General features: G+C 45.1%; 4 protein-coding genes across 12 annotated transcripts in view; 1 reads left to right on the top strand and 3 right to left on the bottom strand.

Moving 5' to 3' along the window:
- KLRG1 (killer cell lectin like receptor G1) overlaps positions 1-6,877 on the bottom strand; it is a 10,751-nt gene extending 3,874 nt beyond the window's left edge. The window contains exons 1-3 of one of the 2 annotated variants that reach the window (XM_084765285.1): positions 6,390-6,877; positions 4,044-4,163; positions 2,829-2,998 (exon numbers count right to left, since the gene is read on the bottom strand). In XM_084765285.1, coding sequence (XP_084621411.1) covers positions 2,829-2,998; positions 4,044-4,163; positions 6,390-6,471 — 372 coding nt within the window. In that variant the 5' untranslated portion in view covers positions 6,472-6,877. The remainder of the gene's footprint in view (positions 1-2,828; positions 2,999-4,043; positions 4,164-6,389) is intronic. The other variant, XM_084765284.1, reaches the window with a different exon arrangement.
- Positions 6,878-28,262: 21,385 nt separating this feature from the next.
- Positions 28,263-37,762, top strand: M6PR (mannose-6-phosphate receptor, cation dependent). 4 transcript variants are annotated; one of them, XM_084766349.1, is made up of 7 exons: positions 28,263-28,578; positions 31,925-32,104; positions 32,727-32,893; positions 34,835-34,944; positions 35,196-35,326; positions 36,068-36,194; positions 36,345-37,762. In XM_084766349.1, exons 2-7 carry the CDS (start codon positions 31,926-31,928, stop codon positions 36,465-36,467), a joined length of 837 nt encoding a protein of 278 aa, XP_084622475.1. In that variant the 5' UTR covers positions 28,263-28,578; position 31,925; the 3' UTR covers positions 36,468-37,762. The 4 variants fall into 4 exon arrangements, with proteins under 4 accessions (XP_084622475.1, XP_084622474.1, XP_084622476.1 ...); XM_084766348.1 differs by lacking the exon at positions 28,263-28,578 and adding an exon at positions 28,635-28,651; XM_084766350.1 differs by lacking the exon at positions 28,263-28,578 and adding an exon at positions 28,669-28,792.
- Positions 37,763-38,046: 284 nt separating this feature from the next.
- Positions 38,047-59,518, bottom strand: PHC1 (polyhomeotic homolog 1). 5 transcript variants are annotated; one of them, XM_084766343.1, is made up of 15 exons: positions 59,230-59,518; positions 56,494-56,651; positions 54,936-55,046; positions 54,004-54,087; positions 53,210-53,359; positions 52,384-52,539; positions 46,003-46,492; positions 43,646-44,478; positions 42,982-43,129; positions 42,527-42,738; positions 41,549-41,663; positions 40,490-40,598; positions 40,186-40,336; positions 39,572-39,803; positions 38,047-38,776 (listed from the first exon to the last, which is right to left on the bottom strand). In XM_084766343.1, the coding sequence occupies exons 1-15, from the start codon at positions 59,264-59,266 to the stop codon at positions 38,622-38,624; spliced, it is 3,141 nt and encodes a 1,046-aa protein (XP_084622469.1). In that variant the 5' UTR covers positions 59,267-59,518; the 3' UTR covers positions 38,047-38,621. The 5 variants fall into 5 exon arrangements, with proteins under 5 accessions (XP_084622469.1, XP_084622470.1, XP_084622472.1 ...); XM_084766344.1 differs by having other exon boundaries at positions 52,384-52,515; XM_084766346.1 differs by having other exon boundaries at positions 59,326-59,518.
- Positions 59,519-68,591: 9,073 nt separating this feature from the next.
- On the bottom strand, positions 68,592-69,113 carry LOC311588078 (small ribosomal subunit protein eS12-like). Its single transcript, XM_084765556.1, has one exon. The coding sequence runs from the start codon at positions 69,030-69,032 to the stop codon at positions 68,634-68,636; it is 399 nt and encodes a 132-aa protein (XP_084621682.1). The 5' UTR covers positions 69,033-69,113; the 3' UTR covers positions 68,592-68,633.
- Between the last annotated feature and the right edge of the window lie 1,259 nt (positions 69,114-70,372).

The raw sequence follows: 70,372 nt of genomic DNA, 5'->3' as shown, positions 1-70,372 counted from the left end.
AAATAATTGATATGACCATAATCATGGCTCACAATAGTTAAGCAGAAGTAGAAATTTATCTTAAGAATTTGAAGCCGGGCATGGTGGTGCACGCCTGTAATCCCAGCACTTGGGAGGCAGAGGCAGGCGGATCTCTGTGAGTTCGAGGCCAGCCTGGTCTACAAAGCTAGTCCAGGACAGCCAAGGTTACATAGAGAGACCTTGTCTCAAAAAAAAGAAAAAAGAAAAAAAGAATTTGAAAAGGATTTAAGCAATGTTAGACTAAATCAGAAATTTAGACTATCTCTAAAAATTAAATTTTCACAAATTCTAATGATTATCTAGAATAATTTAGCAAGAAACAAAAGAAAAGAAAAGACATAGTGTCATGTGCTAATGGCACAGCATAAAGCACACGGTGTTGGTGAGCCCTGGATATACAGCGGTGTGGTTTTAAACAGAATGTCCTGTTTTCAAAAATATAAGAAAAAAATTTTCTTCATTTGAAGTATTTTTCTTCAAACACTTCTAAAGATAAAGAACACAAAGCAATTCATGTTAAGTATTAACTTGAAAAACAATAAAGAGTTTTCATGAGCTCTAGAAACAATTGGATTTGCTACTTTAAGTGAGGCTTAGATAAACCCAAAAAGACATCAAGGGGGTCAAAAAATTATTTTACATTGTTCATATGATTTGAAGATAGTTGTAACCAGGCTCAGTGAAGGGCTGACCAAAAAAAAATAAAAATAAATAAAAAATAAAAAAAAATAAAGTTAACTAAGTTGGGGATTTTGGGGAGAGGGGTTGTATCTTTTTAATAATAGCCATATAGCCTCTGTTTATAGCAAATTAACTTTTCGGGAGTATTTTACACCAAGGAAATGTCAGTCTAAAACGTTTAACTTTTCTTATCGCATGCATTTACTTCCTTATGTTAGGGGGAGTGGGGCAAGCCACAGCGCACATGCATGGAGGTCAGAGAACAATTTACAGGAGTCGTCGCTATTCCTCCACCATGTGGGCTCAGGGTTGAGCTCATGTCGTCAGGTTGGACGGGAAGTGCCTTCACTCACTGAGCCATCTTGCCGGCCTGAAATTGTTCAGTCTTAATAGACTTGCATAGCTGCGCAGAGTCTCCCTGTGCAGCCCAGGTTGGCCCAGAGCACGCGTTTCTTCCGCTTCCACCTCCCTTGTGGTGGATTTACGGGCATGTGTCACCACGCCCAGGTTTTTGTTTTTACATATGATGCATGAAACTGGGACTATTGCTCATACCGTGATAAAATAAGTCTTGCCTTGAGAACAGAAAGGTAATAACGATGGGGCAATGGATTCTACCCATCTGCACAGGTCATCTTGGTTCTATAGACTTTGACAAAAGGGGCTGTGGTGGCGCACGCCTTTAATCCCAGCACTCGGGAGGCAGAGGCAGGTGGATTGCTGTGAGTTCGAGGCCAGCCTGGTCTACAAAGCAAGTCCAGGACAGTCAAACCCTGTCTCAAAAAACAAAACAAAAAAGAAAGAAAAAGAAGGGAAAAAAAGAATCAATCAAGAATGCGCAAGAAGGCAGATAGTAACTAGTTGTTATTAAATATTAAACATAAGCAGGGGCACTCGTCACCCTCTAATGCTGACTGGAACCAAGGGTTCTGGGCTTGAAAGCAAACAGCCTAACTTTGGAAATGCAGCCGACTTAACTCGATTGAGTATCTCCCTCAAATGAAAATAAAAAGCAATATAAAAACAAAAAAAAAATGTAATTAAGAAACCAGGACTAAGATTTCTTACTTTCTTTGTATGTGTGAATTATAATTGCGTTTGGTCGGGTTTGTGCCAGGATGTCAACTCCTTACACTGTTTTTGTCTTCCAGGACCAGCAGAGGCACGGAGAGACTCCCGGGGAGCACTAGCTGAGGGGCGGTATGTAACAGGACCCCTACAGCTTTCTCTCCTTCCTAACTCGACTTTCTAGACATTGTTCCCAGTCTAGAACTTTACTGAATTCCAATGAATGAAAGGCAACACTCGACAGAGGACGTTTAAGCCCTCTGTCTCCCTTGTGTCCCTGTGGTCCTCTCCTTCCCCCTCTCTCCCAAGTTCCACGGACTTCCATATAGGAATCACCACCTCTTTGTTGGACCCTGTGTGTCTCAGGACCTCATGCCCCCTTTCACTAGGTCTGTAGTCTAGACCTAGTGCTTCTCTTCAATGTTAGCCACCCTCTCACCTCACACCCGTGCACCCGCACACATGTATGCACATGTGCACACAAGCATGCGTAGAAACAAATAAATAAACAAATGTTCAAATACATACACAAATAAACAATTGTTTAACACACACACACACACACACACACACACACACACATGGCTGGGCATGGTGATGCACGCCTTTAATCCCAGCACTCAGAAAGACATAGGGAGGCAGATTTCTGTGAGTTCAGGCCCATCTAGTCTACAAAACAAGTCCAGGGCAGCCAAGGTACACAGAGAAACCCTGTCTCGAAAAACAAAAACAAGAAAGAAGAAGAAGAAGAAGAAGAAGAAGAAGAAGAAGAAGAAGAAGAAGAAGAAGAAGAAGAAGAAGAAAATAAATAAAAAGAAGAAATACACACAACACACACACATTTACAAACACAAATAAATAAATATTTAAACACATACACAAAGAGCTAGGAGGCTAAAGCAAAACAAAAAACAAAAAAACAAAAAAAATCACATGTTCAAAGCCAGTCTGGACTACATAGGAAGATGTCATCTAAAAAGAGGGAAAGAATAAGGAAGGGAAGAGAAAGAAAGAAGGAGGGAGAAATAGCTCTATATTTTCTACATGCTTTTGTTTACCGCTTCCTCGTTGTCCGGAAGTGTAAGGAGCTGTGAGCCTTTGTCTGCACAGAATTTCAGACTGGAATTCCAGTCCCTTTCCTCCAGTGAGAAATAGTAACAGTGGCTACCATTTCTCACCCAGAAGTTGGGGCAGCTGGGGCACTGGGCACACATAGAGTCCTTGGAGCCTAGAAGAAAAGAGGACACACATCTTTATGGAGCAAATGATCCTGGAAAGTAAAGGGGAGAGCATGGCATCTCCAGTGTCTAAAGGTTTAGGGAAATCTGAAACACCGGCCTCAACATGAACAGTTCACAATGCCCAACTCATTGTTTTTCGTGTGCTTTCTACCAAGCAAGGATGGGTTCTGGCTGAACGTCTGAGCAGCCTGTGGAACACAGGCTACACTGAAAATCCTCTGGTCGCGCGTGATACAGACACACTGCATAAAGGATTGCATGCACAGTCGTGGTTCATATCCAGGGACTGTCTGCGTGTCCCCAATGAGTTCACAGAGTTCCTGGGTCCACATGTTCAGAACCATTCAAGATGGCCAGCCTCATGGCAGCATGCCATGAGGTGTGTAGGAAAAGGGAACAAATCAGAAAGAACCAACAGGTGTGAGCATCTGGACCCAAAAGAAATTGGGAGGGAAAGCTTATATTCATCAAAAGTGACTTAGTTGAACGTGACTTTTTTTTTTTTTTTAAGAAAAGCACATCAGACACTAAGGTAAAAATGATAGACTTTCCCCTTGCTGAGTTCCTCTAGAAGATATGGCCCTCTTTCCTTTAAAGTGCTTGAAATGAGTGGGCCCTGTGCAAACATCTTGGGGGACTTCGCATAAGGTTCCACGATCTATTGATTTTCTTCTTCCAGGAAACACATTTGCATAAAATCACCATCAGTTGGTCTACTGCCAGAGACTTACAGACATACAGCTGCGGTATCGATAAGAATTTTAGATCCGGAGCGAGAATGTGGGGGGGAAAGCTTTCCTTGTCACAGAAAGATGAGGTAACTTCCTGAGGGAAGGCTGCACTTGGCAGCAAGGTTGGGGTCTTGACTGACGATTGTGGTTGTGTCTCTGCCAAAGGGGGCTTGAGTCAAAAGTGCAGAGTGGGGCCAAATCCTTAGAATTCTCTAGGAGAGTTGTAAAACCCTGTCACCAACAGTCATCTTGCCGTATAATATAAGATGAAAGGTCAATTTGGGGTGAGGCGAGCACTTACCACAGCACGAGATCCGTTGGTACACCAGTAAACCCATGAGAATCACAGTCAATAGGCCCAAAGCCACCATCCCAAAGCAGGAGAAACCAGGCCGGTGTAAGACAGCTGCAGAGACACAGCCTAAAACAAGATCCCTGAGTCAGACACAGATGCTCAGGCAAGAACCTCTTGAAGCAATTGGGCTGAGAACCAGGCCACTCAGTTTCCTTTCCTGGTTGGGATGGGCACTTGCTCTCAACTTAAAAGAAACTCTGTGTAGCCTTGGCAGTCCTAGAACTTGCTCTGTAGACCAAGCTGGCCTCAAACTCACAGAGATCCATCTGCCTCTGCTTCCTGAATGCTGGGATTAAAGGTGCGTGCCACCGAGCTACATAAATGACTTCTTAATGAAAGTTTTAAAACCCTCATTTTAGTTGTTTGCTAAATTTTTTTAAATGCTATCAAATTATAATTGTATTTGGATTGCCACCACCTAACTTAAAGTAAAACAAAACTTTTAATTTATTTTTTGTATATATTAGTTCCAACTATTAGTTATTAGGTTCTTTACTTAACAGACAGTATTATGTATAGCATATAATCTTATTAAGTCCTTTTGACTTAATATGTCTATTCCTCACAAATTAGAGCGGACATAATAAAGGAAGAATCACACATATAAAGATATATAGCTGTATGGGGTTTATTGAAACAGAAATAAATCTAAATGCCCATGATTTATAAAATGTGGCAACATTTTCAAAAGGCTCATTAAAAATTGTAACAAAAAAAGGAAAAATGGTAACAAGATTATATAACAAACAAAAAAAACTTAAAAACTACAGAAGAGAACATACCTTTTGGGAGTCACGTGCTTGGGGGGGGTAAGAGCAAAAATTAATTTCTGGCATTTATATTGCTCCCTGTCTTATACGGGAATTTCCACAAACAACGTTTTTGGTTTTGCTTTGTTTTGTTTTTGCGGATGTTATTGTTGGTGCTCTGACCCCCAAATCACAGGCCAGGAATCAAATCTATCTAAGTGGATCCATTTCTCACCTCAAAAAATGTTACTATCATCTCTTAGTGAAACTGTTGCTTTCACCTACAGAATCAACTAACCCGCCAGAGACTGAACCACCCACCAGAAAGCATCCATGGGACTGAACTGCATCCTCTGCACATGTGGAACAGATGTGCAGCTTGGTCTTCGTGTGGGAGTCCTAACAGCAGAAGGGGCTGTCTCTGACTCTGCTGCCTGCCTTTGGATCCCTTTCCTCTCCCTGGGCCTCCTTACCTAGCCTCAGTAGGAGAATATCCACCTAGTCCTACTGCAACTCGACAGGCCAAGGGGAGTGATACCCACGGGAGGCCTTACTGTCTTTGAGGAGAAAGGAAAGGGAGGTTGAGGGGGAGGAGGTGAGAGGGAGGGACTGACTGGGAGAAGAGGAGAAAGGGGAAGCTGTGACCAGGATGGAAAGTAAGTGAATAAGTTAATTTTTTTAAAATGAAGCCAGAAGTGGTAATGTATGCCTGTAGTCCCAGCACTCAGAAAGGATCTCTGAGATCAAGGTTAGCCTGATCTACAAAGCGAGTCTAGGACAACCAGGGCTGTTACACAGAGAAACCCTGTCTCAAAAAACCTTAACAACAACAACAAAACTGCTTTCTTTACTTTATGGTTAAGGCAACAGAGCTGGTGGCATTTCAACAGTTAACGTAAATTGCTCCAAGCCTGACTATAGACAAAATTCTTTCTCAAAGCTCTGACTTTAGATTAGATCAAGATCAATAAAGTATAGGATTCTTAAACTGGGCGTAGCGACACTCACCTTTAATCCCAGCACTCAGGAGGCAGAGGCAGGCGGATCTTCGTGAGTTCGAGGCCAGCCTGGTCTATAAAAAGGGAGTCCAAGACAGCCAGGGCTACACAGAGAAACCCTGTCTTGAAAAACCAGAAAGAAAAAAGAAAAAAAGAAAAAAAAAAGCCGGGCGCGGTGGCTCACGCCTTTAATCCCAGCACTCGGGAGGCAGAGGCAGGCAGACTGATGTGAGTTCAAGGTCAACCTGGTCTACAAAGCGAGTCCAGGACAGCCAAGGTTACACAGAGAAAGCCTGTCTCAAAAAAAAAAAAAGCCCCAAAACGAAGACAAAAACGAAAAACAAAAAAACAAAACAAAAAAAAAGAAAAATGTGTTCTTGTCTACATGTATAAACTCTTTAAGAATAAAGGGAAAATGAACAACAACAAAATCATAGCATCACCATTGTATTTCCTCACACTGTGCTCAATTTTCTGCACTCTGTCCTCCCGGCTATTCTCCTCTCGCCCTGGCACAGTCTTCAGTGTTGATAGGGTTACCTCACCTCTGAGCTTCCATCTGGAGTCATCTTGGACTCGGGGTGTGCCAGGCAGCTCTACCGTGCAATAGATCGAGCTGTCAGTCATCTCTGCCAAACGCCTTTCACACTCAGTCAAGAGCGCTGAGTGAGGGCAAGGTGAGAAGCACGGTGAGGAAAGAGCCCATCCTGTAAAGCAGCAGCGGGAGACTTGACAGAAACAGAAGCAACTGGTCAGGAAATGATTCAAGTTCTAGGGCTGCTACAGAAATTAATATTCAAATCCTTCTTTCAAGGCCCTTCGAGGCTCCGGAGACACACGCTGACTCTCAGGCTCATCTTGCTTTGCTGAGATCACAGTGCTCAAGCCCAGAAGTCTGTAAGTGGATTCTGCAGTAAGCGTGAATAGCTCCTAGCTGTCACCACAGCCTCTTTCCCTTCTAAAACAGACAGATGTTAACTAGAGCTGATTTCATCATCTCGCGGACCTTCTGAGTAGTGGTGTTAGTGTGATGGGCTGCTGGCTGCATGTGCCTGTATCCTGGAAGAGACAGACTAGACGCCCATGTATTTTGTGAGCATAGCATTACACTGTCATGCCCAGAATATTCTTCTGGGTATGTGCTCATCTTTATTCCTCACAATGGCAAATATACTGTGACCTTTTTTACAGCCTTATCTTTCTATGCAAAGGCAATTATAAGGGGAAAAAATCCTAAAGTGTCAGCAATTTATTTCTAGTAAGAGAAAGGCTACTAAAAACATAAGAGGAAGTGAAAAACATAGATAAGATCACTATTTCCTGGCTAGCTTATTGTCAGCTTGACACAGGCCAGAGTCATTCGGGAAAGGGGACTCTTAGCTGAGAAAATGACTCCATGAGATTGGCCCATAGTCAAGTCTACAGGGCATTTTCTTGATTGATGATGGATATTAGAGGGCCTAGCCCATTGTATGTGGTGCTACTCCAGGGCTGGTGGTCATGGGGTGTATAAGAAAGCAGGATGAGGGGCTAGAGAGATGGCTCAGTGGTTAAGAGCACTGACTGCTCTTACAGAGGTCCTGAGTTCAATTCCCAGCAAGCACATGATGGTTCCCAACCATCTATCCTGGGATCTGATGCCCTCTTCTGGCACGTAGGTGTACATGCATATAGAGCACTCATATACATAAAGTAAATAAGTAAATCTAAAAAAGAAAGAAAACAAGATGTGCAAGCCAGGGAAAATGGGGCAGTAAGCAGCACTCCTCTGTCAGCTCCTACCTCTAGGTTCCTGTCTTGTTTGACTTCTCACTCTGACTTCCTTCAGTACACTATTATCTGCAAGTGTAGATGTTAGGATTCTGCCCCAGTCCGCCTACCTGTGATGTCACTGCCTACCTGCCACTAGGCGTGGCCCTACCCAGGATTATAAAAGGGCAAACCCACCTCTTTCTCTCTCTCTCTCTGTCTCTCTCTCTCTCTCTCATTTTCTTCTTCTTCTTTCTATTACTCTCTCTCTTTCTCCCTCTCTCTTTTCTTGTTTCTATTTCTCTGTCTCTGTCTCTGTCTCTGTCTCTGTCTCTCTCTCTGTCTCTCTCTCTCTCTCTCTCTCTCTCTCTCTCTCTCTCTCTCTCTCTCATTCTCTCTCTCTTTTCTTGTTTCTATTACTCTCTCTGTGTGTGTGTGTCTCTCTGACTCTCTCTCTCTCTTTTTTTTCTCTCTCTCTCTGGGCCACCCCTTTCCTTCTCTCCCCATGCTCATATAATAAACCTCTCAATATCATGTCTGTTGTGTGGTGCATATTTCATATTATTATATCTCATATTTCATTGATGTTTAAAAGTAAGTGACATAAACCCGCTTGTGGTCATGATGCTTTAGCATAGCGACAGAAACAGAAGACAATCACCAAGCTAGAGCAAGTAAAGACAGGAGAGAGGAGAGAAAGAGAACAGGGAACTGCCAGTGAAAACCAATAGAGTTGTTTCAAGTCATGACAGAGAGTCCTGGACTTGCCCTCAGACCAAAAACAGATTGACACCTACAAGCACATCATACACACACACACACACACACACACACACACAGAGTGCTGTGGTCTTTGAGAAGACAGTTACTAAGGTGAGCACAACTCTCCGCCCCGGCATCCCCACCACCACCACCAACAATAACAGGGACGTTTCTGCCTCTGAGCAAGAAAGGAATCTTAGCCAGTGCAGCAGTCACACTCCGCAAGGAGGAGGCGGAGCTGGCGTTCTGAGCTGGAATTTGTATGGCCCGCTAACTGATAAGAGCTATGCAGAGGGAGGGACCTGAAAGACTGCAGAGGAATCTACTAAAAACTAGGCCGCTCCTGCATGAGACAAAACTGCATCTCGAAAACATGGCCCCCTGCACAACCAAAAGCTGAATGTCAGACCAGAAATGATGTAGTACTTACTAGTCACATGAACACACAACAAACACACATGCTCTGTACAGACACACACACACACACATACACACACACACACACACACCACACCACACCCCAACCCCACACGCACCCTTAGGAAACATCAAAAAGATCCACCAGTGACTTAGCCACAGACATAAGGGCAAATACTGACACCCTTAAGAGGAAGAAAATATCAAATTTAGTTTACTCTTTCAGTGATATATTCTTCAGCATTATAAGAGAAGAAAATTCTATCATATGCTGTGACCGGTGTGGTGACACTTGCCTATGATTCCAGCACTGAGGAGGCTGAGGCAGGAGCATCATGAGTTCAAGGCCAGTCTGGCTACACTGTGAGTTTCGGGTGCATTAGCTGATTTTCTTGTTGCTATGGCCAAATACCTGACAGATGCAGGTTGATGGAGAACGGTTCCTTTTGGCTCACAGAGGAAAGGACTATGGTCCACCATGGTGGAAAGTTTGGTGACTGAGATGTTGAGGAGATGGATTGTAAGTAAAGTGCTTGCAGTGCGAGCATAAGGACCTGCGTCCAGATGCCCAGCCCCCACATAAAAAGCCAGTCATGGTGGCATGCACCTTCAACCCCTGCACTGGGATGATAGAGACAGGAAGATCCCTGCAGCTCACTGGCCAACCAGCCTAGCCAAATTCATGAGCTACAGGTTCAGTGAGAGACTGTCTCAAAATATTGATGATAATGATGATGATGATGATGATGGTGATGATGATGATGATAAGTTGAACAATAGCAGAAGATACCCAACATAGACCTCTGACCTCTACCTGTGCATGCACACACACAAACACAGGGTGAGTGGGGAGGGATGACTGGAATTGGGGTGAATGTCATCAGATGAAAAAAACTGATTATAGGCTACAGAGATGGCTCAGAGGTTAAGAGCACTGACTACTCTTCCAGAGGTCCTGAGTTCAATTCCCAGCAACCATACAGTGGCTCAAAACCATCTATACCCTCTAGTGCCCTCTTCTGCCATGCAGGTGTACATGCAGATAGAGCACACATATTCATAAAATAAATAAATAAATCTTTTTTTAAAGAAAAAATACAGAGCTGGGAGATTGCTCAATGGTAAGAGCGCTTATCACACAAGCATGGGGCGGTCAGTTCAAATCTGAAGCTTGCGTGAAAAATTTCAGGCAAAGGAGCATGCACCTACAAGCCCAGTGTTGTGCTGAGTGGAGACAGGAGGATTGCTGGGTTTACTGGCCACCAACCGAGATCCAGATTCAGAGAGAGAGACCCTTTTCAAGGGACAAAGTGAAGAATGATATGGTAGGACACTCAGCATCCTCCTCCGTGTGTGTGTGCACACACGCCTGCACACACATACATACACTACCATACTCACACATACATGAGAGAGAGAGAGAGAGAGAGAGAGAGAGAGAGAGAGAGAGAGATAAGCCAATGAATGGTAAACAAAAGGAGCCTGGAATGGTGTATGGGTTTCCTATCATTGTTGTAACAAACCTCCTCCTATCTTACACTTAAGAGCCACAAAAAGGGCAAATTTATGTTTTTAACCTTCCAGGGGTCAGAAGTCTTCAGTCACTGGGTTGGCAGGACCACACTCCCCTGGACACAGCCAGCCCCTGTCAGTGCTCTAGGGACTGGAGGCTGCCTGCCTGCGTCCCTGACTTACAGTTTGGTCCACCACCTTCAAAGCATCGTTTCAATTCAGCTTCCACTGTTGCGCCCCCTCTTTCCAACGTCTTCACTGGTTCCCCCATGAGTACACTGGAAGCACAAGGGCAGTCTAGCATAACCCCACCCCCCACCCCCGCACTCCACCACTTCCCCTTATCCCCTCACCCCCCCCCACTCCCAACCCCCAACTCCTACCCCCCCACCCCCACCCCCATGTCAAGGTTCTTAAATCATGCCTATAATCCTAGCCCTTGGGAAGCTGAAGTCACAGGATCACAGGTTCCAGGACAGCCTGGGCTGCATAATGAACACACACACAGACACGCATGCACACATGCCACGCACGCACGCCACACATGCACTAGATCACAACTACAGAGTACCTCTTGCCTTATAAGGTAACCCTGTCTTGGGAAAGACAAAAAAGTTCACATTCTGCCTCACTCAGTTTAAAGAAAAGAAATATTTTTCTTCTATTTCCTTTGGCCTACTAGTAATTTAGAAGTGGGTTTTAATTTCCAAATACTTAAAGAATTGAGGGGTTTTTTTTTCTTTTCTTGTTGATTTATTTGCAGCCATATTGATGTGTGTCTAATATCCTAATACTGGACGTGCCAGATGACTCAGGTGGTGACACTTTCTGTACAAGCCTGATGACCTGAGTTTGATCTCCAGCATGCACATAAAAGTAGGAGAGAATTATCCCTGCGAAACTGCTCCCTGACCCACACATGCACCATGCAACGTGTGTGTGCTACCAATGCCTTTCTTCTCTCTATCTCTTTCTCACACACACATTTGGAGTAAATAAAGATGAAAATATCCCAGTATTTAAAATGTATTGAAATGTATATTATAGTCCAATATACCATCTGGTTTTTATGAACATTTTTTTTTTCAGATTTGGGGTAAAAAAAAATCTATTGTCTACTTGTTCAACGCAATTTTCAGTGAAATTTTAATTAGATCAAGGTGGGCAACAGCGTGGTTGAAATGCTTTATATTACTACTGATTTTTTTGAAGCGCAAGGACAATTTTATTAGCAGCTAAAGGAAACCTCACCAACGCAGGCAGGCTGTAAATCTCAGCAGTTGCTGGTAGGAGAAAGGAAAAAGGCACACTGTTTAAACTGGCATGGGAGTCAGCCAGGCAAGGAGTGCAGCGCTTAGCGAGAGACTGAGGAAGCCCAGGATGCCAAGGGGTAGGGAAAGCACGCTTACAGAAGGGGCAGGAAAGAGAAAAGTTATGCTTTTCTGAGTAAATTAGAGAAGTGACTGAGCCTGGAAAAAGATTCAAGAAAGCAGTAAAAGTCTGTAGGCAGAGACTTGGCAAAACCAAAAACTGGTATTTTGAAACAGTCCAAATCAAAGTCCTTTAGGCTCTCTGAGAAGGCTCTCAAGAGCATCCATCTAAAAAAATTAAAAAATTAAATATAAATTAAAAAAAGCACCCATCTATTAGGCTCCTCCTTGCTGGACTCAAGAGCAGTGACCCCAGGATATTTCCAGGGTCTCAGATAGCTATTGGAGTGGCCAAAATCACAGTGAGTTCCTTCCCAGATGGCTTCTAGAGAGAGAGAGAAAAGATATAAAGCCACCATTCATTTCTTAGGTTAAACCAATAGTAAGCTTGTCTCTCGTGGCTCCAGAGGCTGGGATACTGAATTGAGCCAAGGTCTGAAGTCTTGTATCTGGGCAGCATTTTCCACACTAAGAAGAAAATTGTTAGTGAGAAATGGTTTCCTAAAATCACTGATGCTTTTGTTGTTGTTTGGTTTTTTGAGACAGAGTTTCTCTGTGTAGCCCTGGCTGTCCTGGACTCACTTTGTAGACCGAGCTGGCCTCAAACTTACAACGATCTGCCTGCCTCTGCCTCCCTGAGTGCTAGGACTACAGGTGTGAGCCATTATGCCAGGATTGGTTTTGATTGGTTGGTTGTTGGTTGGTTGGGGTTTTGTTTTGTTTTGTTTGTGTTGTTGTTGTATTGTTGTTGCTGGTGCCTGGCTTTCAAGTGGGATTTTTCCCCTGATGTCTTTTTTTTTTTTCATAAAATTCATTTTCAGCTTATAGAAATTGCCAATTTTTAAGCTAGAAAGAGAACGATGCTTGTACAAAAAAAGACAACTCAGTCGGGTGGTGGTGGTGCACACCTTTAATCCCAGCACTCAGGAGGCAGAGGTAGGTGGATCGCTGTGAGTTCGAGGCCAGCCTGGTCTACAAAGTGAGTCCAGGACAGCCAAGACTACACAGAGAAAAAAAAAAAGGCAACTCAAAATGGACGAAAAACTTTAAGATGTGAAACTATAAGAAGAAAGCGTGGAAGAAACATTTCAAATGGCACCGGCAACAAATCCTAGTAGGATTCCAACAGCTCAGAATTCTGTAATTCTCTCTTCCAAAAAAAAAAAAAAAAAGAGGTTTATGAAGCGCAGTAAGCAATGAGCAGATGTGTGGAGGCGCAGATCTCTGTGACGGGCACACAGGAACTATGGGGCTGAACTTTCCCCCTTCTCGGGCTACCTGACAATCTGAGGAAATGTGGCTGCCAGCATCTACTACGGGCCAACCATCACCTACGTGGCATGGGAACACTCTCTGTCTCCTGCCCTCTCTCTGAAGCTTATAAGAGGGGACCATCACTTTGCCTGAACTCAGAGATCACACTTGTCTATCTTCCCACAGAGCTAAGAATTCCCCTAATAAAGGCCAGCAAGATGGCTCAGCAAGTAAGGGCAAATGCCACCTAGGCAACCTGAGTTCAAGGCGCAGGAGCCCCCAGGTGGAGGAAGAGAGAACCAACTCCTACATCAACACATACCTCATGTTATGAATACACCAACACACACACACACATTAAATAATCTCTCCAGTAAATTCCTTATCCAAAAGGACAAGCCACGTCAGTGTCCTTCTTGAACACTGGATTCTAAGAACTCAGATAATGGTGCTGAACCTTGGGTGTGTGGGTCATGGAATCAGATTGCCCCCTGGGGATCCCCACACCATAGCTACACTGCTTTTCCACACCCACACTGGTCTCTGGGTGCATCTGCCCCTCGGGATGTCAGGACAACTGTCATCTCTGGACTGAGTAATACTTATCACTGAGTCAGATGCTTCACCAGGTTCAGGGTCAGACAGGCTGCCCTAAACAAGTAAATTTAAGGCTGCTAAATTTCTGCCCAATTTTCTTATTGTGGCAATTGTCACATGTCCAGGATGAAATCAAGTAACATGAGAACACTACTAGTTCTGGCTTTTCCCCTTATATAAGTGAGGAAAGGCATGAGCACTCCAAGGTGTGGTTGAGGGAAAGTTTTTCTTTTTATTGGTTTGTTTTGCTTTGTTTATGTGCCTTAGTGTTTACCTGAATGTCAGTGTGGTGTGATATGTCTGCATGCTGGTGTCAGAGCCCACGGGACTGGAGAGACAGACACTGAATCTGGATCCTCTGGAAGAACAGATAGTATTCTTAGTCGCTGAGCCATCTCTCCAGCCCCATAAGGTTTTATTGTAGATATGAGAGAAAGTACAGCCAGAGGGAGGGCATCTAGAAAAGTCTTGTTCTTGTTCTTCTTGTTCTTCTTCTTGTTCTTGTTCTTCTTCTTGTTCTTCTTCTTGTTCTTCTTCTTGTTCTTGTTCTTCTTCTTGTTCTTCTTCTTGTTCTTGTTCTTATTCTTGTTGTTGTTCTTATTCTTCTTGTTGTTCTTGTTCACCTGATGCTCTTCCAGTGTCCTGTCCTGTTAGTTGGCTTGTTTACCACTGGTGCCTGTGTTTGTAAGGGTTTTATGTGACCTGTTGATGTCATCTTTTTTGCTTTGTTTTGTTTTAAATTTATTCATATTACATCTCAATTGTTATCCCATCCCTTCTATCCTCCCACTTTCACCCTATTCCCCTCCCCTATGTCTGTGACTGAGGGGGACCTCCTCCCCCTCTATATGATCATAGGGTATCAAGTCTCTTCTTGATAGCCTGTGATCCTTCCTCTGAGTGCCACGAGGCCTCCCCATCAAGGGGATGTCATCTTATGTCCCAAAAGAGATCTAAAATAATAAGGCTACTTTTAAGGTTACAGAGTATGTAACCTCCAAATATGCCTGATTTTTAAGAAATGGCACGTGCATATATTAGTATGTATGTGTATGTAAACATTTTAAGGTGCAGTTTTTGTTCAAGGACATCTTGGAACTTAGAGATAATCCTGTCGTGTGTCATTATGTTATAAATATAATTTATATTTGGGGTAATAACTAGATTCTACAAAGCAATTTCCTGATAGTCATTTAAATGCAATTGTTCAGTTGACCAGAAAAAAAAAAAAAGAAGAAAAAGGTGCTTTCAGGACTTTAGAAATGAAATAAAGCAACACAGAACCATCTAATGGAAGAGAGCTCTAGATAGAAGAAAGGACCAGTTAGAAGAGGCCTTAACAGACAGACAGACAGACAGACAAAGGGACTACAGAAGGATAATAAAAATGGCAAATATCCAGCTTCTTCCTTGGCCTTCTGACCAGAGATAACAGCCTAGCAGACTGTTTTTTCCTCCTCTGTTCAAGGAGTGGCCTCCTCTACCAGTTAGCCAGCAAAGACTGGTTGGATAAACTCCAGGCCTGATCTGAACCTGTTCCTCCAAAATTGTGGGCCTATCAGCTTTCCTGGTCTAAATTGGCCAATCCTGAATTAGAGGAAAAAGACCCCATGCGTAGGTGTGCTCGCATTCGCATACACACACACACCTCTCCCCACACACACTTCCAGCCCACCAAAGACCTTTAAAACCTCTTGTCCTCCAGGAAAGACCTGGTTTCCTGAGTGAAGGAGACCCCCACATAATTGGGGGTTCTCTCCCAGACCCCAGATGAGGCACAAACCATACCCAAACACCTTGTTTTCACAGAGAGACCCTTTATTAAGCGGGAAAGAAAAGTTAAAGTGTCTGCTGTCTGACTCATGCAGAAAAACAGCAGCGAACGACCTTGTAGATGTAATCTTTAAGAAGAGCAAAAGGGAAGGTCTGTGTTAGAAGGGGCTGGGCCGCGCTGGTGTATTTTGATTGGACATTTTAATTAGGTGAGCCAACGGAGGTTTTTGGTTGCTGGACTTCTGTACTCTGATAGATGGACCTTGTAGTCAGCCTCAGGGGGAGGAAGTGGCCAAATAAGGGACTAGAACTCTGAGGCTAGCTATAGGAATGTAACCTAACCGTTGTAGAAAGGCCCAGGAAATGGGGGAGAAGGGCCAGGCCTGCCAGAGCCATGCTTTCCACACTGGCCGGAGTCACTTCACTGAGTCCCCTCTCTGCAGAGGGTCATTTTCTCTGTGTACTTTACAATGTGTATTCTCTGTGTGCTTAGCATACTTTTTTTTCTTAATATTTATAAAGATTGACCTTTTTTTTTTTTTTGAGACAGGGTTTCTCTGTGTAGCCGTGGCTGTCCTGGACTCGCTTTGTAGACCAGGCTGGCCTCGAATTCACAGCGATCCGCTGTCTGCCTCTGCCTCCCGAGTGCTGGGATGAAAGAGCGCCACCATGCCCGTTAAATAGTATTTTTCGTCTGTTGTTTCTGCCTACTGTGAGGTGCCCTTCACTTCTTTTTAACCTGCCTTTTAATTCTTTAACTGGAAAACGAACCCACTTCAACAACAACAACAACAACTACTACTACTCCTACTCCTACTAACGGATATAAATTGTATTTTGGGTAAAGAAGGTTGTAGGCCATTGCTGAACTGAGGTCCCGAATGCACTCCCTTCCGGAAAAGGCAGTCTACTGTGCTGGGGAAAGGGAAGAGAGTCCCTCCTGATCGCAGCAAACTACGAAAGACAATTTGGCAAAAAGGTGTCACCAACCTGGTTCTACTTCGAAAAGACACTTCAAAGCTGCCTCTGAATTAACAAGAGGTCCTGTTCCTGAGACGGGGCTCTCGGGAAATTTACTGCAAACAGTAGCAATACCCTGGAACAGCCCTTCCACTTTACAGCCCAGGGTTTAAAACCTGGGGTCCCTAGGTTGGGAAAGCGCTTTTGTCTTTTTCTTCCGTCCTCACGGCCTTTTTCCCCTTGTCCCCCTTCCCTTCTTTTGGCTTAGCTCTGAATCTTTCTTCTACACCAAATGTTTGTAACTTAGGATGCGCTAAAGCTTAGTTCTTCATTTCTTGGCAGTCTCATTCTGGCTTGTGAGTTTGGCAGCTTCACTTCCCACGCTAGAGAGGCCCAGCAGAGGCCCCTTCCGGCCCAGAAGCGTGAGGACCTGTATTCTCTCTGCCCTAGAACGCATCGCATGCGCAGGCTGTCACAGCCTCGTGGCATAAAGAACGCTGGCCCAAGTCACTGTGTGTCCCTTCAGTGTTCCCAGTCCTCCAGTTCCGCTTCCCAGATTGCGGGACCACAAAAGGACAGCAGTTGAAGAGAAAGGAAACTATTCAACAGTTAAAGAGAAAGGCAGCTGCCTTTAGATGAGAAAGGATTTTTATTTGAGCTGGTAGTTTTGTCATTTTGACACAGTTTAGAATCACCTGGGAAAACGTTCTCAGCGAAGGACAGTCTGCATTGGGTCGGCCTGTGAGCATGCCTATGGGATGGTCTCCATTGCTTTAACAGAGCTGGGAAGGCCTGCCCTGTGGCTGACCCCAATCTCTAGGCAAGGGACCCTGAACTGGGTAAGGGTGGAGAGAGCTGAGCTCACACACTCATTCCGTCTTTTACTCAACGGCGGATGTGACATCAGGCTGGAATGACCGACCATAATCAGGCTCATAAGGTTATTTTATTCCAACAACAGAACCAAAACTAAGACAGCAAGGTCAAGAATCATTCTAATACAGTTTTAACATAATTAAACAGCTACAGTGTGTGCAAACAGTTTGCAAAACTTGAACTTGGAAAAGGGAGTCCCAGTAACAGCTAAATGCATGGTAATCGAAGTTTATTAAACATTCTAAGATCAGCAGAGAGAGGTGGTGCACGCCTGTAATCCCAGCACTCGGGAGGCAGAGGCAGGTGGGTCTCTGTGAGTTCGAGGCCAACGTGGTCTATAAAGGTAGTCCAGGACAGCAGAGGCGGCACAGAGAAACCCTGTCTCAAAACAACAACAACAACAACAACAACTAAAGAAAAAAAAAAAAGTAAGATCTACTCCAATGTCAAGCAAGTGACAAATATGTTAACTAAAGACTTCTTATGTATTAGGTTCTAGACGGAGATTTCAGTTTAACTTAAAGTGTAAGATATAAGTCAGACACGGTTGGCTCCCCACACTTTTAATCCCAGCACTCAGGAGACAGGTGTTTTGTTTTGTTTTGTTTTGTTTTGTTTTGTTGAGTTCCAGGCCAGTTAAGGATACATGCTGAGACTCCTCTTTAAAAGGAAGGTACAAAATAAACAGTGAATCATATGTCTTTGAAAGAAAAAAAAAAACAGGTGGAGGGGCAGTCAGCACTAGAGAGATAGTGAAGCAGTTAACAGTACTTACTGCTCTTACAGAGGACCTGGGTTCAAGTCCCAGCACCACCGCCAATGCCTCGCAACTGCCTGTAGCTAAAGTTCTAGGGGATACAGTGGCCTCTTCCGGGCTTCCTGGGCGCCAGACACAAACAGAGTACATATACATACAAATAGGCAAAACACTCATACACACAAAATGAAATAAATCTTTTTCTACAATGATGTGGGCATATCAAAAGGACAAAGAAGGCCCTATGAGGAAACACCTATTTGTTCTTAGCAGTGCCCCACGCCTTCCAAAATTAATTTCTCTGTCCATCCATGTTTCTGCTACACGTTTCTGTGGCAGAAACCACACCCTGGCCCAGAAGCCTGAGTCTAACCTGGGGTAAGGATGTGTGCCTTTATGCTCTGTAAGTGTTTCCTTAATAATTCTTCAGCCGTTGAGGTCATAACAGTTGTAGAACCACTATTTCAGTATTTTTTTTTAAAAAAAAAGTCATTTGTCTTTTCGTAGTTGATCATTTTACTAGAAAACAAGTCTCTACAATTACCATGTTAAGAAGAAGTAAAAATAAACTGAGGCATTCTATAAAGTAAGCGACCAATACTCTCAAAGTTTAAAGGTCAGATGAGACAAGTAATTGTAACCTGTCTCTTGCTTGGCTCCTATAGTTGGGGCCTGGGAAACAATTGTAAGGAATGTTCATCGGAACAATGAGTGAATTGCATGGAACTATAAATTAAGTAGTAATATTGAGTTCATTTCATAGCTCCTGGCTTTTATATCATACTGTAAATACCAAAAAAAAAAAAAAAAAAAAAAAGTATTGTTCTTGGGAAATACGCCCTGGCGTGTTTAATGGTAACAGGAGAAGTACTCAATAAATTTTTGAAAAAAGTAATAATAAACTAATGTGAGAGCAAAGAAAAAAGAGAATAAAATCAATGGAATTACATGTACACAATTGAAGCTAAGTATTTTTTTTCTTCCTTCTTTTCTTTCTTTCTTTCCTATTCTTCCTCCTCCTTCTGAGACAGAGTCTCACTATGTGCCCCAAGCACTTTTTTGAACTTGCAATCCTCCTGCCTGAGCTTCTCCAGTGGGATCCAGTCACGTGCCACCACATCCACCACCTTCTCCAGTGGGATCCAGTCACGTGCCACCACATCCACCACCTGCTCCAGTGGGATCCAGTCACGTGCCACCACATCCACCACCTTCTCCAGTGGGATCCAGTCACGCGCCACCACATCCACCACCTTCTCCAGTGGGATCCAGTCACGCGCCACCACATCCACCACCTTTGTGCTTATTCTTGCAACGTCTCCACAAGTGTTAAACTGTAGTAAAATTGAAAGTTACTAAGACCAAAAATGCATTTATCCCTTGAAATATGTTCAATGTCATCAGTTTGACAGGCATCAGTTAAAAATATCAAAGTTAAAATCTGGTTTTGAAGTGGTAAATTAAATACACGCATAGCAAGAAACTACTGGTTTCAAAAAAGAAAAAAACCCTACGCGGACCAGAAGCTATATTCAGGAAGGATGTGTCTGAAAGTGACACAGAACAAAAGCTGCTAAGACAGTCATACTGAAGTGTCCAGAGGTAAAAGAACTCACTCCCAACGAGGCTTCCAGGTTGCTGGGTAACTTTGTCTATGTCAGGAACCTTGAAGTCTGCTCTGTGAAATAGAAATTTATACATACAAAGCCCTGGGCTGGGAGAGAGAGTCCACCTCTGTGTCTACTCCCACAGAAGACCCTGCACCCAGCCCACTCACTCAGGATCCTTGTTTCCAACTCTCCCCTCTCTGCAGCCCAGTGCTTCTTCAGACAACGGCCTAGAAGTGAGATTTCTGACATGGAACTTGAAGTTATCAACAAAGCAGGGGAGGACCCTAGGGGCTAAAGGTTTAAGAACAGATGAGACCAAGGAATAGAGAAAGGAGGGATAGGAAAGGTTAGATTAAAAACCTCAGGATGCACCCTGGAGGTTATAAAAACCCCAGTAGATGGTAAGCTAATTAAAACACATTTTTAAATGGGTTTGAGCAGATGTGCCCTAAAATGAGTGAGCAATGCTGCTTTCAGAAGACACGAGTTCTTATATGAAAACATCGATGCCAAGCATGAGCTGTTTTCCTTTGAGTTATTGGTCAGTAGGCTCCAGAGGCACCTAAAACAATATAGGTTATTACCACCGCTCTTGGATGCCCACCTTAACTAAATGGTAAGACCCTGCTGGTAAAGAAGACACAGCACACTTAGTTTGTAAGACATAAAGAAACCGATCTTGGGAACTGAAGAGGACACCCTTTAACTAGACAGGACTCCTAGTGGAGGGAGGAGACCACCACCAACCCACCCACAAAAACATCAACCCAAAATTGACCCTGCCTACAAGATGTGCAGGGATAAAGATAGAGCAGAAATGGAGGGAATGTCCAACCAATGCCTGGTCCAAACTGATGGTCTCTCCCCATGGGAGAGAGCCAGCCTCTGACACTATTAAAGATACTCTGCTGTGCTTGCAAACAGGGCCCTAGCACAGCTGTCCTCAAGAGGCTACATCCAGCATCGAATCCAAACAGAGGTGGAGACTCACAGCCAAACACTGGGTGAGGAAGCATAGAGAGTCTTGTGGAAAAGGGGGTGGGGGATGCACATAAGGACATGGAGGTGACAGGAGCTCCAGAAGAAGACCAACAGAGCCAACTAATCAGGGCCCAGAGGGGCTTGTGGAGACTGAAGCACCAAGGACCATGCACAGACTGGACCTAGGCTCTCTACACAGATGTGCCAGATGGGCAGCTCAGTCTGCGTGAGGGTTCCCTAGTAAGGAGTGTGGGGACTGTCTCTAACATGGACTCCGTTGCCTGGTTTTTTTGATCATTTCCCCCTGGCAGGACTGTGTCACCAGGCCACAGGGAAAAAGGATATACTCAGTCCTGTTTCACCTTGATAAGCTGGGATAGATTGGGTTGGCTGGTCTCCCCTTTTCTGAGGAATAGGGGTGGGGGGAGAAGTGAAGATTAAAGGAGGGTGGGACTGGGAAGAAAGAAGTGAGGGAGCTATAATTGGGATGTAAAGTGAATTAATTAATTAATTAACTAAAGAATTAACTTAGAATGAGGAGGAGGAAGAGGAGGAAGAGGAGGAGGAGGAAAGAAGAAGAAGAAGAAGAAGAAGAAGAAGAAGAAGAAGAAGAAGAAGAAGAAGAAGAAGAAGAAGAAGAAGCAGCTGATCTTGGGTTGCCCAGGAAACCCCTGCTAGCTAGCATTCACAGTGCTGGAAGGTGTTGTGCAGACTGCTGAGGGAGGAAAGACTGCACACTGCACTACTGACCTAGCAGACAACATGGGTCCACTGGTTCCTGGTATGTGACAGACTTTTCCTGGGGACACACAATACACACATACACATTGGCACACCCCAGAAAGAGAACCCAAACAGACCGAAATAACTACTGCACCAAAGTCCAATATGGTGAACCAATGAGCGGTTTTTTGTTTTTGTTTTTGTTTTTTTTTAATTAGCGGTTACTGACAGGAATATGGATGAGGGGTCACTTACAAGGAGCAGGGATGATTCAAAAGCAGCTGCAATATCAGAAAACCTACCCCAACACAGGTAATGACTTCTAAAAACTACAACCCTGGAGCTCTCTACCTAGGTAATCCAAACATCTCCTTCTTACCTTAGTTCGAGCGGTCAGGGTCCAGCCTAGCAACTCTCTACCTCCTTCCCACTGTTGGTTTGCGCCCTCGTCAATCCTCCTAGTCTGTGCTCCTGGATCTTCCCTTCCTTTCCAGAGGAAATGTCTCCATTTGGAGGGAACGGTGCAAGTCTAAGAAACATGCCACACAACAGTGTAGCAGTGGCAAAGCTGCTGCTGGGGATAACAACCGCTCTCTTGATTGGGCTCGAGGGCTTTCCCGCAGGAGGAAATTAAAGTCTAATACCTAAAACATTGTCAAAACCCAAGGCTGGGGGAAAGCATAGGCCCTAGAGGAGAGCCAACCAGTACCGTTTTGCTAAGCAATAGTGCTGTCGAACTGTGTTCTAAGTATTTGTGTTTATATTCGTAGACTTGAGCTGCTCTCAAGCTTAAAGAAGCTTCTTATCGCATTAGGTCGAGGTCAATGCGGAGACTCCTAACTATTCAAAATGCTGAGAGTAAGTGACTGACTGCTTAGTCACGAGTGGGACGTCTATGTCAACCCCTTGCCTCCTAGACTCAAGAACATTTTGGAAAATAAAGTGAGGTCCCACATGTCCAGTGAGTCTGGAAGCTCTGGGTCCCTCTGAGCAGGCAGGTTTGCATGCTGAGCCGGCAGGGTACGGGGAACGGGGGAGACAAGGTGAGATGCATGTTCAGTGGTTCCCTAGAAGTTAGCTACAGGCTTGCAGGTGTCAACGAGCTGCAAGAAGCCCTAGAGCCCAGAGTATCTCAGGAGCCCTTTCCGGAATGACCAATCTGAGCGAGGTGTCTAAGGCAACTTGACTAGTGAATTAGGGAGTTATAAACCCTGTGCAGTGAGGATGGATGTGTCTGATTCGCTAGTGTGCCAGAATACCTCATCTGCATACAGTGGTGTCTGCGCCTCTGTAACACATGGCGCCTTTATGACAGGAAGGAAAACAGTACTTAATTGTCCTATGTGTGAGGGGATGGCCCCAGGGGTATAACTAAAGACCACTTGTTGGAGGCTAAGATCTCACTCAGCACCAGGGTGGGGTGCTTCCTGGAACTCCCTGTGTCTGTTATCAGGAAAGGTCAAGCCTGCATTTTCTTTTCTTTCTTTCTTTCTTTTTTTTTTTTTTTTTTCTTTCTTTTTTTTTTTTAGGTTTTTCGAGACAGGGTTTCTCTGTGTATCCTTAGCTGTCCTAGACTTGCTTTATAGACCAGGCTGGCCTCAAACTCACAGGGATCTACTTGCGTCTGCCTCCCGAGTGCTGGGATTAAAGGCATGAGCCACCACTGCCCAGCTCTTGGCCTGCATTTTCTGTGTGATGCTCCTTACAAAATTCTGGAGTCACCAGATCAGGTCAGGTGAGAGGCCCTGCTGAGAAAGGGAGTCCATTCTTCATAATCTGAGCACAGGAATCGGCTACCAGGAGAAGACCAGACTTCCACCCTAATCAGCAGGGTCCCACGGGGAGGTGGAAAGAAGAGCAGGAAGATGGCTGGTTTGGGCACACGCTCTTAATCCTAGCACTTTAGAAGCAGAGGCAGTCCCACGAAAGCCTTCACTTACCAGGAAACTGAGACAGAGGGGAGGACATTCTAGTGGGACTCTAGATGAGAGAATCATGGGAGAATGGCAAAGTAGAAGGATCCAGAGGGTCCTAGAAGCCTACAAGTAGAACATTATGATAGGCAGATTTAGGCACAGGGGTCCCACTCAAACTAAGGCACCAGCCAAGGACAATACAGGCGGTAAACCTTCAACCCCTACCCAGATCTAGACAATGGACAGAACACTCTCCACAGTAGAGTAGAGAGTGGGATATGACTTTCTCACGTACTCTGGTGCCTCACTTTTGACCATGTCCTCTAGAGGGGGAGACCTGGTGCCACTCAGAGGAAGGACAGCAGGTTACCAAGAAGAGACTTGATAACCTATGAGCATATACAGGGGGAGGTAATCCCCCTCAGGAACAGTCATAGGGGAGGGGAATAAGGGGAAAATGGGAAGGAGGGAAGAATGGGAGGATACAAGGGATGGGATAACCATTGAGATGTAACAAGAATAAATTAATAAAGGAGAAAAAAGTTAAAAAAAAAAAAAAGAAGCAGAGGCAGGCAGATCTCTGTGAGTTCAAGGCCAGCCTGATCTACAGAGTGAGTTCCAGGACAGCAAAGGCTACACAGAGAAAAACCTTTCCCAAAAAACAAAAGAGGAGGAGGAAGAGTGACGCTGCCTCTGGAAATGGCATAGCTACTATTGCACATGAACTCACAGCAGTGTGGTTACCTGCACAAATTCACAACAGTTAAAATTTACAGCATGAGAGGCAGGCACCCAAGGCCCCACACCTAACTGAGGACTTAGTGGCAGGTAATAGCTGTAGGAAAGGGAGAGCCATTTTTCCCCTCAGGGCAGATGGCTACTATGAGGCCGCCAGTGAGTGGCCCTGTGAATAACTTCATACCTGGTACACATGAGTATCCCTCATTAGCCTCTGGATTACTGGGGAGAATTATTTAGGTTGGGAGGGAGACATGTTGTGGGCGGTCCTAAGGGAAGTTGGAAGGACTTAAGATACATTTTATACATATACAAAAAAAATCAAAGACTAAAAAAGAATATCAAATAGAAGTTCATCATAACAAGGATTGTTCTACACTTTGTCATCAAAATATGGCATATAGCCAGGTGGTGCTGGCTCAAGCCTTTAGTCCCAGCACTTGGGAGGCAAAGGCAGGCAGATCTGAAATCTGCCTGCTCTACAGAGTGAATTTCAGGACAGCCAAGGCTACACAGAGAAACCCTGTCTCAAAACAACAACAACAAAGGTGGCATATAGTAATTGCTCATTAAGTATTTGCTGGGTGATTGATTAAAATAAATCAGAAATAAACCAAACACCCAACATTTATTCGCATTGGTTAAACAGTAATCTATGAAGCTAAATAATATGCAATTATTAAAAAGTTTTTATCAACTACTTTTATTATTACAAAATTCAGGAGGTTTTTTCCACTTATCACCCACCCCTGAAAATATCCAATACCCAGCCTACATTCCTACCAAGTCTAAAATGAATGTATCAATTAATAATGTGAGCCAACTCTGAGAGGCACACCTATAATCTCAGCAATCAGGGGAAGAAGGAAGAAAGATCTCAAACAATAGGCTCCTGAATAAAAACAAAATTGAACAAAAAAAATTTTAACAACAAAACCAATAATAGATATTGATGTATACAAATACACATATGGTATATACTTGCCTCTCTCTGGATAAATTTATTCATCTGTAAAACAAGATACTTCTTCATAAGGTTAATGTGAGGAACTCTAAATACTTTTATTAAAGTGTGGTCAGGAGGCAGAGGCAGGTGGGCCTCTATGATTTCAAGGCCATCCTGGTTTAATGGGGTCAGGCCAACCAGGTCTACACAGTGACTACAAATCTACATATCTCAATAAATATCTCAACAACCAAGCCCAACGGCCCAGCTACCCTACCACTTGGCACATGCCCAAATGACTCAGCATCCTAGCCCACAGGTACTTGTTCAGCCATGGCAACAGTGCTGCTCTGTTCCCAATAGCTAGGAGATGGAAACAACCTTCCTTCAGCAGAGGAACGGATAACGGAGCTGTGACACACGCACACTGTGGAATACTATTCAGCTGTAAAGAAAAGGGAAAGCAGAAAGTTTGAAGGTAAGTGGGTGGATAGAGAAAAGATTATGTTGAGTGAGTAACCCAGACTCAGGAAGAGAAATGCTGAGTTTCTCTTTTCTCTGTGGTTCCTAGCTCCAAGTCCTCAGATGTGAGCATATACGTGGCAAAACAGCAGATGCCAGGACACTATAAAAGGAAGATGGGATGGGGAGAGGGAGCCTGAGACTGGAGTAACAGGATACAGGTGATAGACGTGAGAAGTGGAAAAATGCGAGGGAGGTTTCAACTGAGCAGGGGGAAGGAGGTCAGCACAGAAGGAGGAGGAGGAGGAGGAGGAGGAGGAGGAGGAGGAGGAGGGGGTACAAATAACACCAAGGTTTTTTGAATAAACCCCCATGGAATCTTATTATTTTGTATTTACCTAAAAGTATATCTCACACACACACACACACACACACACACACACACACACACACACACATATATCACATTATATGTATGGAAGTTCCGCCACTTGGGCTGACAATGCTCTCCACAAGAACCACAGACTAACAAAACCCCCAGTAGAAAGCATGAAAACCTCTCAAATGCTTGCTCAGGGCAGTCCTAGGGACTCCCAAAACAATATAGACTACAGCTGTTGCCCTTGGGTGCCTCTTAGAGGTTTATTGCTGGTAGTTTAATAATATCTAACCTGCTATCATAATTTTTTAAAAAAAAGAGACACAGACCCCTATTGTATTTTAAAATAGCCTTAATCCACCTTGGGGCATGGCACTATTACCCTCCATTACATCCCAGCCTCCATCCCATGCCATCTGCTTCTAGTCATTTCTCTTTGGCTACCTCCCATCCACAATCCCAAAATACTTGCTAAGGTTGTTCATCTGGGCCATATCTGTCATGGGGAACTTTAGAGTTCCTCCTCTGTGCCCGCGTGGGTCTTTCCTATCCCATAGCAATGCTCCTCCTCCTTCCTCCTCTGGTAGCTGACTGCTTCTCTTTCCCAAGAACCTCTCTCTGTCCTAAAAGCCCTGTCCAGCTATCAACTGACTTTATTAGTCTAAGAGGGAGACAAGGTTAAATGGCCATACTTGGGGTACATGACAGTCTGCAGTGAGAATCTCAGGAGGGAGGGGAGCAAGTAATTAACAAATAAGCAGCAGACCATACTCCAACAGAGGTTGAAGGTAAGCCCCTGCTACTGAAGACACAGACTATATGAGCTGGATCTGACCCGGAAGCCTCCTTCCTGCGGTCTAGCTTCCATGGTTCCAGAAAATACTGTGCAAGCTGCCAAAGGAAGCGGCCAATTAACAGTCCTTCCCAGCTAGGACACGTGTAAATCACAGCGATGGCCAACAATAGCAGGAAATCCATAAAGGCACAGTAAGTGTCACTTACACATTGGTGCTCTCTAATTGGACTTTACGCTCACTCCCGCTCAACAGGAGGGAAATCTTGCCTGGTACTAGAAACCTATCCAACTTCCCAGGGCTCGTGCAATACAGATCTTAGAAGAAACTGTACTGCCACTTTGGGAGGTCAACATAATTCCTAACTACATTTTCAATCATACCCTTGTCCCACAGATAAATGTGGTCTCACCCTCATCAAATAAGCGTTTCTTTACAGCAAATGAAGATCATCACGGAAAACCATGACAGGACACAAAGCAGAGATCAAGTGGTGGTGAGGGGCCCAGCCCAAGCAGATACCTCTACACCACAGCTCCTGCATCTTTGGCTCAGGAGGCATGAGGAAGAGGGAGACAGGAAACACTTTAAGAGCTGGAATACCAGGAAGTCTGATGTGAAACAGTCTATCATCGATATGACCACATAAGCAAGATCTGAACTATGGCATTATCAATAAATCTGCAAACAGAGACGAGGAAGGATCTCATGTGGTCCCACCCCTCAACAAAGAACTACAGGACATCAGTGACTTCTGGGAGAGAGATGAGCCCCCTGAGTGGTTATCCTTTACAAAGTGTTCATCCCTAAAACCATATTCACACAAACAGCAAAATTACACTCAGCAGGTTGTATTTATGCATATATATGTAACAATAATAACTAAAGAAAAAGAGGCTATCAATTTGAGGAGGGACGTGCAAAGAGTCAGGTGGAGGGGTCTTTGGAAAAATTGGAGGAAAGAGAATTAATTATATTTTAATTTAAAATGTATTAAAATCTTTAAGTTAATTTTTTAAAGTATGGGACATGACAGCAGTTTCAAACACAATACTGCCTCTAACATGAATCTTGTTTAAGCAGAGTGAAGGAGGTGCACGAAAAGCATCCAAGAGTCAAAAGGGCATGACAAGCCGAAGACGAAAGAACCTTCACAGGAAGAAATTAGTAACCTGGAGAGTGGCTCCAGGAAGACACAATAATTTCAAACGAAGTCCTAAGAACAAGTAGGACTTCAGACAGTGGCTAATAAACCCAATGAGCCTGCAAAAGCCCTTACCAAAGGCACAAAGATTCTCCCGGAAACAGAAGTGCAGGCTAGAGGCAGCACACACAAGGCAGGCACTTTGGATAAACCGAGTATGCTTATCTAGCAAGACGCTACCAGAGGACAAAGCCATTGCAGAGGTAACAATAACAATAGCATGTCCTGAGAGAATTAGGAAATTCTGAACAAAGGTGTTAAGAAAGCCAGAACATGCAGGACCCTAACGTTCCACTGTCCCAGCGGTTGCGTCTACTGCAGACCAGGAGCGATCCCAGCCGGCCGACCGCAGAACAGCGCCGCGCGGAAGACCCGCCTGGGTAGCAGAAGAGCCCTAGCAACTACAATTCCCAGAGAGCCCTGGGCGCGGGGACACCTGGCGCGTGACCCCCGCGTGATTGGGGCGCGCTAGTCGGAGAGTCCCTGGAGGCGGGGCTCGAACCTCATTGGTTGAAAGGCGACCCGAAAAGAAGAAACTGGTCTTGACGATCTCGGAGTGATTGGGGTTGTTGGGACAGGGGCATAGCGAATTAGGCTGCTGACCAATCAGCGTTCAGAGGAAAGAACTGGGAGCGACAGATCTGCGGTCACACGCCGCGGAGTCTAGTGGGAGGAGCAGTTGCTCGGCAGCCTTTCGCCGCTTCCTGTTTCCGGTTTCAGGAGCAGAGCACAGCGCGGCACCTAGGGAAGCCCTGGCCTCAGACAGGGACCGAGGGATTGGGGTTTGCTACCCCCTCATTCCCCGCCCCCCCGCTCTTCTGCCGCGTCTCCCAACCCCAGAGACACACTCTTGGGGCCTTCCTGAGCTTCGGCTGCTGTGTTTTCCTGTGACACGTGAGTGGAGGGGGCGTGGAGGAGGCGGGCTGGGGTCCTTGCACACTTCTGTGCGGAAGGAGATGCCGACCAGGTACCTCACATGGCCGTGCTTCTAGCCGGAGGTCTTGCTAGGGAGTTCTAGCTCCGAGTGGGGGCGAAGGGCGTGAGGACGGAGAGCGCCAGACTTCTAGGAACCAGGACGGAGACTTCCGAGATCAGAGAGGAATTTAAGGTGTTTTGAAGGTGGGGGGTGGGGGGGGAGTGCCCGCGCGTGGAGACGTGTGAAGTGTTACTGGATGCTTGGAGAAAGAATTTTGACCTGTATTGTGGGAGTAAAGTGGCGTCATGGAGTCATTCTGAGTAAGCCTATGGCTTGGAGCAGATGGAAGGTGAGGATTTCCAGAATCTAAGAGCTTTGAGGAAGGTGTGTTATCTCGGTGCAGAAAAGAGTAACAGAGGAAATTTCTTCTTGTGGGGAGTTTGAAGCATACAACTACCTCCTTGAGGCACTCTCAGCATTTGGGTCTTTCTACCAGTTGAGACTGAGCTGCTTAAAAGTGTTGGCTGCTGGCCGGGCTGTGGTGGCGCACGCCAGCACTCGAGAGGCAGAGAGGTAGGTGGATCGCTGTGAGTTCGAGACCAGCCTGGTCTACAAAGGGAGTCCAGGACAGCCAAGGCTACACAGCTAAACCTTGTCTCGGAAAACAAAACAAAACAAAAGTGTTGGCTGCAATGAAGCAGGAGGAAGAAAATAAAGCCCTCCATTAGAAAATGGGAACCGGCCATGAGTGGGAAAGTAAGAGCAAGGCTAAATGACGTCAGCAGTTCCCCAGTCTAACGTAGTCATTGGCTGTCCCGTGTAGAGGATTGTTTCCGCGTTGCTGGTAGATCTGCCTCCATGGAATGAGAAATTTGACGGGGAATTCTCAGGCTCCTAAGGTCCTCTTTCACAGCATCGAGACAAATGGCTTGCACGTAGAGGATCTATGTACCATATTAAAAATGGCCTGCCCAGCTTTAATTTCATATTGCTCTCCACGTGTGCCCATGCTTAGCAGAAGTTTGCCCACAAATGCTTTCCGTGGCATTAGTCATCCAGGTTGTTCCAGTAATTTCACTCGTATAATACTAGTGTAACCTAGGACAAATAACTCAGTAGGCAACTCTAAGCCTCAGTCCTTTGGTCCTACTTTTCTGGGCTATGGAGCTAACATACTGCAAGCACAGCACTGTGGGTGTGCACCACACTTGATCAAAGAGAAGCACCTCAAAATTACAGTCAAACCTTAAGCTGGAAAGACTGCAAAGTTATTCTTCTTCATCTGATGCCTGCCACAGCTCGTTTTAATTCTTCATCCTGTCCCAATTTTGTGAAATTCTTTGCCCTAATTTGGGAAGAGAAAGCAGCAGCAGTTAACAAATGAGGAACTAACTCTCAGGCTGGAATGCATGGTGGTCATTCTGTGAGAGCATCCCTCCAGAAGATGCTCCTGGGGAGAAAGCTGCAGAGCCCAGAATGTTAACATTTGAAATTAGATCAGAGAACTTGAGGAAAATAGCACCAAGTCGGCTAACAAAGGAGCCGTCAGGTGAGCTGACTGGCTGAGTTACGTGTTGAGCAATAGGTGAGCTTAGGGAAGGCCAGAGCTTAAGTCTGAGGTAAGTACACTCCAGTTAACTCTATAAGAAGAAAGGCAGCTCTGTTGTGGCACCCTACCTGCATCCCAGGAAATTACAAGGCAAGCTGTAGGTGGTGGTGACACACAGACCTTGCACTCTAGAGCCTTCTGTCTTGTTTGCTCCGCTAGCTGTGCGGCGGTCTTTGTTTTGCTTGTCCTTCGGTTTTTATTTGTGAAACAGAGACAAGCTTACTGCATAAGGCTTGGGGAGATTGGTTAGTTACTGAATATTAAGCATTCCGGGTAGTGTCTGTGAACGCCGACAGTGCTGTGTCCTGTTGTTTCCATAGGAGAGCCTTTGACCTCTTCTTGGCTACCTGTGGTGGTTGGGTGGAAATGCCTCGTTTGTGTTACTGTAGCGAATTGATGTTTGGGGTGTGTGAAGTCAGGTGGGTAAGTTCCTTGCATGTGGGAACTAGAAACCCAGATGTAGGTAAGTTTCAGGGAGAAAGGAAAATGCAATTAGATCACAGAGTCGAAGCTTTCATTTTCTTGTTGTGGGGAAAGTCCAGAAGGGTTAAATGTCTCAAAAACAAACAAACAAAACAAAACAAAAAACAAAAAAAAAAACAGTGAAGCCATTGTAAAATAACAAAGTCAGTGGCCTGATGGGTCACTGGTAGATAGGAATGAGGACGGAGACAAGATGTCCAATTCTTCAACATCGAAATATGAGATTGTCATCCACTAATATGTTGGGCTGTATTCACAGATATCTGGGGATATATGTGTCCCACAGGCCGTAGGCTGGCTAGGCCTGTTAGAATAATACAACAGAGAATGGACCCGGCAATGCAGAACTTCAGAGTGTGGAAAGACAGCTAACTCACTGAAAGCCTAGAAGCCCTTGAGATTTGTGGCTCAGAAGGGCTGGGGTAGATTTTAGAAGACTTGTAAGCCTTCTGACCCAGTGAGTTTTCATCTATGATTGGGTGGTTTTTCAGACAAGTGGTGTGTAAGTAACTGAGGTGAGTTAAGGGGCCATGGCTGCCTCACACCCTCCACGTGCTTCCAGTGGGTATGAAGAGAGATTGTTAGATGCTCCTGGGCTACTGATATGTTAGGGCCCCGCACAGTGAAGCTTCTCTCCCTGCATCACCTCTTTCATAATAACTTCAAGTTAGACAGAGTCGAGGATCTGATAGGAATGTTCTAGGGAAGGCCACTGACTTAAGCTGTAAACTAGAATCTAACTTTGAAAAACGGGATACTACAATGTAAACTTTCATCAAACAGTGACCAAGCAAAGATGGTTGCACCCTGGACATCATAATTATTTTCTTCCTACGCCCACAGTTTGTCTTGTTTTGTTGGGGTTTTGCTTTGGGAGGTTATTGAGACATTCTCTCAAGTGTCTCTTGCTGGCCTCAAACACACCAAGATCCACCTGCCTCTGAGTGCTGCGTTAAAGACGTCTGAGAGGCAGAGGTGAACAGATCTCTGAGTTCAAGGCCAGTCTGGTCTGCAAATTGAATCCAGGACAGCCAAGGCTACACAGCGAAACCCTGTCTCAAAAGAAAAAGAAAAAGACATCTGATACTACCTTGGACCCCATAGTTTGTTTTGAAGCAGATTCATGCTTTTTGCATAATCAAAATACCATTAATATTTGCACAATCAATGTGATTTATCTATTTTCTTTCTCTCCTGATGCTGTTTTCCCTTCCAACACACTCTTGGAAAAGGATGTTCCCCTTCTCTGGCTGCCGGAGGCCTGAACTGTTAGTGCTGCTACTCCTGGCTGTGGCTGTGAGAGAATCCTGGCAGACAGAAGAAAAATCTTGTGACCTGGTAGGAGAAAAGGATAAGGAGTCAGAGAAAGAGGTGGCTCTCCTGGAGAGGTTACGGCCACTGTTCGACAAAAGGTAGAGAAGAGCCTGGAGGGCTTCAAGGAACTACCTTTATTATTAAGGGTCTTTTCTCCCTACTGACTTGACTTCAGCTTTAATTGGACGGGATTGCATGATGTGGGTTCTATTCTGAACCTTAGCAGGATTAGTTTTATATGGCTATAATAATACATTGCCCTCTTTAATGATAGCTAATTCAGAGCCATGTGACCATGTAGATTTATCTTTCACAGAAAAGTATCAGTCTAAAACACCAGCCTCTAGGCACCAGAACATTACTTGATAGCTTCATAGAATAAGACTTTAGAAACATCAAACAGACACATTTAAATATTCACGTGTCTAAGTATGTCTTCATCAGTGTCAGGGAATCTTCAGATATGTAAACATGAAAATGACCATCCCATGAACACAAACAGATCCTTGCTGAGGAAAAACAGCCAACATTTTTGCATAGCTAGAATAGGTATTCGAGAATGTATTTCTGTCCTGGGTGGTATATTTGAACTTTCTGTTATCAGCAAGTAGGAGAGTCTATGGGGCTATCATTCAACAAATGCTGTGCCTTTGGTGAGAGGGAGGGGTCTGGTTCTTCCTAAGCATGCTAACAAGTAATACTGTTCTCTTTCTTGTGTAGTTTTGAGAGTACTGTGGGCCAGGGTTCAGACACATACAGCTACACATTCAGAATATGCCGGGAAGCTGGCAACCACTCCTCTGGGGCCGGCCTGGTGCAGATCAACAAAAACAATGGGAAGGAGACGGTAGTTGGGAGAATCAACGAGACTCACATCTTCAATGGAAGTAAGATATCTCCTGCTGACAGTAATGCTGTGTATGTGTGTTGGCCTCCCCGGTTTTTTGAGCATGTCATGGTATGTGGAACACCTATGCATGCCACTCGCACCTGTAACACACAAAGCCCAGTTCCACGGCTGCTTGGGACATCCCTGTGTTGGCAGATAGTGCAAAGCTTACACAAAGGGAGTCCAGCACAGGAGATACAATTCAAGGGAGAGCATTTGCCCGCATGCACCAAGTTCTGACTTTGATCCTTAGTACCACAAAAGGAAAGACAAAAAAGGGGTTGAAAGAAGAGAATGTGAAAGACTGAGAATGAAAATGATTCTGAATCTAGCCAAAATTTTACACAGCTTAGAGTCCTTCTATTCACCCAAATACTTAATGAATTCCACCATCCGTTTCTCATCAGATTAATCAGATTTGCCAATGTTGAATTTTAAAATAACCTTTCTCTGTGTGCAAGCCAGTAAGTCTATTTAAAGGGAAATTTTTCTCCTACTTGTACTAATGGAGTTGCATTTTTCAAATGTCATGAAAGATATGCTGGAAGGGAACACCTATGGTACAATTTCTTCCCATAAACATAAATTATTCAATGTAGATACTCACTATGTAAAGAATAAAATAAAACACAAGTGAGTGCATTCTGAACCCAACTCATCTTTTTTCTAGTGTGATGGTATCTTAGTCACTATTCTAGCACTGTGAAGAGACATCATGACCAATGTAGCTATTATAACACAAAGCATTTAATTGGAAGCTTATAGTTTCAGAGGTTAGTGCACTATCACCACAGAGATATTCGAGCCTGTGGGGCCATTTTTTTTTCATTTTGTTAACCTTTTTGTTGTTGTTAACTTTTTTAATGTATATTTTATTTATTAAAATTTATTCACATTACATCCTGATTGTTATCCCTTCCCTCTCATCTTCCCAGGCCCACCCTTTCTCCCTCTTCTGCCTGTTCCCCTCCTAGACTTCTGATAGGTGGGCCTCCTACCCTAGCTGGCGATAGCCTATTAGCTCTCATCAGGATAGCTTGCATGGGGGGCCATTTTTACTCAGACCACTGTAATGGCTTTGAGGTACCAGATCACTGATTTTAAAATCATGTTTTCTTATATGCAAAGTTCGAAGAATCTTTATTTACTACACATGGTTGTGAGTCAAACAATATTTTACAAAGAACTTTAAACATAGTAAATACTAAGGGATGTATTCCCAACTCAATAACCCATCACTTTGAATTTATCTATGTCATCTTGGACTTCTCCCCACTGCCTAGCAGTCGTATGGAACTTTCTCCCCTTTTGCTTTGTGTTGAGAAAATGTGCAACAGTTTTAAAAGTGTGGATAGTAACTGTTTTTATCTGTTCTGTTGCCCACTTTTAATGTAAAATAGAAGATTAATCTTAAATATCCGGTTCTTAACTGTCTAAAACAAGGAAGCACAAAGTTTTGTCAAGGAACAAGTTTTAAGGCCAGGCTCATGCCTGTGACCACAGTACTTGGGAGGCAGAGGCAGGAAGAGCACAAATTTGAGGCCAGCCTGGGCTAGATAATTAGTAAATTAAGGCTAGCTAGAGCTACTTAGGGAAACTCTTGTCTTTTAAAAAAGGAAGTTTTTAGCTTAGCATTCAGATATAGAGATCATACCAATTAGCATTATTTTTTTATTTACTTATTTATTACTTATACAGTGTTCTGTCTGCTGTAAAGATTGCACGCCAGAAAAGAATACCAGATTTCATTATAGATGGTTGTGAGCCATCATGTGGTTGCTGGGAATTGAACGCATGACCCTTGGAACAGCAGCCATTTTTCCAGCCCCCAATTAGCATTAATTAACAGCAGTTTCAGGGCTGATTCACGCTACCCTACTATCCATTGCTGCCTCTGCTTCCCCTGGACTCCAGTGCCATTATTCTTGTCCTTCCTCAGGTAATTGGATCATGCTGATATATAAAGGAGGTGACGAATATGACAACCACTGTGGCAAAGAGCAGCGTCGGGCAGTGGTGATGATCTCCTGCAATCGGCACACACTAGCGGTAAGGTATCCTGGGATGTAGAAGGTTGAACTGACCGGAGGGAAAGGGATTAACAGGAGGACAAGTCTGTGTGGAGTGGACATGAGAAAACTAACTCAGATTTTCACTGTGCCAGATTTGCCTTATGTAAAGAATAGACTACTAAACCAGGAGCAGCAAATGTTTGTTTATTTATTAAGGGGTAATCTTGTTTGTTGGATGCAAGAAAAACCATCTTATGCATAATTACTGTTTGGACCTCTCATTGTCAGGACAATTTTAACCCAGTGTCCGAGGAACGAGGCAAAGTCCATGATTGTTTCTACCTCTTTGAGATGGATAGCAGCCTAGCCTGTTCACCAGAGGCCTCACACCTCAGCGTGGGCTCGATCTTACTTGTCATGTGAGTACTTTCTCAGATTCATCTGTGTGTTTACATATACGAAATTAAAGGTGACTGATTCCAAAATAACAGGCTGTAAAAGTTGAACGAAATTAAGCTCAGGGATGTAGCGTGGTGGCAGAGTGCTTGCTTGGAGGTCCTATGTTCAGCTCCTGGCAGTGGCCTCACTATGTAGCTATAGCTGGCCTCAAACTGAAGTCACCTGCCTCTGCTTCCCGTTGCTGGTATTAAAGACAAACTTGACCAGACCTGACTTTTTGAAAATAAAAGGAATTGTGTTTAATCCCAATAAATGTTTGCATTTGAAGATGCTTTTTTTTTTCTTTTTTAAAGACAAGGTCTCACTGTGTCGCTCTGGTTGGCCTGGCTTAGAATTCACTATGTAGACTAAGTTGGCCTTTGCCTCCTGAGTGCTGGAATTAAAGGTGTACACCACCACCTGTGCTTTTGGACAGTTTACTGTCCTGTTACATTAGTAGAACTTTTAAGGAACAACCCTGTTTAATAGTGATTCGTGGCTATCAGAATCACATACTAAGTCTCTTTGATTGACTGTACTCCTAACAGGTTTTTTGAGGTACTAGGAGCCCTTTTGGGTTTTGTTTATTTGTGAAGTATACCTTAGCTTAAGACAGCTAATATTGAATATAAAGGTTAGCCTTGGCCTTTGAATAGCTGTTATAGATATGTGGAACCACTTCAGGATTGATAGTTTTAAATGTGTTTCTTCTTCCTCTCCAGATTTGCATCACTGGTTGCTGTCTATATCATGGGGGGTTTCTTATACCAGCGACTAGTGGTGGGAGCCAAGGGAATGGAGCAGTTTCCTCATTTGGCCTTCTGGCAGGATCTTGGCAACCTGGTAGCTGTAAGTAGCAAAGTTAATTTGAGTTAAGCCCTGGATTCCGGGTGTTCTCTTAATAGTTCCTGGCAAAAACCAGTTGTCACAGTCTGAAACCATATTATCTGTTTCACCTAATATGGATAATTGAGATTATCTTGCTTTTGCTCTTTACAGGATGGCTGTGATTTTGTGTGCCGCTCAAAACCTCGCAATGTGCCTGCTGCATATCGTGGAGTTGGGGATGACCAGCTGGGGGAGGAATCAGAAGAAAGGGATGACCATTTGCTACCAATGTGATGGCACTATTTAACATCCAGCCACCTCTTCACTCCCCAAACCAAAGCATAATCAGCCAGACTTCTCAAGCCGACTCTTTTCATCTCTTGCTTTGCCATTAATATCCTTGCTTTCCAGTTGGCTTTTGATTTGACCCTAAACTGCCTCCCTTTGCTCCTGTTGTTTTTCCTCTGCACAAGTACAGTGTAAGGTAGACATAGGGCCTGGAGGGCAGACTCTTGTGCCCCCAGGAAGAGCAAGGACAGCTAAATGGGCAGAAAGACACGAGCCCTGGCTGTCTAAACATTTTCACAAGTTGAGACACTGGATTTTTTTAATTTAAAAAAAGCAAAGATTACTCGCACCTTTGGTTGCCTCATGTTCTGTCCCTACAGCAGCCTCATGAGGATGAGCGGCTGCCTAGAGCTGCTGTGCAGGCTTGCCTGGCTATAACCCCAATTCTGTTCGCTTTGAGCCTGGAGCCAGTCACCTGGTTATCCCTTGTGTGGGATTAGGACAGGAAAAATGTGAAATTTCCCAACTATAGGATTCTAAGGTGCCATCACCTTGCTTATGGGTCTTTGGGCAGCTTGAATTGGGCCCTGGACTGTGCTTATAGATCTGTATGTAGCCCAAACACCTAATCAAGTAGTCCTAAAGGAAACAGACCCATGTTCTAGAGGTCCCCAACCTGTCACCTTGTATTGGGATCTCCTTGATTTTCTTCTGTTTGACGTAAAAGCTGGCAAACCTGTTCTTGCTCACTGCCTTCTACTAGTACTTCTCAACTTGTACTGCACTTTTCTCACAGGTCTGTAGTTTGGCTTTTTGTTTTTCCCAATCTTAAAGGGAAGGGAACAGAAGTGGACTTGGAGGGTTCTGCAGGTCTCTGCTGTAGGTGGGGAACACTGCTGCACCTGTCCCTCCTGCTGGCTCAGGGAAGTGTCTTACCCACCGATCTATGGGAAAAGGTTTTTAATCCTCTCCTCCTTTCTGTTTAGGCCTTGTGCCCAGAACCACGGGCTGGTCTTTATAATAGTGACCTCCTAGGCCACTAAGTAAGAACACAGGAGATGTAGAAAAGGTGGGGCCATTTGTTACTTTTAGGAAAGAAAATGAAATGACGTCATTCTAACTTCTCAGTACTCTTGCTGTGGTAGTGGGATTTTTGTTTTCTTTCTATACAGAAAAAAAATAATGTTATTTTTTAAAAAGGCATCCCATTTGTTGTTTGCATCCTTCCCCCCATGTTTTAAATGAAAAGTAATACACCACTTTTTGTACAAAAACACAATAATTACAAAACATACAAAACATGCTGGCTTTGTCATTTGTGTTGAGGGAGGAGAGTGTGGAGTACAGTAAGGCGATGGAGACCAATTTTCATCCTTTTACTGAGGAAGAAAAAATATTTAATATTTTGTTGTATAAGGAATAGTGCCAAAGGCAGGTGTTTACAGTCCTACCTCGGCCCCACACACTTCTGTTTTGTAAAGCTATAGGACAGAGCAGAGCTGAATGTTAAAGAAAGGTAGGGTTGAAGATGGTAACAAATTGGAAGGGAGCAGGGATGCAGAAAGAATGACAGCAGCCACACGTGTGCCAGTCAAACACTTTTTAGTCCCTGCAGCAAATCAGATACCAACCAAGTGTCTACAATGGCTGGTGACCCTGCCATGAGTGCAGGAAGAAATACTCAGTACTAAGGGAGAAAATGATAACAGAAAACTGAGCTATAGCCACAATGAGACAGTCCAGAGAAGAGCACCAGGTTCTGCTATTTGTGTCACATAAGCTAGGAAAAGCGACCTCTCCACTGGGGAGGCAAGCCTACAGTCACTCATTTCCTTGCCTTACCATTAGAGACATTTGTCCTTGGAGAAGTGAGACCCTGCCTAGTCACTCCACTCCAGGATAAGGCTGAGCAGTCCTAGTCTGTTTGCCTGCTTAGAAACTAGATTAGCATAGGTATGAGAGAAAGGATTTTTGTGTTGGTTTTAAGTGAAACCCAGAGAAAATGTCAAAGCTGCCACCATGTAGCACCAGCAACCAGTACTCAGTTGTCTCCATATTCCCCACAAGGGTCACACAATAGGAACAGCTCTTTACTGAAAAGTCTGCTGGCCCAGATTATAAACTGGATATTTGGGGCATCTGCCTTAGCAGAGGGCCACCTTAGGTCTCCTTGAGGACATTGATCTTGGCACAGATCTTGAGGGCAGGGCCTAATTTGATGTTCATGGCACTCATGAGATGTTCTTCTTTAAGTAATAAAAGGGCCTGTCCATCAATCTCCTGGGAACGGAACTCTTCGGCAATCTCTTGGCAACCTAAAAGGAAAGGATAGAAACACATGAGAAACTGCTTGGTAGCATCAGAAAACATGGGAAGAACTAAAACAGGCCTAGTGATGGCTCATCCTAAAACACTGTCCTAAATTCAACAGTAGGAAGGTCTGAGGCAAGCTCTGAGCTGCTGGCTACTCCACAGCACATCAAGCAAGGGGCAACTTGTCTGTCATAGGAAAACTACATGCGTGGCTTCTTTAATACTGGCAAAAAGATTGACAGCTTTTGCAACATTTCCTTTTTTCTTTAATATTTTTTAAATATTTATGTATTTATTATGGATACAGTGTTCTGCCTGCATGTACACCTGCACACCAGAAGAGGACGATCTCATTATAGATGGTTGTGAACCTCCATGCTGGGAATTAAATTCAGGACCTTTGGAAGAGCAAGTGTTCTTTTAGCCTCTGAGCCATCTCTCCAGTCCCTCAACATTTTAAGGACTCAGAATTCACACAAATACTAAAGAGTGGTAGTGTTTAATAGGGCCAGTCGTGCCTTGAAGAAAGTGAGTCAACAAGGTCTTTTCTAATGTACTACTACAGAAAAGTCATGACGCCCAGTTTCTCACACCAAACAGTGATAGTATCCAAAAAAATCCAATGACATATATATGGTTAATTCGAGGCAAAAACAAATACCAAAAAAACCTGCAGACACTGTAATCAATGGCATTGGCCCAGAAGGAAGTTTGTGAGCTACACTAGAAAAATGTGGACCTGGTGGACACCACCAAACACTACCCTACCCCCGCCCCAAAGCCACCACTGCCAGTACCTTGCAGAGAAGCAATAAACTCGTAGACCTCCTCAACGCTCCACCGGCTAGGATTACTAGACAGGAACACAGGGTTGATGCCATGTAACTCTGGTGTGGGTGGGGCTGTAATGGTATTTCCGAGGTCACGTTCCCCATGCCCGGCTCTCACTGACAGTGGCCCAGGAGATGTTGGGGAGAGTGCTTCATCATAGCTGGAATTATCTGAGCCCCGGCTAGAATCCTCTTGACCCTTGAGAGGAAATAGCAACAGTGAGGCACTGAGAACAGCACCTTGAGTTCCTTCTCCCCAGTACCCAGGGCTAAGGGAAACTGTCTTAACCAATGCACTAAAGCTGTACTTCGTTTCCAGATGCACAACTACTCTAAAGCACTGTTCAGGTGGGAACTGTCACTTCTTTGACTGTCCTCCTGAATTATCTCAAGTGAAGGATTCATGATGCACAAGCTTGTAGTGTCCAGTGAAAGAAGACTCTTACAATAAGATCAACACAGTCAGCATTAAACTGAGTTCTCAGAGTTCTGTTTTAGGGGCTTTTAACCTAAGAGAAGGAATTCCTGGGGGGCAGAGGATGTCAATTTACATGCTAGCTAGCTCTCCAACAGCAGCTCACCCGGTGGCGTTTGCCCTGGATCTTGGCACGAGCAATGTCAGAGGAGCTGCGGCGCGGTCCACGCCTCCGAACACGTGCATAGCTGGCTTCCTGAAACTCCTTCATTTTTTTCCTTTTCAAGCGGAACTGGTGGCTACAGCTCACGTTGTACCTACAGGTCAGGGTACATACAAGATGTCACAGTACTGTGGAAACAACACACCAACTTGGAGAACAGAATGGAAAACAGACTATCAGCTGTGAAAAGGGACAGAACATCAAATGGGAAATCCAATGAGGGTGAGCTGACTGGTGCCCACAGTACCTCTTTGCACACGTCATGGAGCAGAACCTCTTAGAGCCACGGAACTGCTCTGCCGGGGCATACTTCCCACAGTACTCGCACTTGAGGAGATTGGCCTTCTTAGCTAGCTCTGAAAAAACAAGGCATTCCTGAGTTACCACAGGTTCCTGCTGCCCCTCATTATTAGGTCTCAAGCTGCACACTCACTTTCCTCAGGGTTTTCTGCAAAGACCTGCATAACCCAACTGAAAATTCCTAAAACCAAACAGCCTAAATAAAGGCTTGTCCCTCAAGAAGTATATAGGTTGGCATGAGAGCACAGGCCTATGGTCCCAGCACACAGGCAACTGAGGCAGGAAGGTGATCATCAGCCTGGGCTACATATACAGCAAGTCAGAGACTAATCTAGGTGCCTAGTAAGACTACGGAAGAGAGACAGAGACTTTGAAGTCTTAACCCTGAGTCATCAGATACGTCCACGTTAGCTCTCTTACTTATCGTATTCTGGTTCAACTCAGACTTCGGAGAGGATTCTGTGCTGAATACGGAGAGGAACTGACTAACACAGAGAAAGATACAACAGCCTTCTTCCACAAAGACTTAAGAGGCATGGACAAAGCCAGGTGGTGCTGCCTTTAATCCCAGCATTCAGGAAGCAGGCGGGTCACTGTGAGTTCAAGGCCAGCCTGGTCTAGAAAGCAAGTCCAGGATAGCCAGGGCTAAAAGAGAGAAACCTTGTCTTGAAAGAAAAAAAGAAAGAAAGAAAGAAAGGTTCCCTTATGGTCCTTTCGTATGGTTCCGCATATTCGGTAGAACACATCTGTGTACAGACAGATCTTACCTAAACTCCTACCTCACAAGAGCTGACTGGGTAGATGTGGTAGTGTGGGTAGTGGGTGTAGTGACCCATGCCTATAATACCTAGACTCAGGAGGGTGTGATGTTAAAGGCCAGCCTGGGCTACATGGCAAGACCTTGTCTTGAAAGAATTAAATCTAGGGCTGTAGCTCAGCTGTATGAGCTAGAGCCAGGTTCAATGCCCATGCCCATCAAGCATGCCCATGAGCACCCACTGCTTACCTACAGAGGGACTGTCTCCTCCCAGAGGGCCACGGGACTGACTCTCACTCAGCCCCGTCAGAAGGCCAGCCTGCAGCGGCTTCTCAGATTCCTTCAGTAACTGAGAACATCCCACCTGTCCCAGAGAAAGAGCAGTTAGAGCAGCCCGAGTCCTTTCTGCCCTCCACAGCCATTCACATCCCCCATGCATGTCCCTGCCTGGATAAGCTGAGTTGACAGCCAAGTCTGGCTCAGCGCAGATCTCTGTGGGTTTTGCTTGTTTTTCTGGAGAAGAGGTGTTGAAGAAGAGTCTCATGGTATGGCCCTAGCTATACTGGAAGTTGCTGTGTACACCATGCTGGCCTTGAATTCAGAGATCTGCCTGCTCTTCTGCCAACTAAGGGCTCAAATTGGACGTGTGTGCCACCATGCACGGTCAAATATGGGTGTGTCTGGGGGGAGGGGTCGTAACCACAGAGACAGATAGATATTCAAGAGCTGGAGTTGGTGTAACTGTAAGCTGTGCGACATGGGTGCTGGGAACGCAACTCAGGTCCTCTGCAACAAGGATATATGCTGTTACTGTTACGGCACCTCTCCAGCCCCAGGATCTTTCAATATGGCAGCCAAGGGCCTGTAAGTGGCTTTTTCCAGCTAGGTCACTATGCTTACACCCTCATACCATGTCCTTTCCTCCACAAAGGTGAAAGAGTGCAGAAGTCAGGATCGCTGGATTTCAGTCCTGGTTTCCTTCATTATAAAGCCACCTAGTGTACACTAGTTTTCAAAGCTACCTTCTTTTCTTCTGTTCCCAGTATCTTCCCTTTCTCTTCCACAAACTCCCCTTGTTTTCCTTCACCCCTCTGTAACTAAGTAAGCAGCACAATGAACCATTCTCTAATGATGAAATAGTTCTGCACTCTCCTTCTTTTAGAGGAATCTGGGCAAACATTAGGTCAGCTCTCCCTGCCCAGTCCCACTTTGAGGCCCTGCCCTCACCGGGAAGGGCTCTGCTCCTTCCTGGATAACAAAGCCTTCAATGATGTGTGTGAGAATCTGCGGCTTCACAATGGCCTGTGGGGGTTTTGAGTCGCCCATCTGTCTGGACACCAAGGCTAGAGTAGGAGGCGGTGCTGATGGCGTGGGGGCCAAGGCTACTAGGTCACCGCTTGGGGGATTAGCATTCAAACTGGCCACTGGTTCAGCTCTCTCTGAAAAACAAAACACAGTAAGGCACAGGTGTATGACACAGCTGGCTCCCTGTTGCTGAGCCAGCCTGATCTTCTACAACATGCGCATCTTTGATTGCTCACCATGGAACCCGTGTTTCTGCCACCATTTACTGCTCATCAAGTTCAGGCCCATTTTCTACTGAGCTAGATTTATCTTTTGGCTCACTGTGAACATTTCTCTGTTCTCTGGCACCAGTAAAGTTTTAGAAGTTGGTTGCTCACCTCCAAAACTGCTCTTCTCCTCCGTTACCTTTGGGCTATCTGTTGCTGGTGATGCCTTTGTAGGAAGTACAGAGCCCAGTGTAGAGACATCGTCTCTACCCTCCTCAGATTCAGCTTTGCGCTTCACAGCCAAGGTCTGGGCTTTACTCTAGAAGATGAATAAACAAGAAAGTACCTAAAATTTAGGTGTGAAAGAAAAACTGTAACTGCATACTTCCTTAGATAATGTGTTTACTTCCTTTGATACACTAAACTTCTTCGTCATCCCAGCAGTAGGACTTCTGCATTAGGACAAGAAAGACACCAACCACTTAGTCCTGACTTGGGACTGAAAGGCTCATTGCCGACCAACCAAGAATCACTGGCTTTACAAAGATGGATTTGGCTAAAGTGTTCTTGGGCCAATTAGCGTACATATTAAAAACCCTAAGATCTTAGTAACAAATATAGGAATTTGAAGTTTGGGCAACGTGTGTGTGTGTGTTTAACATAAACATATAAATATATATAAAGATCTTACTCTTTTATAAAAGAGCACATACATGCCACCATTCGCTGTCTCAACTCTGCATTCTATTAAGTTTTATCTCCAGTCAGTCCTGAGCCCATCATTCAGATGTGGATGGGAAGTAATAATGTCTTGAAAATGACAAATATCACTTACCGGCAGGTGCACAGACTGCATGTAGAAAGCAGCAGGTACTTGGGCCACCACAGGGGAGGAGGCTGTAGGCCCACCCTTTACCACATGTGCTGTTCCCTGCACAGGAGCAAGGGTCACCCCAGGAGCCAATGCAGGAGGGCACTCCTGAAGTGTACCAGGAGTCTGCGATGAAGGTGGCGAGGAGGCCAGGTGAGCCTGGCCAGACTGGACTGCCCCTGGCACTCCCCGGGAAGTAGGCACAGCAGCTGCCAGCTGTGCTAATCCCAAAGCCTGTGCCTGGGCTGTACCTGGCTGCCTGGTACCGACAACTTGCACAGGGATATGTGGCGGTGGCTGCTGTGTAGCTGACATCTTAGTGGCTCCTAGTTGAGGAGGTTTGATAGCTGCTACTGGAGGTTTGGACTGAATGGGGATGGGTGGTTTGGGGGATGGGTCAGGTGGAAGAGACAGGGCTGAAGACTGAAGCATGGGTTGGACCACCAGGGTCTGCGCTTGCTGTTGCGACTGCGTAGGTGGGACCTGCTGAGTAGGTGGGACCTGGGGTGGCTGAGGGGCAGTGAGGGTTGTTGCTTGCGGCTGCTGCTGCTGTTGCTGCTGTTGCTGCTGCTGTTGCTGCTGCTGCTGCTGTTGTTGTTGCTGCTGCTGCTGCTGCTGCTGCTGTTGCTGGGCCAACTGAAGGTGTGTAGCTGTGTGAAGCAGCTGGGACTGGCGGTGTTGGAACTGTTGCTGGTGGTGGATGGCAATTTGCTGCTGGATCACTACCTGCTTCTGCTGGAGGTGGATCTGCTGCTGTTGCTGAATCAGTGAGTGGGGCTGGATCTGTGTGTATGTGGCTGTGTGAAGCAAGCCGGAATGGAACAGAAGAAGAAAAGAGCAGAAAATGATAACCCTTGTAAATTAAAAATAAAACCAGCTTTTTAAGATGTACCTAATGTTAGAATCAATGAATGCAAACTGATCTGCATTGATCTCATTATTTGGGAAATCAGACAGTGAACAGAAATTTGAACTGCATGGAATTTGAACACCATCTTATTCATATTCTTTCCATTCAGTCCAACATTACTAACTACCTCCAGGACAAAGATCTCAAGGCAAAAACTAAGGGCACAGCCTGGAAGCTCAGCACTCAGGAGAACTCAGGCAAGTCCAAGGCCTATCTGAGCTGTTTCTCAAAATACAAAGTTAAGAAGAAAGACAGGACTAGGGTGTAGCTCTGTGGTAGAAACTGCCTTAGCATGTTCAAGACCTAGATTTGACCACAAGTAGCACAGGAAAGAAAGGAAGGAAGGAAGCGAAAGAAAAGGAAAGAAGGAAGGAAGGAAGAGGGAGGGAGGAGAGAAGGAAGAGGTGAGTGGGGAAGCCCCTTAACTCAGCACTCACCTGCAGTATCTCTGCTCTTTCCTTTGCTATAGCCACCCTACCCTTTCACTCAGGACTGAGCTAAGAATGGCTGACCCCTCCTTCATTATCTCGAGGCTGAATCCATGCTTTATTCAGTTTGACATACTTAAAGCCCATTCCAGTATTTGACACATAAGATGCATTTAATATTCACTGAAAGAATACCCAGAGTTAAAGATGTCAACATCCTCTTACTCTGCTGCAGTCTGGTGTTGGCAGTCTCTGCCCTGCATATCACAGACTGTACAAAGAACACACAGAACATGGCATCTGAAAGCACTTTGGGAACAGAAAGGCTAAGGTACCTAAGTATCTAATATTGGTAATTATTGTGATAAAAGTATTCAAATGATTAGGGTGATGAAAATAGAACAAAACAAACTTCCCAATAATACTAAGTATGGACATTGGCTACATCTGAGCCAGTCTCAAAGCAAGCAGCCACCAGGGTTACTGTTATTATTAACTCCAGTTTGTCCGTATCATTGACACAGGTAACCACAAGTCAGCCACACTAAGCCACAGCCCCACTTGCTGGCCTTATGTGCCCTGAGGTCTTTACACTACTGCTGCTTGAACCACCCACTGAGAAGAGGAGAGGATTCATCTTTTAGTCAACACTGTAAGTCACATGAGAACAGGGAATCTGCCTTTCCAAGGTGTTTCTCTAGCACATTTGTCAATTCCATCAGAACTAAGTGAAATGAATAAACTGAAAAACAGAAAGCACACAAAGTACTTTATAAGTAGTCTGCTCTTAGAGGAAACTGATAAGATTGTCACCTGCTCATCACCCTGTCTCTGAGATAGCATGTTCAAGACCGACAGGACTCTCTTTCCATCTGCCACTCCATGGCCGAATTTAAAAGAAAAAAAAAAAAGGAGGGAGGATGCTCTAAATAGTTCAAATTATTTCTGAAATATTAATGACATTCTAAGAAGTGACACCTTACCTGAGCTAATAAGCGTCTGGCTGGGGGCAGGTGTGGCTGTCCGCGTCAGGTTCATACCCACACTCTGCTGGCCACTCCCATCTGCTTCTGCCTTCTTGGCTGCTGCACTTTCTGCCTCTGTTTGGCTGCCCTGGCTCACAGTCACTGTTTGAGCTGTAGGTAAGGGCTGCACCACTCCTGTGCCCTTCCTGGGACAGCTTCCAGCACCCAATCCTGAAGGCAACTGACCCAAACCTGCAGGCACCTGGCCACCTCCGCTGGGACCCATGGAGCCTGGGAGGCTGTTCCCGCTGCCTCCCCCAGCTTGGCTAAGGTTGAGTGACTGGCCAGAGGCCCCAGAAGAAGCCTGTGCCACAGCTAGGGCCTGGCTAGAAGCCTGGGAGAGGCCAGAAACAGGAGAAGCTCCAGGAGGGATGGCCTTCTGAGTGGAGCCTGGCATTTGGGGTCCTTGAGCTGAGGCCTGTTGGCTCCTCACTGCCAAGTTCTGCACCTGGAAGATATAATATGTGTGTGTGTAGATTTCTGCGACTGACTCATAACAGAAAACTAGCTGAAGTAATTCTCCACAGTCTACTGAACTTAGCCCTGACTTCTCCACCAATACACTCAAGTCCTTCCAGTCTCCCAAAGAGCTTCTTTGTAACCACGTCGGAATTTTTAGTCTCTGACATTTACTCTCAAGTCTCCGGCTTTCTCTTTCTCCATATTCCCTTAGCATCTACAGAACACCTACTACGTGTCAGGTACTACCTGGACAGTGCTTGCTCCTGCTGCATGCATGGTTTCTGTTAGAGTAGAAAATTAGCGAGAATAACACAGCAGTATACACACAAAGATAAACCAAGTTTATGGGAGTATAGGGGTGAAAATCAACTCTGACTAGGAGATCAAAGTCTTCCTAAACAGGTGATGTCTGTCCCGAGGCTCAGCGGGGGCAATGAAGGGAGAGACGGGGCTAGGGAGAAAGAAAGGCACGACACTAGGTCACTAGGGCCTGGAGTGTTAAAATAAACAGTCTGAATTGTAACTTACATAGGCAAATTTAATCTGTCTTGTTTATTATTAACAGTCCCAGAATGCAATGCAGTGTTGGGCATGAACAGAGAGAGAGAAAAATAGCTACCTAGTTGATTCTGTTAATCAGAATATTATCACAATTAATCTTAATAATAACCAGAATAAACATGATAATATCTATAGCTGAAGGCATTCCTTAGTAATATTTCGAAGAAGAAAGTATCATCGTATCCTAACAATGAATATTGACATTTACACACATGTGCACATATACACTGGAATTACACAAGACAAACTGCTACACAGCAGGACGGACCATGCTGAATAACAAAAGCCTGGTAATGACCCAGTCTGCCATCGGAGAAGACTACTACTGTACTCAGACAACAGAACACTACATACAAATTCAAGTTATAAATGATGACTACAGAACAAATGTATCGTGACAATATGGTGTGAAGAAAGCATTCTCAGGCCAGGAGCAGAGGTGTGCTGCTGTTGTCCACGTTCCTGAGGCTAGAGGAAAACAAGACTAGTCTGGCCAACATAGCAAGATTTTGTCTCAAAACACAAATAAAACTATATTCTCAAAAAGATGACATGTAGCTAAGCTTCTTACAAATTTAAATATAAATGAAACATGTTATATATAAAATACATACATAGTGCTATTTATATATTATATATTATATTATATATTTATACATGTATGCATACAAACACATAGTATCTAGACTCTGCTTCAAATTAATCCTGGTCAGCGGGCAAGAGCCTGAATAGAATGGTCACTTGTTAGTAATTGTTGATTCCCAATGGTAAATACACAGATTAAATTTTGTGCATATGTTTGAATTTCCCACTAAAATTAATTTTAAAAGTAAATTTTATAAATCTGTAAAAAGACAATAAAGCTACACTGAAGGGGACCAAAGGAAGGATGCTCCGAGAATCAGTACATGTGATGCCATGGTCCTAGACCCCATGAGAACCTGCTCCTAAACTGCTTTTGGTTTGCAGCAGTGGGGATTCACTCAGGGCATCTTTTACACACAAGGCAAGCACTCCACTGCTAAGCTATACCCCCGGCCTGCCTGCTACTTCTATTAAAAGATAACTGAGTAAAAGGCCAGAGAGGTGGCCCGGGAACTAAGGGCACTTACTGATCTTGCAGACAAGTACAGTTTCCAGAACCCACATGGTGATTCACACGCTCCTCTAACTCCAGTTCTAAGAGATGCAACAGCCTCTGCAAGCCCTGCACACATGTGCTGCATATAAACTCATGAAGCACACAGGTATAGAAATACATCATTTTTATTTGAAACTGAACTTTTAAAAAGTGAGCCATGAGAGAAACAATGATAAGACAGTGATGAGACACCACTGCAATTGATCAAATTCTGTGTAATGGAGGTACAATTTTCTTAAAAGTCAGTAACAAAACACCTTCCTTGCTTTGTGTATGTGAGTGTTCATGTATTTGCAGGTGCTCATGTGTGTGGGGGTACAGGTACCCATGCATATATAGGACAAAATATACCACTGTGCAACACATTGGGCACGACCTTTTCTGAGACAAGGTCTCACTCTGCTAGCACTCACCTACTAGACTAGGCTAACTGGCCAGGGGGCCGAGGGTCCATCTGTGTGTCTCACCATCACTGAGGTAACTGGGTGGGACTCTGTTTTGTTTCCTTAGTGTGGGCTGTGAACGTGGAGCTCAGATCCTCATGCTTCTAGGGTGAGAGGGCGCTCTACCTGCCCGAGCTTCCATCCCTCACTGTTTTCATTATTGTTTTAAAGTCATCTTGACAGAAACACGGAAAAGGACTACAAGCAGTCAGAACAAAGGTTAGGAAGCCCACTTAGAAAAGCAGTACAGTCCAGACAGGTGGAGTAAGAACTTGCATCCAGAACAGTGGTCGCGCAGGCCAGCTTTGCAGAGGGGCCTGGAACTCTCAACAAGGTGAGAACTAGGCCAATTACACAGTTTCTCTTCCGCAATGGCCATTTCACTCTCCTACTCTCGGTACACCTCAGAAACACCTTCTCCCCTCTCCTCTCTCTCCTGGGGTTCCACTATCCTCCACTTACTATCCTGTGGCTACAACACTCCTTTTTCTCACTACTCTTCCTTGTGACAATGGGCAATCTCTGCTCGGATCCTCTTCCTCCTGCTTTTCTAGAACGCGCAGCATATCAACTCTCTCTCTTACTCTTGGCTCTATCAGCCTCTCCTGCCTGTGTGGATGGCCTGGTCGCCTCCCCCTCTCTGCCCCCTCCTCCTTTCCCCCACTGCTAAGTAAACTCTTGTGAGTGCACTGCGCCAAGCTCCACAAATGCATTAGCTCAACCCTCCTCCCAATGCAATTCCCCCAGCTCCCCTGAAGTATCTCTCCCTCTACACTAACAAATCCATCCTTGTCGTCTTTTACACAGACAAGAAGTGAGGGGTCCCCACCTATACACACCCCAGTCTTAAAAGATCTTGTTCCTTTGCCTTCATGACACTACACGTCTAGATTTTGCCATGCTCTCTTTGCTGTTCTTTCCTACTTCCCCCAGTCAGCCATCACCTTCAACCTTCCTCAGGGCTTATCCCAACCCTCAGAGCTCTAATATTCTTCTCTTCCAACCATGCACTCTCCATAAACACGTGTAGACATGTCTGTAACTTCAATAGACATGTCATCTATGTCTGACATTTTCACATGTTTAGTCCAGACTAGCTCTCCTAAACTCTCCTAAATTCAAGAAGCACGCATAGGGCTGATGTTTCAGTATCACATGTATGTCTCAAAACACCTCTAATTTGGCATGCCCGAACCTGAACTTCAGCCTAATTCCACTTCTTCATTGTTCATCTCATAAGCAGCACCAACCCCCCTATGATGTGCTGCTTCAGACCCCACACCCGGCACCTCCTTCAATTTCCCCAAACTCTGTGAAGCTTCCTTCACCTTCAGTAATTCTTCTTAATCTCAAGTTCATGCACTCCTGTCCATCTTCATTGCTATGCACCCAAACAAATGTCTCCTAAATTATTCATCTATTAACACATACAACACACCCTTTAAGGACACTCTCCCTACCACTTTCATGCTTAAAGCCTTTCTATAGCTTCCCATGACCCTTGACTTAAGGCCTAAAATCCTACGCACAGTCCCCAAAGCCCTGCAAGGTGAGGGTCCTCCCAACGGCCTAGTCCTCAAGGAGAATAAGCCACCCTGTAACTCCTCCAACAAACCAACTCTTCTTTCCTCAAGCTCCTTAGACATGTTTCCCAGGCATTCAACATCTCCTTACATTCATACAAGGATAACATCTGGAGAACCATTTTAAACGCTACCTCCCTTCTTTATTCTTACAACACCATACTCTTGCTAATGAAGCAATTATTATACCACTCAGATAACAGTTTGCTTAATAGCTAGTACTTTAAAAGTCTATAATCTCCATAAATGTAGGTATTATGACTTTCCTAAGCATTCAAGACTACAGTGACTGATAACAGTTAGCTAATAACAATTAACAATCTTAAATATTAAGTCCAGATATGATACAAGCACATATAATCAACTCAATTGGTCCTCACTACACACCATGAATTAGGTATACTCATCTATTGTACAGATGAAGAGACCACAGCAAAAGGACCTTAGATCACTCGCCCAAGGTGCTACAGTTGAATGCAGAGCTGGAGCCTAACCCAGACACCAGGTGCACATTCTAGTCACTTCACTCATATTGATGGGTGGATGGACAAACGGACAGATGGAAGGATGGATGGAAAGATGATTGATAGAAAGAGGACAAATGGGTGGATGGATGGATGGATGGATAAATTAAAAAACTGATATAAGACCAGGAGTGGTGCCGCATGCCTTTAATCCCAGCACGCAGGAGGCAGAGGCAGGCGGATCTCTGTGAGTTCAAGGCCAGCCTGGTCTACAAAGCGAGCCCAGGACAGACAAGGCTACAGAGAAACCCTGTCTCGAGAAAACAAAAACAAAAACTGATATGAAAGCACAACCAGCCTCCTCTTTGCCTTCCACTAGTAGAAGAAGTCTTTCTAATAAGGAATTGTGTAACTAGATGACCCCAAGGATGTTTCAGCAGTTCCCCTCCGCAGCCACATGGTTCTGGATTCTTTCTGAAGTATTTTTCTTACTCTGTTCATCTGCTGTCCAACAGCCAACAGCGGTCTCTGCTATTCATAAAGTTTGTTGTTTTGCTTTGGGGAGGTGGGGTGGATTTTTGTTGTTGTTTTTTGGGGTTTTGTTTTTGTTTTTGTTTTTTTGAGACAGAGTTTCTCTGTACAGCCCTGGCTGCCCTAGAACTCTCTTTGTAGACCTGATTAGCTTCAAACTCTCAGAGATCCGCCTGTCTCTACCTCTTGAGTCCTGGGGGCCACTGCCTTTTTGCTTTGTTTATGACAAAACTGGAGATCCAACCCAGCATACATGACTTGCTCTACTACAGAGCTACAACAGAGCCCTGCTGGCTCTACTAGCCACCCCTCCCAGAGGTGCCCTCGCACTTGCTCTTCTTTTTCCATTTTCTCCTCACTCCAAATCAAATGAGCCTACCCTTTAAGACTCCATTCAAGTGTCCTGCAAAGTAATACAGCTAGTTCCCGAGACTTAGGGGTCACTCAGGGCTAGCAGCACTTAGTACAACACTGCTGTCCCCCTGAGTTCTTTGACTATATGACTCATCTGTTGGTATTCAAGCACAATATATTTATGTAGTTTTTTTTATAGAGTAGATGAATGAGACAATAACTATAAGGCCCCAGTTTACATCTCATCCATATGTTAAAAATTAAAATATATATATATATATATATATGTTTTGGAGAAAAGTCACAAAAAGCAATGGGAAGAAAGACGTTACTGAGAAAACATGAACAGAAACAGGAAACTGAAAGTTGAAAACTATAGGAAATCAAGAACAGAAGGAACCAAACATCCTACCAGCAACTCAGCCAGGCCTATTTCACATCTAACTTCAACAGAATTCCCTCCAGCATCCCTGTCTTCATGTGACATTTGTACAAGGGAAATAAGAGACTCAATGAAACTAAGCTACAGAGGAAAAAAGGACGCCCTGAAAAACTCAACCTGCACAGTAGGACCCTCATGGGGTCTTCTCAGGTGGTTCTACTTCCTTCTTTAGCTCAGATCAACTCACATATTTTAAGGGAGTTGTAGGAGTTGAGGAGAGGGAAGGAAGCTGAAACACACACAAAATAAGAATTGTAAAAAAAAAAAAATCAATAAAGGGGCAGAGAGTGGGACCTGGCCTATCTATGGTCATCCCTCACGCTCCCGGGCTTCTCCACAGTAAGTGGTTGCCACTGACCTGATCTGCATCTGGATGAACTCCAGGAGACTGAGCGGGCGGCACCTCCTGCTGGACCGCAGCCACTGCCCCATTAGGCATCAGGATGAGTTGGGAGGCTAGAGGCACATTCCGGCCCAAGGTCCGGTTAACCTGCAATAGGTTTCCCAGCTGTGGCTGGCGAGGAGAGGAAGGAGGAGAGTAAAAAGAAGAAAAGAGGAGACAGAAGAAGTGGAAGAAAAGGACCACAAGACAAAATAAACAGCAGATATTAAACAACTGAGCCTGCCCCTTTCCACACCAACCCGAGAACCTCTCGCTCTTCCAAAGTGCTGAATCATCCAGAAGAAAGCTTAGACTGTGCAGAAGACTACGAATGATAACGAAAAGTCAGACATCACAGACATTTAGACAACAAGGATTTTAGAACACAGAGTCTACACAGACACAGATAAGCTGAGAGACACCTAGAATTTGTGTACCCAAGTTGCACAATTAAAAGGCTAGACTACATCTAAGAGTGACTTATCAAACACCAATGCCACATCTTCCAGCAGAGGAGTGTGATGCTATCTAAAAGCATCTTTTCTAGCCTATGTGAGGCATGGGGCATAGATCAGCTTGGCTTAAAACACGTGGATGACATCGGATCAGTCTAAGGGTAGCGCCCAGGGCTGGGCATCTGCCTAGTATGCATAAGGCCTTGAGTTCCCTCCCTAGCACCACAAAAACAAACTAAGAAAATAATACTTTCACTCTTTGCCAGGGAAGACAAGTTATAATCTATGCCCCTAGGACAACGGTGGCGGTGACGGTGGCTGTGGCAGTGGCTGTGGCTGTGGCTTACCCGCAGATACATCTGGGCCTGAGACTGGTTGAGAGGTGGGGAAGTGGTGTTCCCCAGCAACACAGACTGGGTCAAGGTGGTAGCACTGGGAGAGCTCACACTCTGGGATCGGCTGATGAGCTGGGCAGCTGATGTGGTTGCCAGATTGATCTGTTCAGTGCAGAACGGAAGCAGAATTGAGGATTTGAGAAGAAATCAAAGAAAATGCGCACAACTGACAACTTTAGAGTGGCACAATCAAGAACAGGATATTACTTTGATGAAGTCAAGGGAAATAAATAATAACTTCCTATCCAAAACTGTCATCTCAGCTACTTTGGATTATTATCAAAGCAAAAGACAAACAATCAAAAAGAAAGCAAGCCCACAAATCACCAATTTTAATACTTGAGCAGCTAAAGAAAGAAATGGAACAGATTTTCTTTCTCTCTGAAAAAGCAATCTTTCATTTGTTATCTCTTCTTCCCCAGGATCTTCTCATCCCCCTCTTTAGGTTTACCCATTTCAAGACTCCTAACAAGTCATGCATAGTAGTGCACGTCCATAATCCCAGCACTCAGGGGGCAGAGGCAAGAGGATCGCCACAAGTACAAGGCCAACATGGAATGCGTAGGGAAAGCCTGTCTGAAAACAAAGACTCTTACACAGATCCAAATAGGTTCCCTGCATTGTTTGTTGTTTGCTAAACTCAACTTCAGAGCAATATATACCCACTGATGACACGATGCCTTTCTCAGATCAGCTGCAAGACCAGACCTTGATAGACACTGCCCTCGAGCAGAGACAGCACTCACCGAGGCCTGCGTGGTGGCGCTCTGCTGCTGCTGTGCAGAGCTGCTGTTTGGGGAGCTCGCCTGCCGACTGGCAGCAATCGTGGCCTGTTCAAGGGGAAACGTAACAGAAACAGTGAAAAGGCTGTGTCTCCCATATTCTAGTATTAATTCATGCACGAAACAGATCTCAGGTAAGGACAGAGAGACTCTCTGCTGTGATATGAAGAAAAATACATCACTGTCCTTGTAATGTCACATGACCATATACGCCTGCCCAGGAACATCAGGGCACACACGCTACCAGCCCTCTCTCCTACTCTACCTTCAAGTCACATCATAAGCCACTGATAAATATACTGCAGGCTTGTCCAACACAGCAACAAATGAGCCACATATATAATTTCCTACTATGCATACTAAAAAAGTTTTCAGTGGGACGATCTAGCTTCAATAACTTAATATCATGCATATAAAATACATATTATCATTTGGGGAGGGATGGGGGATGGGACTGAACCCAGGATTTTACACATTTAAAGTACATACTTTTACCTTAGAGATCCATCTCTGCCCCCAAAGATTATCATCTTAGCATTATACTAATATAGAAGTGATTGTGATTTCTTACCTTTTTTTTTTTTTTTTTTTTTTTTTGGTCAATTGATGTCTTCTAAAATCTTACAGTGTCACCTCAATTTTGACTAGCGACATTTCAAGTACTCAATAGCTACACATGGCTGGCAGTTAACATATTAGATAGAACAGGTCTACAACACAGCCATTCTACCTCTAAAGAGCCCCCCCACCCCCCACAGTTCATACTGCAAGCCCAGAATCTAAGAACCATCTTTTCTCCTCTAAGAGTACAGGAGACAAAGAAAGGCTTTGGTGTAGGATACAGTTTGCCCCAAAATGCCTGACCCCCCCCCCTCCTGTCCCTGCTGACCTCTCACCTGCTGAACAGCTGCCAGGCTATGCAGCTGGGCATTACTGAGTTGCTGCTGGAGCATGAACTGGTGGAAATACTGAGCTGCATTGGGTTGCCGCTGCAGTGCTTGCAAGGCCTAGAAGACATGATACAACACTCAGAGCAATCGCTCCGAACTCCTACGTGCATCACTGTAACTGTCACAGAGGGAGTCAGGAGATATAGACTGAAGCAGATAGAGGCTTAGTGGCCATCAGCATCTGCTTCGTTGTTGCTCTGCTGGATCCAGTGTGTATACCGTCATCTAACACAGGAGAGACACTGGTTATATGGTCTGTCCTCACGTACAAGAAAAAGCAAAGCAGTTACTTCTCAAAATAAGACCTGGAAATAAATAGCAAGATCTAGACAAATGAATGTGACACTGACTGATATAAGGAAAAGAAGCTGGGCATGGTGGCAGATGCCTATAATCTCAACACTCAAAAGCTGAGGCAGAAAAATGATGAGTTCCAGGCCAGTCAGGATAACAGAGTAAGCCACGTCTCAATAAATAAATACACAAGCCAATAACAAAAGGAAAAAGCCGTATGCCGTAGGTGTCTAGCATAGAGATACAGATCCCTAAGTGTTTAGAGATAGATGACAGCCAACTGACATTTTCAAATACCTACTTACCACATCAATGGCTACTTATAAAAAAGACAGTGTCATTTTAATGTCAACTGGATTGAGCTATGTTCTTACTCTTTAATAATTACAACTGTTCTACCAGTATCTTTTAAGTAAAATGCTTCACTTCCAAACAGGATATTTAAAGTATAGAATCTGCTATTTGTCTACAAGTAAATGTCTACAAAGGTCTACAACACTTCTATTATTCAGAATAGTTTATATGGCCCAAAACTGAAAGTTTGACAACCTCAGCGGGAGAGAGTGCTGTGGGAAAGAGCACTTGCAGCACAAGCCTGAGGGCCTGAGCTCACGTCTCAGAACAACGTAACAAAAGGGCAGCTGCAGTAGTCCACATCTGTAAGCCAGCACTCTTAAGACAAGGCGGCAGATGGGCAGAACTGGTCAGAAGCTCAAAGGCCAACTGGACCTGTACATACTGCAGAGCAGAAACAAAAGCCGTGTCCTCTGACCTCTACATATCCCACACTATAAACCCACACACAGGCACACACAAATAGTAAATAAGTAAGTCAATGGTTTTTAAACAATGAGGGGAAATGGTTAATTAAAACCTAATTAATAGACTGAACCCTATTTACTCGTGTGTGAACCTTAGAGTACTTTGTACTGAGGCAATGAACCGCATTCTCCAGCTCTATCTTTTCGAGACAGGTTGTTACCAAATTGCCCAGCTGGCTTTGAACTTGGTCCATAGCTGAAAACAAAACAAAATGGCCAGATTTCATTCTGGGTTTGCTTGCTCTAACTTTGTAAGCTGCTAAGATTCTGACATGGAAGAAAGCTCATTCTTTACCCACTCAGAAAGAATCTAAGAGTGATGACTTTCCGGCATCTTTGCCTAAGCCAAGCCAATACTCACAGACGTCGGCCACTCAGCTGAGCCTCACCTGCACGGCTTGCCGTTCATACAGGGACATTTGTGCTATCTGGGGCCGAGAGCTGGCCCCTGAGCTGGAACTCCCATTGGTGGAACTAGAGTTCTGCTCGCTCTCAGTCTCCATGACAGCGCTCCAGGGTCCCCAAGAATGGTGCTCTGACTCAAGCCCTAGACAGGAATCAGTAAAGGATTAAAGTTAGGCTCGAATCTAAAGTGTCATTTCATGTTGTTATTATCATTATCCAAACTCACAGTGAGTCCACAAAGTGTCTAAGAACTTTCCTCTGGTGTCTTACAACTCCCAAATCTGCAATCCTGTCTTCCTCACTCCACCATCTTTTCAGGCTAATTACTGCCTCAAAAACAAAAACCAACCCAAAACAAACAAACAAACAAACAACCTTTTACATACTCCCTCCTGGCTACCATTAAATAAAGTGACCAGACTATAACAAGCCACCTTACAATGCTAAAGCCACTTTTCCGTCCCCCAGTACTTTTCAACAGTTTAATATCCACCCATTTAAAACTTGCTCTTATTTTCCTCTCCATCACATCATTATCATTGTAACAAGAGACAGCATTTCCGGTGAAGCCTAAAGCGCCTCCTTTCCTTGGCCCAGGCCCTTCAGCTGTGCTACTTTTTACAGTACTGTATGGTGAATATTATTGTCCCCATTTTATAATAGTGGAAACAAGGATTTTCTGCGCATCAAGTCTTTACACTACTGTCTGTCTTCTCAAAGCAAAAAAGCCACCGACGACAACAACAACAACAAAAACAACAAACACCCTGTCATTAAAGCGGTGTCACACAGTGTGAGTACTCATTATCTTCATTTCTTGGAGGAGAGCCCTGAGATACTGAAGTGTAGGCAGAGTGGACAGCTGATGGAAGAGGGTAAATGTTGAGGACAGAAAAGCTAAGCTCCTGGCCACGTATCCAAAGTAGCTGCCTCGCTGGCTGCAGGCCAAGCTACTAATTATAAAGCCGCAGGACGGCCACTTCTTATATAACGTCAGTGTCCCTCCTAGCAAATAAGGCAACGAAGTGAACACGTTACATACTCCCAAGTATGTAACATTAAGTAACATCCTAACTGGAAAAACTAGGTGTCTACTATAAGTATAAGAATCTACCCTCTGGAAGCTACATTAAAATTAGCAAAAATAAACTAAAAACACATTAAGAGTCCAAAAAGAAACATGAGAAAAATCTAAACAGTCTTCTAAAGCAATACAAGAGTGATATCATCTTTCTCCTCATTTTTCTTTCTTGTGTTAAACTTACACTGTACATTCGTTACTTTTCAAACACCGGGCTACTGTAAGTACCAAGTCATCAAAGCACTATGTAGCTAAGGAACATTAATGTCCAGCCGCAATTTCTGCTAAGGGCTGTCTGTGTTTCATCGGATGAATGGGTTTATCTCAGGAATGCACCCCCCTAAACAAGCAAACCAGTAAATAAAAGTCAAACTCGTGGCCTTGGCAATTAAAGTTGAGTTTTCTCCTACTTCCCCGGGCAGCGCCTCCTCATCACACCACTGTCCCCAGAGAACTCTACCCCATTTTAGGAAAGAACAATGCCACTCCACACATGGGTATAACGGAAGAGGTACACAGAGGATATTTTATCAGCTTCAACTTCAGTCTACCTTTCTCCCCACATCTTTTGCCAAAATATCAAAGCACTGAACAGATACAGACCCATGAATCCTCAATATCAGCATGTGAAGAAAAAAAGTGGGTAAGGATTAGAGGCAGCATGGTACAGTCGTATAGATTACTGGACTTATCTCACTGGATTCAGAGACATAGGACCCTGTTACTTGCAATAGAGGCTTGTATATAAAATTTAAAAAAAAGTTCATAAATTAGATGACCCCCCTCATTTGCCACAGATCGTGAAACAGGAAAGGGCCAATTTAAAGTCTTTCCACCACGGAAACTGCCATCAAAAACGACTGAGGCACACAAATCTATATATTAAAAACCTTCATTTTTTTCTCAATTAATGTTGTCAGTTCCAAATTAAATATGAAAAGTGAAGATAATGGAGAGTTTAGGAGGCAAACTGAATTAAAAATTAAAAACTGGGAGAAGAGTGAAAGCCCGTCGTATTAAGTAAGGTACCACCATCTGGGTGTGGGTGTGTAAGGATTCAACTGGGATAGATGCACACCGATGGGAGGGCACTAGAAAGTAGTAACATTGAGGTGGGCATGGTACTGAGCCTATTGAGTCAGGTGTTGGAAGAAGTCAATATACCTAAGCATAAACTCTGTTGCAGTAAGAATGGAGCAAGAAGCAGGGTTGGGGGGTGCTCGTTCTACACAGAACCGTGATGAAAACGCAGTTCCAAAGAGAAATCAAACACACCAGGCGAAGGGGGTGGATACAGTGCTGTGCCCGGAGCGAACCGACTCGGTAAGCGGGGAAATGCACATTCTAACAGTAGGGAGCCAAGCAGGAGGGGGGCACAGAAGTCAAGGAACTGGAGACTGGGGAGCCCGGCGGAGCGCGAGAAGCAGGGAGATAACCAGACAGCAGCATGCTGGGATGGAAGGACCAAAGTCGGGGAAGGGAGAAATGAATGAGAAGACGAGCGGCCAGAGGCAACACGGTGACGGACAGACAGCACCGAGCACAGCGAGCGCAAAGCACGGAGACCGGGACGCGCAGCACCGAAGCACCGCAGAGCGCAGCAGAGCGGGAGGCAGGAGCGCGGCTTGGGGGGAGGTACCTGGGCGTTGCACACGCCGAGGTGGCTGAGGAAACATCCCCGCACCGCCGAGCCCCCGGGATGCGGCCCCTCCCCGGCCCGCGGCCGCCCGGTTACCTTCGCGCCGGGCTCCGCACCCGAGTCCTCGCGGGGGGCGTCCACCTCAGGGGCGGGGGGAGGGGGGGTCGCTCGGCCTCGGCGGCGCGCCGCCTCCTCCCCTTCCTGGAGGGGCGGGGGCCCAGGCGCGGTGGGAGGTGCCCGGCGCCGCCGCCGCTCCCCGCCCCTCCCGCCGTCCAGGTGCCGGCCTCGCCGCGGCTCCGCCAGGCCCGGGGCTCACGGGGGCCTGTCACTTCCTGCCCCGCCGCGAGGGTGGGGGCCGAGGCCGGGGGGCCGCGGGCCGGCGGGGAGGGGGCTGCGGGGAGGTGCTTCCGGGGCAGCGGACCCCTCCCCCGGCCCGCCCCCTCCCCGCGCCCGCCCTCGCGCGCGTCCCTCGCTTCCTGCCGGCGCCCGTTGCCATGGCGATGCCGCTCCTGGGCCTCCGCGCTCTAGGCCCGGATGGTTTTTTTGGTTTTTTGTTTTTTTCTTCCCTCTCCCCTGGCTCGGGTTCTCTTTCTCCTCCTTTCTTCCCCCCCTTCTTTCTCTCCGAATTCCTCTCGCCGTCTGAAAGGACGGAGCTAAAAAAGCGCTGGCCTCTAGAGGGGGGGGACTCACCTCTGAGAAGAGAGGGAGATGGGAGAGGGGAGGGAAGTGACGTGAAAGGGGGGGGAAAAGAAGGTATTTTCTGCAGCTTCTGGGAATAGGGGCTCAAAGAAAGGATCAAAGGGACTAGCAAGCAGAGAGGGAGGAAGCGGAGCAAAGACCCTTGAGAAACGATTGCCTGTGAAAGGAAGTAGAGGGAAGGAAAGAGGAGGAAAGAAAAACTTTGAGATTGAGGGAACGGCGAGAGAATGCCGATTGTTTGATCCCTCGCCTCAACTCTTAAGAAGGCGGGAAAGAACGCTGCACAGACACTGAACCCGTTAGAAGCTGCAATTCTTCGTTTAAAAGCAGGAACCCGAGGCAACTTGCCCTGAATAACATTTCAGTCTGTGATTTCAGGGTTGGTTGTGTGCCTGTGGGTCTCTAAAGTCGCGTGCACATGTGAAAGAACCAGAACGCCCAAAACAATGGAAAAGGCGGGGTGTAAAGGGATGAACAATGGTGCTGCCTTTAGCAAGACTGAGCATATGGTGGGAGAGGCTCGTTTTATTTTAACACAGGCTTGAGTTACTCTCAGACTTCCGATGTTTTTGCAACACCTACTATGTGCTGGCTACTCTTGGCAGCTTGAATCTTAAGCGGTGCACAAATGGCAAATATAACTGTTCTCCTTAACCTTTCCCTATCGCGAGTGTTACCTTGTGATAATAGCTGGGATTTGTGCTTTTACTGTTACTGCCATAGTCTTGCGGACCTCAGCCATTAATTAGTTGGTTTCTGGAGCCCACTCTTCATTGAAAGCCCATTTGTAATTTGTATTGGGGGTTGGGGGGAGAATGAGAAGCATTCTCATTATAAATTAAGATCCATTTGTGTTTGTATTGCCTCCCACACTTAATTTGTATAGCCAGTTTTACGTAAGGTAAGATCTCTACTAGGCTTCTAGGAACCAGTTAAACAAGTATGCAAACCCCGAAGGGCAGCCAAAGGACTGGAGAGGTGAAAGGGTTTGTTGCCAGGCCAAGGATGTTAGGTGTTGGCTGGTGATGAATGGAAACATTCTGGCAAAGGAGATCTAGTGGTTAAAAACCAGGTGGGGCATTTACCCACTTAATTCAAACCTAGATCTTTGGCAGGTCAAAGAAGGCTAAAGCTTTCTTGCAGTGGCTTAGAAATGGCTTACTGAGCCTAAACTAATACGAAGGAAGAACAATCTAAGAGGACAAGAAACAGAGCTCCTACTGGAAAGCCATCAGCACTAATGAGTCTGGATGTGGCCTGTAATATATTCCCAGGAGAAAGAATCCAGATGCCAGAGTTTATACCCTTATTTTCCCAATAACCTATAGGATGTGTATAGATTATCAAGGCCCTTTCCCTGTGTGCTTCAGCCCCTTGACAGTGAAGGACTGCTGCTGCTGCACACGCCTATAGCCCACCTCAAGCTCCCCCCCCCCAACCCAGTATCATTGGTCTCTTCATCACTGGATGGTAGTAGGGGACTCAAAAGTGACATAATTTTGTTCAGCTTCAGATTTGACTTCAGCCTAGGCACCTCCTGAATTGATTATGGGCCAGGGTTCAATTCTCGTGTAAAGATCTCCAAGCTTGGTCAGTTTTCTGGGTCATAGGTCTAAGTAATTTCCACCAAAATAAATTTAACTTAGTAAAATAAATAAGTAAATAAAATACAATGTATCACCAGCAAATCGAATTTACAGGAAAGCCTCCATCCTCAATAAAATCGTTTTCCTGCCCTGAGTTACCTTGAGAAAAGTTCACCTCCCCCTAAACAAAGCAAACAATTTTGTTCCCTGGAGGATCTTTAGCCGACTTTCTCTCTCTTGATTCTTCTGGAATTAAGTCTTTTCTCTTTCAAAGCAAAGGGTTCAGTTGACTGGAGGCTAGAGAATGACTTTGTTCTACATGACACTGAAGGTCATTAGCCTAAACAGGTGAGAGGAAATGCATTCCACCCGTTTTGCAGAAAACAGAGCCCTCCTGCCAACTTCGCCACCTCAAGAAGGGCAGGAATTTGGAAGGAGATTTGGCGGCGGCCACTAGAGCAAATCGAAGGTGGGGTAATGGGCTCCTGCTCCTTCCTGAGCTCTGGCCAGTGTTCTTTAGAGATAGTTCTTATGCCAAGCGTCACTATCGACAGCTGGCCAAGTGAAAATGAGGGGGACACACTTTTATGCAAATATGGGGAGTAGAGAAAAAAGGCAGTGACCGCCTGTATTCTAAAATACGTCATCACCCGCCACACACATCCCACCGGGTCTTGTGGCAGTAATCCTTTAGGTCTAGCTGGAAGAAAGAATGACTGTAAAGAGCACTTTGAGACTCCGATATTTATAACTAAGTGCTGTCCCTTGGTTTTCAGCAAAGAGGAAGGCATTTCGGGGATGGAGCGACCACAATAAATGTCTGTCATTCTCCAACGTGTCTAAATCATTCCTGGTGGTTTCTTCTTTGGGACAGGGTTTCTCTGTGTAGCCTTGACTGTCCTAGGCTCACTTTGTAGACCAGGCTGGCCTCGAACTCACAGCGATCCACCTGCCTCTGTCTCCCGAATGCTGGCATTAAAGGTGTGTGCCACCATGCCCGGCCTCTTGGTGGTTTCTTTAGCTTCCACCACTGCTTAGTCACAACTTACTGACAAGTTTGTGCACCAATGAGTTTAATTAATTAACTTATTTATATGACATGAGGATTCCCTCAGGCACTACATTTACTTCAAATGTACTTTTCTGGTCAGCATTTCAGAGGTTAGAATGCAGGTTCGTGATGAGCTCCAACACCAGACTTTTATCCGTGGGGTTGTGTTCCCTAGGCCAAGAAAGCTCAGCATCTGGGAAGAAACCTACAGGGAAAAACAATTCAAAATATACCTCATGCCTCTGCTGCAGCTTCAGAGACCTCCTTGAATCCAGCCCTTCAGACAGTTGTTTGGGATCAATTATAATGTTTACAGACGAAGAGCATAAAACTTGGGAAAGTTAAATTGATCAGGGTTCGTGGGGCCTTAAATTGTGGAGTAAGAATTTTAATTTATGTCTGTATGACGCCACAGATCAGAGCCCCAGCATGAAAGTGTGGGAGTTCTACTCAAGTGCTTAGCTCCCAATATTTGCAGAGAAGCTTGACACTCACCATTTTAAAATGCCTGCCATGGAATGTGCACTCTGATTTCGCTGTTTTCTCCAGTTATCGGTCCAAAAGACACTGTGTTGGTCAGACCTGGGGGAGTGCCTTAGAAAAAAAAAAGTAATATATACCCAATTTCCCTAAAATTCATTTCTTGTGTTGTCTACTTGTAAACTGAGATAAGAATTGTGGAGCCTAAATGCTTTTCCTGAAACCTGTGAGTGTGCTCTGTGCCACAGCAAAGGAGAAGTAAAGTTGTTCATCAGCTGCCCTTTAAACCACAAAGATTCCAGTGCTCCCTCAAGCAACTCCAGTGTAATACAGAGACGCGTGAGATGTGTGAAAGTGGACAGAGGAAGCAGAGGATCCAGAGGGGCTGGCATGGCCTGAAATACTCAACCTGTCCTTGCTGGCTTTGAAGACACCAGGCAGCAAAGAATCAAACAATGTGGGAAGCCTCTAGAACAGACTAGACTCCACAGGGGTCATATATCAGATATCCTGCATATCAGATGTTTATGATTTATAACAGTAGCAAAATTACAGTTATGAAGTAACAAGAAAGTAATTTTATGGTTGGGGGTCACCACAACATGAAGAACCCACCCAAGTAAAGATAGGAACTGAGAACTGACTCCACAGGGTTGTCCTCTTACTTCCACAAATGCACGCGTACACATGCGCACATGCACACCCACACACACACATAAATAAATAAAAATATTTTAAAACTGTTCTCTTTCTGGTGTGGTAATCCTCCCTTGCCCATGTGTTGCTTTCTATGTTTTCAATTACCTAAAGTAACCCATGCTCAAAAATGTGTAATAGAAAAGTATATTCTACAAGTAATACAGGAGCTCTCGGTTGTGTGGCGTTCTGAGTAGCGTGATGCAGTCTTCCGCTATTGACCATCTTGTTTCACCCGACTCTGCATGTGAATCATCTGTCAGATGTACCACAACATACCACTCACCTGTCAGCCACTTACCCCAACTTGCTTAGCAAACTGACTCCCAGTCATGGTTTTATCAAGGAATTCAGGGTTCTCTTTCAGGAGTTATTAGTCTTTTTAATTAAAAAAAAAATTAAGTAGCTGGGTGTGGTGGCTCACACCTATAATCCCAGCACTCAGGGAGGCAGAGGCAGGCGGATCGTTGTGAGTTCCAGGCTAGCCTGGTCTACAAAGTGTGTCCAGGACAGCCAAGGCTACACAGAGAAACCTTGTCTCAAAAAACAATAAAAAATAAAAAACAGTTTTAAAAGGAAGCTCAATGACCATTTTAATAGAATTTGAAAGGAAAACAAGGCAGGCAAGCTGTAAATCTCTGTGGCTGCTTCGAGGAGGGGCATGAAGAAGAACAAGTCATGTTTTTGAGTTAGGGTTCAAGAAAACCAGCATGCTCAGCAAGCAGCTGCACGGTGGAAAAGGAATAGTAGGGAGTTTCAGAGGACGAGCAAGAAGCCTAGAATGTCAGGAAAAGTGGGGCAGAACAGGGAAATCACACTTGGGCTTTGGGGCAAAGACAGAGAAGAAAAAATATGCTTTTAAAATTTAGAACTCAAAAAAGCTGGCAGGAGAACTCTGTGAGTTCCAGGACAGTCAGGGAGACAGAGAAGCTCTGTATCAAAACAAACAACACACACAGAGAGAGAGAGAGAGAGAGAGAGAGAGAGAGAGAGAGAGAGAGAGAAAGAGAGAGAGAGAGAGAAGCTGAGCTGGCAGGCTTAGCAGTGAAGAGCCATCTATCCCAAAGCTACTGCTTTGGGGAAGGGCCTTTGATGAGTCTAAATAAACACATTATCTCCATAATTCTCCTTCCTGTCTTCATAATAAATCATCATGTGAAACAGCTTTCCTGGGGGAGTTAGACTTTTTGGGTCATTTACTGATCCTGCTGCATTAATATTTTTGTTGTTTTGAGGGGTTTTGAGAATTGGTCTAACTAGGTAGCCAAGGCGGGAGTGGGGGAGGTGGGGGGGGCACGTCTAGGGGGGATCTAGAACCTGCTATGTAAATCAGGATGGCCCAGAACTCTCAGAGATACGCCTGCCTCTGCCTCCTGAGTTCAGGGATTAAAGGTGTGTACAAGCATGCTCCAGCCACAGCAGAATTAACTCTCCAGGGAGAAGACAGTAATTAATTTTCTAATCTTTGGATCAGAATCTCCACTCAGAGCCAAAAGTATTCCTTTTTTTTTTTTTTTTTTTTTAAGAAAAGGAACTAAGAAGGACAATGGTGATGTTTTCCTTTCTAATGTTACTAGAGAAATGGAAAGTGGTGTCTAAAGCTGATTATGAGGGAGTGTTTAGCCTCAATGACCTCCAAGGCTATTAACCTCTATGTATAGATACCAAGAATTCCTCCTCCAAGAACTGAAATCGTTTCAAAGATGGGTTGAAACTAGGGGTTAGATATAAACCAATTTCACTTTGAAAACCCACAGCTCCAATTTCAAAGCTGTCACTAAAAGGGACGGACAGCAGTGTCTGATCGTGAGTGTCCTCATTGGCAGCTTCTTAGGAGGAGAGAGTGACAACGAGAAGACAGAACTCTGTCTGGTGTTCTTGTCTCTGGCCAGGACACAGCCTAAGGCGTTTCCAGCTTCTGGACAAGGATAAGACTGGAACGCTCCTGACCAGTGTCACAATCCTCTTCTCACCCCTGGTTAGGTACCTGCCTCCAGGGAACCCTTACCTAGCAACCTGACACCGGCCACAGCGCGGAAGTCTTACCGCATTCCGTCTTATGTCTTATTGTGTTATCTGACTTGATCCAGAACAGTGAGTACAGTAAAGACGCGTCAGGCTACATTTGCATGACTTTTTCTTGCCGTATGTGCTTAGAATTGACCTGTTTTATAATGATTAACTTCTTACTGTGTCAGTAAGTGAAAGTTTACCATATTATGTATGTGTTGGGAGGGAGGAAGGGAAACAGTGTATACAGGGTCCTTCCTGTATTATCTGCAGTTTGTTTCTGGCATGTATGAGATGTCAGAGAACACTTCTGCTTCGGAGCCACACTTTCTTTTAAAAAGCAACAGTTTGGGCTAGGTGTGGCTGGGTGGTAGAGTGCTTGCTTGACAAGGCCCTGGGTCTGATATCTCTCTACACCAAAATAAATATCAAAAATAAATAACTGGCAAACGTATTTCTCATTCGTTTGACAGCCACAAGCATCCTCCTTGTGTCATAAATTTGTGCGAACCTGTAAGCACACAGGAGTCATCTACTATGGCAGCTCTCAGTTTTGTGAAAATAATTCTAAAGTATTATGTTCAGAAAGGTAAGACTCTTAACTCATGCAAATTTAAAATGAAGATCAAAGGCCTTATACCACCTCCACCTGTTAATAGGTGCAGGGAGCAATATTAAAGACAGCCCAAGTACATTTGCGAAGCTTGTGTGTTTCCAGGCAATTTAGTAAGAATGCTAGGGTAGACCACTGGTCTGGACACAACTGGTTACCGACCTACATGGACCATAACCTTCAGGGTTATCTTTTCACACTCCATAGGAAGCCGAAGACAAGAAACACTTGTACCTATAAAATAATCTATTCTCCCCTCACCCCAAGTTGTAAAGTAATCGAGTCAATAGTAACACAGACAGAAGCAATGGAGAGGAACTTCTGCCTTCTCCTCCAACTTTCAGCAAATTTATTTTTTATAGCAAGCAGACATCTGAGTATCTGTTGGAGCTGCCGGAAGCAGAGAGAGTAAGCCTGCGCAGCAGCTGCAGTGCTCTCTCCTGCCTAAGCTCCGGGGTGGGGGTAGGGAGGCATTTGTCACTGTTTCCAGCAACTTGTTTCCCCACCAAGCTGCCACTTAGGAAATGACCATCCCACTTGCCTAGGCGGAAACCATTGGCCTTTGATCCATACATCACACTCTAGACCTAAGCTATCCTTTTTATTCAATACCAGCAAACCTATGTGGCAGATCTCTAAGGGACAGTCCTGTCTTTGTTGTGGATGTCCATTAAGGCAGACGAAACACAACGATTCCTACCCTCCCGGAGTTTGTATTGCAGTGAGGTAGCGATGTCAGAAACTACAAACAGAACCTCAGATCTACTGGCTGTTAGACAGTGACCAGCGTAACGGGAGAAAACTCTCAGGTAGATTGTTGGAAGAACTGAAGCCTGCATCTTAGTGTTTAAAAGAAGGGGCGGGAGGGGCATGGTTGGGAGGGCTGGAGAGATGGCTCAGGGGTTGAGAACGCTGGCTGCTCTTCCAAATGTCCTAGGTTCAATTCCCAGCACCCACTGGTGGCTCACAACCATCTATAATGAGATCCGGTTCTGGCATGGAGACAGAACACTGTACACATAATAAATAAATCTTAGGGGGAGGGAAAGTATTATTTAAAAGAAGAAGAAGAGGAGGAGGAGGAGGAGGAGGAGGAGGAGGAGGAGGAGGAGGTGGTCCAGGAAGACCTCACGGAGAAAGTGGCATCTGAGAAAAGACATGAAAAGGGGCTGGAAAGACTGTCCAGCAGTTAAGAGCACTTGCTCGACAGGTGGGGGTGGCACATGCCTTAAATCTCAGGACTTCAGAGGCAGAGGCAAGTTTTTGTGTCTTGAAAAACCAAAAAAAGAACAAAAGATAGACGAGAAAGAAAAGTTTTCAGAGGGCCCCAGTTTGATACCCAACACTCACATAAAGGTCCAAAACCCATCTGTACCTCCAATTCCAGAGGACGCAGGGCCCTCTTCTGTCTTCTTGTTTGTTTGTTTGTTTTTTGAGACAGGGTTTCTCTGTGTGGCCTTGGCTGTCCTGAACTCCCTTTGTAAGACCAGGCTGGCCTCGAACTCACAGCGTTCTGCCTTCCGGAGTGCCGGCATTACAGGTGTGTGCCACCGCTCCCGGCTCCTCTTCTGACTTCTGAGGACTCCAGGCACAAGTGTGGTACATAGACATATATGCAGATAAAACACTCAGACACACAAAAACAAATAAATACATCTGAAAAGGACTTTTTTTTTTTTTTGAGACAAAGTTTCTCTATGTGTGTAGCCTCGGCTACCATCCCAGACTTGCTTTGTAGACCAGGCTGGCTTTGAACTCACAGTCATCTGCCTGCCTCTGCCTCCCAAGTGCTGGGCTTAAAGGCATGTACCACCATTCCCAGGCTGAAAGGGACTTTTTAAAAGAAGTGACAAATCTGAGAGGGGGCCCTGTACATCTGTCCCAGGCAGAGGGACATCTCCAGTGGCCTAAGAGAACAAAAGGCAATGTGATCATACCAAACCAAGCGCAACGGGAAACACGGGAGAGGAGACCAGAGCCAGAGGAAAATGAAGTTTACACTAGGAGTCACCAACTAGACGCAGTGTTTCAAGAAGTGCCTGAGCCTGGATACGGGATGGAGGAAGAGCGCAAGGGGTGATAATGAGAGGAGCACAGAGAGGTGGCTGCCCTGACCTGAGGAACAAGGATGAGCTCTAGAGTGACTGAGTAGCTTTGCTGCCCGTCGCCCCTATTCCCCACGGCCTTCACCCCACTTCTCTCTTAACCTCCTGCCTGAAGCGCCATGTTTTCTTTTTTTTTTTTTTAAATGAGCAAAAAATTTATTTATTCATTTCTTGCATTTGAAGTACTCCTCGATGACATCCTTGGCCTGAGATTCTTTGCCATAGTCCTTAACCACTACACAACTGCAACCAACCACTTTCCGTGGCTTCCCCTCTCGATCGATCTTACAGAGGCCTACCCATCCCCCCAGTTTCTTGTTGTCATCAACCTTAATCAGGTTGATCTGGTGCTCAGCACACAGAGCCTCCACCAGCTTGACGTACATGGGCTCATCGCAGTTGGATGCCAGCACACAAAGGTGGGCCTGGGGCTTGTCTAAGGCTTTGGCAGCTTCGTGTAGGCCACGTGCTTGGCCATCATGGATGAGGGTGGTCTTCAGCATCTCTTGTAGAGCAGTGTTGACATCCATTACACCTCCAGCAGCAATGCCTTCCTCGGCCATGGCGGTGGATTACGGGTGAGGGCGAATCTTGAACACACCCGAGCCTCCGCCTCCGCGCAACTCGGCGGCAGCAGGGGAAAAAGCGCGCCATGTCTTCTTAGGGTGTTAGCATGCCACCTTCTCAGGCTGCTGGCTCTCTCAATAAAAAAAACACCCTTAAGATTCAAATCCTGAGCCGGGCGTGGTGGCGCACGCCTTTAATCCCAGCACTCAGGAGGCAGAGGCAGGCGGATCACTGTGAGTTCGAGGCCAGCCTGGTCTACAAAGCGAGCCCAAGACAGCCAAGGCTAACACAGAGAGACCCTGTCTCGAAACGCAAAAACAAAACCAAAAAAAAAAGAAAGAAAGAAAGAATAAAGATTCAGTTCCTGTGGGCATGGGGAAACAGGTGGGAGGGTGGAACTTGAAGGAAAGAAGGGAGTTGATTGCGGTTGAGTGCAAAATGAACAAATAAGTAAATAATGAAGGAAAAAAACGAGATTCAATTCCTAGGACTAGAGACAGGGCTCAGTGGTTAAAAGCACCGGTTGTTATTCCAGAAACCTCAGATTCGGTTCTCAGCACCCACTGTTCATCACCCCTGGGAAGAGCAACAGGAGCTCAGAACAACTTACTCTGCCAGTGTACACAGGTAGTGAACTTTGTTTATGCGTTGTTTGAGACAGAGTCTGACCTAGCCTTGAACTTTCCCTATAGCCAATGGTAACTTGAGCTCCTGATTCCCCCTGCCTCCCTATTACAGGCATGCACCAACATGCACAGCCCCACCCCACCCCACACAGGCAGGTGTGTGTGTGTGTGTGTGTGTGTGTGTGTGTGTGTGTGTGTGTGTGTGTGCCTGTGATGTGCTCCTGTGTGCATTTATGTGTATGCACATGTGTACACGTTGACTCTCTGAGTATCTTCCTCTATCTCTGTCCATGGGTCTCTCACTAAACCTGGCATACTACACAGCTGGCCAGAAAGACCCAGCTGTCTCCTACCCCCTCTGTTGTTGTTGTTGTTGTTGTTGTTGTTGTTGTTGTTGTTGTTTGCCTTGTGGGTGGGAGGCATGCCTTCTGGTACTCAGATGGAAGAGTGTCCAGGAAGCTCGCAACTCCACAGGCTGGGAAAGTATCCCAGCTCTGAGGTGGAGCAGTGTCCCAAGGTTATCCTGAGGCACGGGAGCCCAGGAACCACATCTCTGAGAGGAAACCTCCTCAACAGAGACGATGCAGCTCCCAGGGGAGGGTTGCCCCAACACTGAGGAGCTGAGGAGCCAGAGCCTGAGCTCTGCTCCTTCTTTGTTTATTATTTTTTTCTCTTTATCTTCTGAAAAGAGAGTCACAGCAGGCAGTAAC

The sequence above is a fragment of the Acomys minous genome (genome assembly GCF_964271855.1).
Source record: "Acomys minous genome assembly, chromosome: 17".
In the NCBI taxonomy this organism is placed as follows: Eukaryota; Metazoa; Chordata; class Mammalia; order Rodentia; family Muridae; genus Acomys; species Acomys minous.
Note: the sequence above shows the minus strand (reverse complement) of the source record. Positions and strands in the feature narration are given on the sequence as shown.

Coding starts and splice junctions, on each gene's coding strand:
- M6PR (XM_084766348.1), top strand. Junction 32,105..32,726: donor CGGCCACTGTTCGACAAAAG/GTAGAGAAGAGC, acceptor TTTCTTGTGTAG/TTTTGAGAGTACTGTGGGCC. Junction 35,327..36,067: donor GGCTCGATCTTACTTGTCAT/GTGAGTACTTTC, acceptor CTTCCTCTCCAG/ATTTGCATCACTGGTTGCTG.
- PHC1 (XM_084766343.1), bottom strand. CDS start 59,266: ATGTTTCCTCAGCCACCTCGGCGTGTGCAACGCCCAG. Junction 55,047..56,493: donor ATGAACGGCAAGCCGTGCAG/GTGAGGCTCAGC, acceptor CATGTCTTCTAG/GCCTTGCAAGCACTGCAGCG. Junction 43,130..43,645: donor TGCAGTCTGTGCACCTGCCG/GTAAGTGATATT, acceptor TTCATCTTCTAG/AGTAAAGCCCAGACCTTGGC.
- LOC311588078 (XM_084765556.1), bottom strand. CDS start 69,032: ATGGCCGAGGAAGGCATTGCTGCTGGAGGTGTAATGGATGTCAACACT.